The 72,089-nt window shown below is 36.1% G+C and overlaps 2 protein-coding genes across 2 annotated transcripts in view; both read right to left on the reverse strand.

The window, feature by feature from the left end:
* Positions 1-9,637: 9,637 nt before the first annotated feature.
* LOC127681512 (vomeronasal type-2 receptor 116-like) lies at positions 9,638-32,732 on the reverse strand. The gene is made up of 6 exons (XM_052177852.1): positions 32,527-32,732; positions 25,042-25,321; positions 23,839-24,642; positions 22,903-23,130; positions 22,403-22,526; positions 9,638-10,557 (listed from the first exon to the last, which is right to left on the reverse strand). Exons 1-6 carry the CDS (start codon positions 32,730-32,732, stop codon positions 9,638-9,640), a joined length of 2,562 nt encoding a protein of 853 aa, XP_052033812.1.
* Positions 32,733-70,917: 38,185 nt separating this feature from the next.
* The window catches only part of LOC127681522 (vomeronasal type-2 receptor 116-like), a 16,970-nt gene continuing 15,798 nt past the window's right edge, over positions 70,918-72,089 (reverse strand). The window contains exon 6 of the mRNA XM_052177864.1: positions 70,918-71,837. Within this exon, the coding sequence (XP_052033824.1) occupies positions 70,918-71,837 (920 nt within the window). The remainder of the gene's footprint in view (positions 71,838-72,089) is intronic.

Below are 72,089 nucleotides of genomic sequence, written 5' to 3' on the forward strand. Positions count from 1 at the left end.
CATCTTGGTGTTTCAAGAAGACACAGAAAACAGTTATGAGAACAAAGAAGCCAAAACACTTCTCAAAATAAAACAGTATCCAGGAGTAACCACCATCCCTGACATCAGGCTATACTACAGATTAAGGGTGATTAAAAGCTGCATGTTATTAGTATAGAGACAGACAGTTTGATCAATGGAATAAATGGAAAACCCAGAAGTAAACACATATACCTCTAGACACCAGGTCTTTAACAAATATTCCAATATATATATATATATATATATATATATATATATATATATATATATATATATATATATATATATACTGGAAAAAAGAAAGCATCCTCAATAAATGGTGCTGGACTAACTGGTAGTGTGTACATAGGAGAATAAAAATAGGTCCATATTAATCTACTTGCACAAAGCTCAAGTCAAAGTAATTCAGGTACCTTAGCCCAAAAGCAGATACACTGAATCTAATAGAAGAGAAATTTTGTAAAGAGCCTTGAACTCATTTGCCCAGGAGGAAATTTCCTGAGTAGAACACCAGCAGCTAAGGCTCTATGATCTAGAATTGACATATGGGACCTCAGGAATCATGAATGAAAGCTTCTGTAAACAAAATATACCATCAATGTGTATTTTGGCAACCTACTGATTGGAAAGAAAATCTTCACTTACTTTCCATCTGACTGGAGGCTAATATCCAAAATATATAAAGAACTCATGAAACTAACTTACAAAGAACCAAAGAACCCAATTATAAAGTGGATGTAGAGCTAAACAAAGATTTCATAACAGAGTAATTTTTAATGGTGTGGAAGCAACTAAAGAAACATTCAAAGTACTTAGTCATAAGGAAAATGGAAATCAAAATGATCCTGAGATTCCTCCTCAACTAATCAGAATAGCTAAGAACAAAAAATCAAATGACAACACACAGTGGCAAGAATGTGGAGAAAGATGAACACTTATCCATTGCTAATGGAATTGCACAACCAATTTGGAAATCAATCTGGTGGTTCCTCTGAGAATTTGAAATAGTTCTGCATGAAGACAGATAAACTGCTCTTGAGCATATATGCAAAATATGTTGCACCATATCACAGAATTCATCTCAGCCTGGAAACAACCCAGATGACCCTCAAACAACTAATGTATACAGAAAATGTGTTTTATGTACACAATGAAATACTAATTAGCTATTATAAATGAGGACATCATGACCTTTGCAGGCAAATGGATGAAACTAGAAAATGTCATCCTGAGTTAGGTAACAAATGAACACATATGGAATGTACTCACTCTTCAGTGGATATTAGCCAAAATGTATAGCATACATAGGAAACAACCTGCAGATCATAACAAGTGCGTCAAGCAGAAATGACTAAATGGGGATGTTCCAATTCAGCTTAGAAAGAATAAGGAGACAATCACAGAACGCAGAGTTTGGGAGGGACCTGGATGAGAGAAGGAAGGGACACATGAAAAGGTGAACCGAATCAGAGAAGGGAGTCAGGAGAGCAATCCACAGTCAAAATAATATGAAAAATAAGAAGTCTGGGGGGAGAGCAGAAATGGGAGTTACTCTAGAATGTACCAGTGACCTAGGAGGTGAGAAACTATCAGGACTTATTCAGGTTTACCTTAGCAAAAATGGCCAGCACTGGGGAGAGGGAACTCAAAGTTTCCACCTTCAGTAGATAGTGGAGTGACAGGGTTACTAACACCCAATAAAATTTCCTACCCAGAATTTTTCCTGTGTAAAAGAACTGCAGCAAAAAAATAGAGAAGAGACTGATGAAAAGACCAATTTTGGATCCATTTCATGGGAAAGCAGGCACCAAAGCCGCATCCTTTTACTGAGGCTATAATGTGCTTATATACAGGAGTCTGGCATGTCATGACTGTCCTCTGAGAGGACCTATCTGCAGCTTATTGCAAAAGAGGCTTATACACTTATACACATTCATTGTACTGAAATCAAGGACTCCTATATGTGACTTAGAGGAAGGATTGAAGAAGCTGTTTGGGAGAGCAACCCCATAGGACAGCCATCAGGCTAAACTAACCCAAATCTCAGGGAGCTAAAAAGACTTAGCCACAAACTAGCAGCATACTCAGATCAGTCAGAGTCCCCTTGCACATATGGAGCATAGGTCTGCCTTTTCTGGTCTCATGCATATAATCTTCTAGAAACTTTAGGCCCTAGGAATGAAGCAGGTCTGGTAAGGGAGAGAATCCTCTAAGAGGTATGAATGGGATGAATTACTATGGGAAAGGGGACTGGGGATGCAACAAAAACAAAAAGATAATCAAGTATTATAAAATGGCTATATTTTAAAACTTCAAGAATGATATCACTTTCTCTTCCAGAGGCCACACCTGCCAGAAGACCAGGTACGATCTCTGTAAACCATTCCTACTGTGTTTATTTCATCCTACATTGCTCTAAGGGTCTACCTTAATCTTGCAACAAAACAGTAAGTACAGCGTCTGTTGTAAAAAGTATTTAAACCCAAGCCTAAGGTTTCTACACCATCTTATATTATTGAGTTCCTGGGTAAAAACACACACAGACTTCTTAATAAGTAAGTAAGACTTAACAAGTAAGACTTCTTAATAAGTCTTACTCAGCACAAGACTTTGGTAACTGCATAACCTCCATGCTGTTAGGATCTATTTCCCTATCTATAACTCCAAATTATTGTCTAAAACTTACTGTTTCATCTGGGTTGCTCTCAATTCTAATTGGCCAGCCCATTAAGGTCAGGATTTTATGGCTTACCTATCCCATTGCAGATTTCATTCTTCCTCCTGCTTCTGACCCCAAGCCTGACATACCTAAACCCCATCCATGTCTCTTCTACACCAGCTATTTTCTGTGGGAATTTTTATTCATCAATCAGAAAGAAATTGGTGTTGGGTCACAGGGCCTATGTACAGAATCCAGTATTTGAGACTTTACTATTGGCATTAGAGTAGATGGTGAAAGACAAAACCTTAACAAACTTCATTTCAATCCTATCCAAACCTCCTGTGGATTTAATAGATCACCACACTTGGACTCTCATTTACCAGCCACAAACATTATCAAGTCTTGCCCATGAACACAACCCCATAGCTGACAAGGAAACCAAGCAAAACCCAGCAAACCACCTAATCCAAAGAGAATTTAAGCCGAAGAACAAAACTCCAATTCAACCAAGACAAACTCAGAAATAAGTGTGTAGACAAATACATACAATAAACCCAAAGCATATTCCTTCATGTCAGTTTAAGAGGCCAGACAGTAACACCCAGGGCAATATACCACTACCAGAGCCAGCTATTCTAACACATTGAGTCCTGATCTTCCAACATAGTTAAAATACAAGAAAAAGGCTTTAAAACTAAGAATATATATGAACATTATATGTATACATTATAGTGGTCTTTATAAAGGACATGAATAAATCATTTAAACTGTGAAAAATGCAAACATTTAAAGAAAAATAATAAGTTCCTAAATAAAGCCATGAAAACACCAACAATTGGAAGAAATTAATAAATATTTGTAGAAGATTAAAAAGCAAACAGAAAATTGAAGGGAAGCAATAAAGTCTATAAGATCTAATAAGGGGAAGAGAAGTGAAGTGGAAACTCCTAGTTTCTTTGGACATTTAGTTGTATGAAATGATTTATTGTTGGGGGCACACAGATGTAAAAATGTCTTGCTAAAGGTGACATGAAAGAATGATTTGCTGAACCATATTCAGGTGAAAATATGTTTTGCTGGAGCAGACATGAAAATGAATGTTTTCCTGAAGCAGATTCAGGTAAAAGAATGTTTCGATATTGATATTGAATCATCATGAGAGATCCCATGATGATGAAGTTTAAGTATGTCTTCACAGACAGTTGAAGTCTAGCAATGAGCATTGGTTTGGTTTGCTTGTCTCACAATTTGTTGCTACTTCTTGAGCCTTGGAGTTTCTTCAGGACTAAACTATAGCTGTGCTTTGTGCCTGATATCTGCCTGCCTATAGGACTGGTCTATAACTCCTGAGTCATTTTTGGTATTTGCTATGAGACTGAACTGCTGAGAATGAAGGGGAAGCTTGCCTACAAAGAACTATTGATAAACAGGTAAACTTCCCCCATATCCTTATAACTTTTGTCTTCTACTGCCTCTGGTGGTTAGTTGTCTAGAGGAGAGGTTAAATCCTTGTTAAAAGTAAGTTGCAAAAAATATATGCCTATAGAGAATCTATACATGAAACACAAATTAAGGGAATAGGTGAAAATAAAAGTTGAGGAATGCAAACAGGAACTATAAAGACAAGATTCAACAATAAAATACAGAAGATAGAAAAGTGATTCTCATGCACTGATATGAGAAATGATTCTCATTCACATGATATGAGAAACGCATAAATGGGTCAAAGATATTGTTACAAAGCACCTTGTCATTTGTTGAACCCAATAAGCACAATCATAGAGATTTCCTTAGGAAAAAAACAGCCATCAGCTCTCTTATCAAAGATGTTAAATAATCCACACATCAAATGAGATACAAGAAGAAAGCAGGAGTGGTCCCTGGTTCTGGAAAGACTCAGTGAAACAGTATTTGGCAAAACCAGAACGGGGAACTGGGAAGGGGTGGGAGGGAGGACAGGGGAAGAGAAGGGGGCTAACGGGACTTTCGGGGAGTGGGGGGGGGGCTAGAAAAGGGGAAATCATTTGAAATGTAAATAAATTATATCAAATAAAAAAAAAAAGATGTTAAAAAAAAAAAAAAAAAACTTTTGGCCCCTTTAAGCAGCTTGTATAGACAACCAGCAAACCATATGCCTAAATGTCCTGCAATTACATACTTTGACTATTAAGTCATGAAGAATTTAAATGGTGACTAGATTGAAAAAGATTATGCTGGCTTGCTTCGACATGAGTTAGGGGATTAACATGAATGTTGCTGGTGAACTCTCTCCAACATTCTTGCTTTAATAAGCCAATATGCTAAACATCTATAATAATAAGCAGGTTTTTCCTACTTGTGCAATAATTGTCCAGTTAATATGGTTAAGAACAAATCTCTTCCAATAGAATTCCATGCACATTGACCATGAGGGAGTTTCGCGGTAAACAAGAGAAAAGTCCTGTGGCTATGGAAGCTACTTCTGTGGTTATTCTAGCTTTTATCCCCGTGAAACTGCTTTTACATACACTTAAGTGTCAGTGATTTTCAACCTTAATTCATAACCATTGGTGAAGACCCTGAAACCAACTGTTTGTTACTGGGTCATGATAGTCTATTTCTTAACGATTCATGTTTATCTAAAATTACTCCATCCATGTGACAGGGAATATTGAAGAAGAGGAGGAATAAGAAATAGAAGAGACAGAGGAAGGGGTAGAATATTGTATAAGAGTTAAATTTAGCTGGGTGGTGGTGGCACATGCCTGTAATCCCAGCACTCTGGAAGGCAGAGGCAGTAGATTTCTGAGTTCAAGGCTAGCCTGGTCTAGAGAATGAGTTCCAGGATAGCCAGGGCTATACAGAGAAACCCTGTCTCGAAAAACAAACAAAACAAAAACAAAAACAAAAAAAGAGTTTAATTTGACATTAAAACTTATCCCTCAGACATAAACAAAACAAGTGAAAAATTATTAGATGCAAGAAACCTCTCAGTGAAGAAGTAGTGCAATGAAGACTAGGAAACCATGCCACATTCCTAGGAGGAGAAACATACAAAGCTGCCTAGAAAGTCTTTACATCAGAGGGGTTTTGGTTTTTTGGTTTTTTTTAGTGGACACTTTATTTCTAACCTTGTCAAAATTTTGAGATTTGTGCAGTAAGTATACTCCAGATCCCCAACTTTGTGTTGTTTCACCCATTAAAATCGGGGCTTAAGTGAATTACTTCTGCCCCTGTAAATAACATCTCAAGCATATTCTGGTAAGGAACCACAAAATACTGGTTGTTTCACCAAATTGCACTTAGATGATACCTGTACTTATTTTATTTTTTGTGGGTTCCCTATCTCTGAACAACACATATTTTTGCTGAATTTCCCCAAGGAATTTTTTGTAATTCAACAAAACTCAAGAGTATATGGAAACAACTGGAAGGCCAAATAGCTATTCTTTACTTTATTCAACTGTACTGCAAAGTAGGAGTACTAAACATTTAAGTCTTTCTTATAATGTCTAATGTATTTATGCTTTGCCCAACAAGGTTTCTTAAAGAATTATTATCTCTAATGTGATATCACCATGTCTGTAATTTCACAAATAGTTATTTCTGTTACAACTTCCTTTACGAAAACCCATGAGTTTCCCTAAAGGGATTTCTTCCATTACATCTTGAATTAAGAAACGATTTGCTAGCTCTTCATTAATTGTAGATTATTTACTATTGTATCCTTGTAACAATGTATGGCCAACCCATTTCTTGTCCAGGGGAATGTCACAATAAGCTTATAGAATATTGGAAGTCTAGATATTTCTTTTTTTTTTTTTTAGTTTTTTTTTATTCGATATATTTTTTTATTTACATTTCAAGTGATTTCCCCTTTTCTGGCTGCCCACTCCCCAAAAGTCCCATAAGCCCCCTTCCCTCCCCCTGGTCTCCCACCCACCCCTTCCCACTTGCCTGTTCTGGTTTTGTCCTATATTGTTATACTGAGTTTTTCCAGAACAAGGAGCCACTCCTCCGTTCTTCTTGTACCTCATTTGATATGTGGATTATGTTTTGGGTATTCCAGTTTTCTAGGTTAATATGATACTATGGTTTCAGTACACACCATAGTTTTTAACCATCCAATTTCTTTTAAAATATGAGCAAAATTAGTGATGAATTTAAAATGTGATCCACATTCCTTTTCTTCTAACACTATTCTGAACATCTATGAACATTCATGTAACATAACTCTTTCTAATCATAACTGAAAATCTAGAATATGTGACCTTAAGAATTCCTATAATACACTCCATCATTTTAGCACAAAATTTAATAAAACCATAGTACCTTAAATTTAACACTGTAAATAATCACCTTTAAAACATTAATGAAAGAGGAATAGCAGACTAGACAATATTTTAAATGTTTTTCTTTTTTATTATTTCAACTATTATAACACTACAATATAACCTATTCCTAATTTCCACATAAAACTTGCTGCATTTCAACTCACCCTTTTCCAGATTTCTTGGTGTTGCTCTTTGGAAACTCACTATGTTCAGTAAGTGATACCAAACTTTGAATAGGGTTAGGGCAATTTACTAGAAAGGAAGATCTTACCATAAACAAAAAACAAACAAAAAAACAAAAAACAAAAAAAAAACATACTGAAAAATAATGAGTTTTCCTTCCATAAGAATTTTTTACTGCCTATAGCTTATAGTGTGCTTGGAGGTTCCAAAGAAGATCTGGTGAGTATAAACTAGAATTACAACATTTTAGTCTTTTATAGATTTTGTTCAGTAATCAGAACTTCAAGTGCAGTAAAATATTATAATGATTTCATTTGACAGCTTTCCTTAGGCACTGGATATTAATTTTTTCTGCATCCTATTCAAACCTAAGTCTTGATGGTGAGAGGATTTTTTTTAGCTATTCTCTTTAAGGTGAATCACCTAGTCTGTCACACTTAGTACAATAAATCATTTTGCTTTCTCAATTGACTTCTTTGTATCATATTAATGAACTTTTGTGACTAAGTTTGATGGAAACCAAGTCTCAGACTTAAACATAATTACTTTGAAAGGCACATTGTACTACTACCATATAGCAAAAGAGAAAAAAAAAAAAACCAGGAATATTATACTTCCATTTGCATCCTCAGTAACGAGGTTTTATAAAGCATTACAATGTAAGTCATAGAATTTTTTCAAGTAAGGAAGGTTTCATATTTAAACAGAATAGAGTAATAATAGCATGACACTATTATTCTTTTTCTCAAGAAATTTCAAGCAAGTGACTTATTAGACTATTATTACATAAGGAGATCAAAAAATACAGAAAGAAAGAATGTGATATCTCATTTTAAGCCTAGGAACATTCTTTATTGGGTTTTCCTTCTTTGCTTGAATTGAAATTTTTATAATGTCTTCTTGGGAATAAAATTTCAAGTAAATCATTCATTTTTCCACTAATATATTCATTAAATTTGTATCCTGCTCATAGCCTCCCCTCTGACTATGCACCTCACTTGGCTCTTCTCCATTTTGACCCCTTCCCTTCATTTCTGAGAAGGTGAGAATATCCCCTGCCCAATAACCAGGGTACCATCTCATACTGAGACACCAAGTCACTGAAGGACTATGCACAACTTCCCCCAGTGAGGATGGAGAAGGAGCCCAGCCAGGGAAACAGGTTGCACAAGCAAGTAACAGAGTCAGGGACAACCCCTGATCCAGGTGCTTGCAGACCCACATGAATTCCAAGCAACACTTCTGCTACATTTGTGCAGGCATCTTAGAGCCAGCCCATGTATAATCATTAGCTGATAGTTCATCTCTGGAGCTCCCAAGGCTCCATGTTAGTTTTGTTTGTTTGTTTATTTGTTTGTTTTTTGATTTCTGGAGGCCATGAGTCAATTTAGTATCACAATCCTTCTCACAATTCTTGCAGAGGACATCCTGAGTTGTGTCCAATGTTTAGCTATGGTTCTGTTTATTTGTTTCTGTTAGTTGCTGAGTTGAGAATCTCAGAAGATAATTATTCTAGGTTTCTTACTGCAAGCATAATAGAATAGTTTAAGTCATTTCAGGGATCAGTTCGTGCCAATGGAATAACTCTTAAAGGGGCCCCGTTATTGGTTATTTATTTCCTCAATCTCTGCTTGATCATTGTCCCTGAACTTCTATGTGGTCTTTAGGAAAAAATATGAGTAGAAGTTTATTTAGTTGATGTCCACTTGGAGGCCTGATTGTCTACTGTAGGATGTCATTTCAGGCTCTTAATTGCATACTGTCAGGATCTCAGCTAGAATCACTCTACTATCCCCCTTGGAGCCTCCCCGATCCCAGATCTCTGACACATCATTGAGATACCTTCTTGTCTCCTATTGCTGAGTTTTGTTTACTTACCTGACTCTCTCTCTCTAGCTGACTCTACATCTGATCTCTGTAATTCCAATCCCATTCCCTCTCCCAACCAATTTCTTCCTCCATTACATCCAAAAATTGTTTGAATTCTTAGTCTGGGTGAGGTTCAAGCATCCTCCTTTGCTACTTCCTTGTTATTCTTATCATCCCAATTCCAGGAATAACACCACATAGAAAATTATTTAATTATGCTTTATGGATTTTCTTACAGTTCTAGATCAATATATAGGTTTTTCTTATTAAATGTTATCTGTATACACAATCTACAGTTTGATAATTTTTCTTGGAATCTAATAACACAAAATTACCACTGGACAATAGGTATCAAATGAAATAATTTGTATGCAAAAGTAACAATTTTAAGATATAAGAATATTCAATGATAAAAACCTGATTATGCAGTATGATCCAATAGAAATGATCCAAATCATATCTTAGACCTTTATTATCCGGTTTGTTTTCTACATGTTTTAATGGGAGAAACCCACATAGAGATACAATACATAGTAAGCAGTGTGGTGATAATAGAGATACAGTTAGTGTACTAAAGAAAAAATTGCACTCAATTAATATTTATAGTTTTTGCATGTATTTTTCTAAGCCCATTAAAAGTATTTATCTGTGGTCGCAACAAAATAATGTAGCACTTAGGCAAAAATATGCAAAGAAATATCCCTGCACCTGAGGCTAAGATACAGAAGACTTCCACAGCAACCATAGCCTTGCCCTTAGTGCTGTGGTAGACAGGGAGGAAGGTGATCCAAACACTACAGAACACGAGCATGCTGAATGTCAGGAGCTTGGCTTCATTGAATGTGTCAGGCAGATTCCTGGCCAGGAAAGCTACAATAAAACTTGCTACAGCAAGAGAGCCCATATATCCCAGGACACAGAAGTAGGCAATTACTGAACCTTTGTTGCAAAAAATGATGATGTGTCCATGTTCCACGTGTAGATCAGCATCAACAAATGGAGGAGAAGTTCCCAGCCAGATTCCACAGAGAATCATTTGGATCAGGGTGCATATGGGAATGATGTAATTAGGTGCCCCTGAAAGCAGCAGCCACCTCAGTCTTCTTCCTGGAACAGTGATCTTAAATGCTAGTACTACAGTAATTGTCTTGGCTAAGACAGTAGAGGCAGCCACAGTGAAAACAATGGCAAATATGGTCTGCTGCAGGATGCATCTGGCCATACTCTGATGACCAATATAGAGCAAGGAACAGATAAAACAAAATATTAGGGAAATGAGTAGGACATAGCTGAGAGTTTCATTATTGGCCTTGACTATGGGAGTGTCTCGGTGTTTCAAGAATACACAGAGTACAACAACTGTGAGAAGAGAGAAGCACAGAGCCACTCCAGCCAGAGCCATCCCCAAGGGGTCTTCATAATCTAGAAAGGTCACAACTTTCTTGAGGCAGATAGTTTGATCTGTGTTGGCATACTCATCCTCTGGACACTTTACACATTGATCCATGTCTAGTGTAGGAAGGGAAGTATTATCAGATTTAATTTTTCTAGAATAATCACATGATAACCTAAACCTAATTAAGCTTATAACTTGTGTTAGATACAAACTTAAATATGGAAGCATTATAAGATATGATCTTAATTTCCAATTTTATTAGTCCAACAATACTATGCCTAGAATTGATCACTAATAGAACCATAAAATTTTCATTTATAATTGTGTATACTATTCAAAAGAAGAACTTAGAAGGAAATGTTTAAGCAAATGGTGTGGTTGTACATATGGTCTCAAGCACATATTTTGACATATATACTCTACCACTCCATCAGCCAACATTTTACCAAAACATTATAATCCCAAACTCTTTTCTACACATTTGTTCTTACACATACAAATAATTATAGTCTTTACCATACATTGAAAGAGAAATCATTAGAGAAAATCATATTCAATAAAATCTTGGAGTTTTGTCGTTAAGTTCTACAGATACATCATAAACCCATATACCTAAAAATACTTGATATGTGACAAAGAAACCTAAAAATACAGTGGAAAAGAAGAAAGACTCTTCAGTAAGTGCTACTGGTCTAATTGGTGGTTTCTATACAGGAGAATTAAAATACATGTAAATTTATCGTCTGACACATAGCTGAAGTCCAAGTGGATCAAGTATCTCAACCTAATACCAGAAACACTGAAGTTAATAGAATGGAAAGTGGAAAATAACCTTAATTTCATTTGCACAGGGGAAAATTTCATGAACAGTACATAAATAGCTCAGAATCTAACATCAAGAATTGATAAATGGGACATCATGAAATTGAAAAGATTCTGTAAGGCAAAAGAGACCATCAATAGGAAAAACTGAAAACCTACTGATTGGCAAAAAATCATATTAACCCTACTTTTGACAGAGGGTTAATATCTAAAATATATAAAGAACGCAAGAAGCTAAACTCCAAAGAACCAAATAACCAAATTTTAAAAATGGGGTACAGAGCAGAGCAAACATTTCCCAACACAGTAATCTTGAATGGTTTAGACACACTGACAGAAATGTTCAATGTCCTTAGTCATCAGGGAAATGCAAATCAAAATGATCCTGAGACTCTATCTCACATTAATCATAATGGTTAAAAATCAAAAACTCAAATGACAGCAAATGCTGGCAAGAATGAGGAAAAAGAGGAATACTCCTCGATTTCTGGTGGGATTGCAAACTGGTGCAACCGCTCTGGAAATCAATCTGATGGTTCCTCAGAAAATTCGAAATAATTCTATTTGAAGATCAAACTAAACCACTCTTGCACATAGATACAAAATGTGCCACACCTATACTGCATGGACATGTACTCTTCAATGTTCATAGCAACCTTTTTTGTAAGAGCCAGAAGCTGGAAACAACCCAGATGTCACTCAAAGAATGGATATAGAAAATGTGGTTAATTTACACAAAGGAATACTATTCATCTAATAAAAAAAGAGGATATCATGAATTTGCAGACAAATGAATGGAACCAGAAAATATCCTGAGTGAGGTAACTCAGACCCAAAAGAATGTGCCTGTTATGTACTCAATGATAAGTGGATATTACACAAAATTAAAGACTACTTAGGAAACAATCTACAGACTTTAAGAAGTTCAACAAACAGAAAGGACCAAGTAAGGATATTTCAATTCCATTTACAAGGGGAAAGTAAATAATCTAGATTAGATATGGGGGGTGCAGGAGAGAAGCACACATGGCCGATAGAATGAGCAGAAAATTAAAATCTGGGAGGGTGGAAGGTGGAGAACCCTATAGAAAGTACTAGAGACCTGAAATGTTAGCTGCTCCCAGGACTCATAGGTGGTAACTTTAGCAAAGATGCCCAACAGTGGGGAGAGGTAATTCAAAGAGACCACATTGAGTAGATACTCAGGGTTTCAAATAAAGGAACATAATTACTAATCCAAGGTCAAAATTTGTGACATAGAATTGTTCTTGTCTATAAGAACTGAAAGGACAATAATTGAGAAGAGACTGAAGGAAAGACAGTCCAATGACCATCCCAACTTAGGATTCATTTCAGGGTAGAGGGGGGCACCAAGGCCTGACAGTATTACTGATGCTTCAATGTACTTAGAGATTTTAACCTCTCATGGCTGTCCTCTGAGAGGACCCATCAGCAGCTGACAGAACCAAAGGCAGACAAATTCACACAACTGTTGGTCTGAAGTCAGGAACTCTTATATTTGAATTAGGAGAAGGACTGAAGTAGCTGAACAGGAGTGTGACCCTGTAGGAAGACCAACAGGGTAAATTATCCCATATTCCAAGGAACTGCCAGAGACTGAGCCACCAACCAGCAGCATACACAGGCCAGTTTGAGGCCCTGGTGGAGGGGAGCATGATATAGGAGGCATGGGGAAAAGGAATGGATTGAGGATTGGTGGCAGGGGAGCTGAAGGGGAAGCAAAACAATAAAATAATCAAGTGTTAAAAAAATGTTGTATTTTCAACATTGTACAGAATTCCAGGGGGGAAAAACACAAACACACAGCCTTTATACATTTAATAAATATTAACTAGCATAAGACCTGGACAGTGGCCTCCACTTTCTGGTGTTAGAATCAATTTCATAATTAAACCATAAATTACTATCCAACACTAACTTCATTTCATCCATGCTGTTGAGTAGACATTGAAGCATGTCAACAAATCACTGAGTCTTACTTCAAAAGACTATACTACTCAAATTGTATAATCTATATGTAATTGATGATCATTTATGTAGATACATGTTACGAAAGTTAAATGGAGGCTAGCAAAGAATTTAAATATTTATATAATCCCTAAGGTAATAGAAGTGGTCAGTAAATGTTTCCCAACAATGTAAATCTCGGGTCCAGATGGTTTTAGCACAGAAATCTACCAGATATTTAATGTAAAGTAAGTACCAATTCTCTTTGATGTATTCCACAATATTGAAACAAAAGAAATACTGTCACAGGGGAAAATTTCCTATACAGAACACCAATGACTTATATGCTAAGATCAAGAATCAACAAATGGGACCTCATAAAATTTCAAAGCTTCTGTAAAGAAAAAAAAAACACTCTTAATAGAACAAAACACAAACCAACATATTGGGATAAGATCTCTACCAATCCTATATCCAATAGAGGGCTAATAGCCAATATATACAAAGAATTCAAAACTTTCACTTCAGAGAAACAAATAGCTCTATTGAAAAATGGAAAACAGAGCTAAACAGAAAATTCCAAACTGATGAAACTTGAAATGGCTGAGAATCACATAAAGAAATGTTCAATATTTTATGTCATCAGAAACATGCAAATCAAAACAACTCTGAGATTCCACATCACATCAGTCAGAATGACTAAGATCAAAACCTCAGGTGGCATCATATACTAGCCAGAATGGGAATAAAGAGGAACATTCTGTCATTTCTGGGATTGCAAACTGATACTACTATCTGGATATCAGTCTAATGGTTCCTCAGAAAATTGAACATAGTGCTACTTGAAGACCCAACTATAACACTCTTTGGCAAATACCAAGAAGACTCACCAACATGTAATAAGGACACATGCTCCACTATGTTCATAGAAGCATTATGTATAATAGCCAGAAGCAAAAAACAACCCAGATGTCCCTCAACAAAAGAATGGATACAAAAAATGTGGTACATTTATGAAATGTAGTACTAGTCAGCTATTAAAAACAATGACATCATGAAATTCTCAGACAAAGGAGTGGAACATGAAAGTATTTCCCTGAGTGAAGTAACTAATTCATAAAAGAAAAAAATGGTAGTTACTCATTGATAAGTAGATATTAGCCTAAAAGCTCAGAATACCCATGATACAATTCATAGACCATGGGAAGCTCGAGAAGTAGAAAGACCAAAGTATGGATGCTTCAGTATTTTGTAGAAGGGAGAACAAAATATTCACAGGAGGAATTGTGGAGGCAAATTGTAGAGTAAAGACAAGAGGAAAGGCCATCCAAAGACCATATCATGTAGGGATACATCCCATATACAGTCAAAAAACCTGGACGCTATTCAGGATATCAGAAATTGCTTGCTCACAGGAGCTTGATATGGCTGTCTCCTGAGAGGCTCTACCAGAGCCTGGCAAATATAAAGGCAGGAGATACCAGCCAACCATTGGACTGAGTGTTGTTTCCCTGATCGTCAAGTTGGAAAAGGGAATGAAGGAGATGAGGGGCTTACAGCTCTTTAAGGGGAGCAACAGTATTACTTGGCCATAACTCTTGGAGCTTCTTCTGGCTAGACCACCACCAGAGTACTCATGGAGAAAACCATGGCTCTCGCCACATATGTCACAGAGAATGGCCTTGCTGGGCATAAGTGGGAGGAGCAGGCCTTGGGCCTGAGAGGGTTCAACACACTAGTATGGGGGAATTTGAGGGCAGCAAGGCAGGAGTGGTTTGGGGGTTGGGAAGCACCCTCATAGAGGCAAGAAGAGGGGGTATGGGTTAGGTGGTTCCAGAGGACAGATCTGGAAAGGGGATAGCATTTGAAATGTAAATATATATCCAATAAAAGAAAAAAAAAGAAAAGTAAAAATGAAACACTACCACTGCCAAATTATTTTTATTAGGTCATAGTAACCAGGGTAATTAAACTACAGAATTACTTGGCAAATGAAGAGAATTTTAGGCCAAGTTCTGTTATGGTCATTTATGATAAAAGTCGCAGCTCAAAAACTGTTGTGAGTTTTGTTTTTAGAGAATCAAAATAACAAATTAAAAATATCATCTACCATGATAAAGTGTCATTAAAGTCAGAGATGTTGCATATTAAAAAACTCCATCAACATAATCCACAGTATAAAAAGCTGAAAAAAGTTATAGAGATTAATTCATTATATACTGAAAACTTTTCACCAAAATCCAATACACATTCATGATTATATTCTTGGAGTAATGAGGAACAAGGTGTACACACAAAATAAAATCAAAATACACAGAGGCAGAGACATCACCACATTAAGTGGATAGATCTTAAAGAGATCTTAATAAAATCAGAGATAAAACAAGTGGATCAATGGAATAGGATTGAAGAGTGAGAAATGAAGCCACCACACCCATGGTAACTTCATCTTCGACAAAGGAGCTGAAAACATCCAGTGGAAAAAAGATTGCCTTTTCAGCAAATGGTGCTGGTTCAATTGGAGGTCAGCATGCAGAAGAATGTGAACTGATCCATTCTTATCTCCTCATACTAAGTTCAACTCCATGTGGATCAAGGATCTCCACATAAAACCAGACACACTGAAACTAATAGAAAACAAACTGGGGATGATCCTTGAGGACATGGGCACAGGGGGAAAGTTCCTGAACAGAATACCAATAGCTTATGCTCTAAGATCAAGAATTGACAAATGGGACCTCATAAAATTACAATGTTTCTGTAAGGCAAACCACACTGTCAAAAGGACAAAACAGCAACCAGCAAATTGGGAAAGGATCTTCGCCAACCCTACAGCTGACATAGGGCTAATATCCAATATATACAAAGAACTCAAGAAGGTAGATCCCAGAAAACAATCTTCACCAACCCTACATCTGACAGAGGGATAATATCCAATATATACAAAGAATTCAAGAAGTTAGACCACAGAAAACCAAATAACCGTATTAAAAAAAATGGCATACAGAGATAAACAAAGAATTTTCACATGAAGAACTTTGGATGTTCAACATCATTAGTCATTAGGAAAATGTGAATCAAAACAACCCTGAGATGTCACCTAATACCAGTCAGAATGGCTAAGGTTAAAAACTCAGGAGACAGCAGGTGTTGGTGAGTATGTGGAGAAAGAGGAATACTTCTCCAATGCTGGTAGGATTATAAGATGGTACAACCACTCTGGAAATCAGCCTGGCAGTTCCTCAGAAAACTGGGCATGACACTTCCTGAGGACTCTGCTATACCACCCACGGGCATATACCCAGGGGACTCCCCAGCATGCAATAAGAACACATGCTCCACTATGTTCATAGCAGCCCTATTTATAATAGCCAGTAGCTGGAAAGAACCCAGATGTCCCTCAATGGAGGAATGGATACAGAAAATGTGGTATATTTACACAATGGAATACTGCTCAGCAATTAAAAACAATCAATTAATGAAATTTTTAGGCAAATGGTTGGAACTGGAAAATATCATCCTAAGTGAGGTAACCCAATCAATAAGGAATACACATGGAATGCAACCACTGATAAGTGGATATTAATTAGCCTAGAAGCTCTGAATACCTAAGGCACAAATCACATAACAAATGACTCCCATGAAGAAGTATGGAGAGAGTACTGATCCCAGAAAGGGTTGATCTAGTGTTGGAGAGGAATATAAGGACAGAGAAAAAGGAGGGAGGTGATTAGAGAATGGGTGGAGAGAAGAAGGTTAATGGGACATATGGGGAGGGGGGATCTGGGAAAGGGGAAATCATTTGGAATGTAAACAAAGAACATAGAAAATAAAAATATTAAAAAAAAAAAGTTAAGGAATGGCTGATGCTCTTTCCCAGTAGATGGCAGTAGACAGTGAGTCCAAGACTGGAGAGTTTGAGATCACAGAATTCAACACAACCTCAGAGTGGTAAATGTTTATATCAAAACTTGATCTTAAAAAATGCTCAACTTCATTTGTCATTAGGGAAATGCAAATCAAAACAACCCTGAGATTTCACCTTACACCAGTCAGAATGGCTAAGATTAAAAATTTAGAAGACAGGAGGTATTGGTGAGGATGTGGAGAAAGAGAAACATTCCTCCAGTGCTGGTGGGGTTGCAAATTGGTACAACCACTCTGGAAATCAGTCTGGAGGTTCCTCAGAAAACTGGGCACCTCACTTCCAGAGGATCCTGCTATACTACTCAAGGGCATATACCCAGAGGATTCCCCAGCATGTAATAAGGATATATGCTCCACTATGCTCATAGCAGCCCTATTTATAATAGCCAGAAACTGGAAAGAACCCAGGTATCCCTCAACAGAAGAGTGGATGCAAAAAAATGTGGTATATCTACACAATGGAGTACTATTCAGCTTTAGAAACAATGAATTCATGAAATTCCTCCCAGAGCAAACTGGTCTCCCAGGAGTTCTGACACACAGGCTTACAGGAGGAACAAGCCACAGTCATAGACAGCAAGGTCAGCTAATACCAGATATAACCAGATTGTGAAGGGAAAGAGCAAGAACATAAGCAAGAGAAACCAAGGCTACTTGGTTCAGAACCCAATTCTTCCACTACAGTGAACCCTGGATACCTCAACACACCAGAAAAGCAAAACTCTGATTTAAAGTCTCATCTCATTATGATCATAGAGGACTTTAAGACAGATATAAACAAATCAGTTAAAGAAATACAGGAGAACAAAGGTAAACTGCTTGAAGCCCTTAAAGAGGAAATACAATAATCCCTTAAACAATTACAGAAAAAGCACAACCAACAGGTGAAGGAATTAACAGAAACCATCTAGGATCTAAAAGTGAAAAAGAAACAAGAAAGGAAATCACAGAGAGAGACAACCCAGGAGATAGAACACCTAGGGAAAAAACCAAGAGTTATAGACACAAGCACCACCAACAGAATACAAGAGAGGGAAGAGAGAATCTGAGGTGCAGAAGGTAGCATAGAAAACATTAACAAAACAGTCAAAGAAATTTTGAAATGCAAAATGTTCCTAACCTAATACCTGCAGGAAATCCAGGATAAAATGAGAAGATCAAACCTAAAGTTAATAGATAATGAAGAGAGTGAAGAGTCCCAACTTAAAGGGGCAGTAAATATCTTCAACAAAATTACATAAAAAGTTCCCTAACCTAAAGAAAAATATAACTACAAACATATAAGAGGCCTATAGAACTCTAAATAGATGGGACCAGAAAAGAAATTTCTCCTGTCACATAGTAGTCAAAACAACAAATGAACAAAACAATGCAAGAATATTAAAAACAATAAGGGAAATATGTCAACTAACATATAGAGTCAGACCCATCAGAATTGCTCCAGACATCCCATCAGAAACTTTGAAAGCTAGAAGATCCTGAGCACATGTTATATAGACCCTAAGAGAGCAAAAATGCCAGCTCTAGCTACTATACCCAGCAAAATCCTCAAATACAATAGGTGGGAAAAATGAGATATTCCTTGACAAAAACAAATTTACACATTATCCTTCTGCAAATCCAACCCTACAAAGGATAATAGATGGAAAATCTCAAACACAATGAGGAAAACTATAACCTAGAAAGAACAAAAAAGTCTTTCAACAAACCCAAAAGAAGATAGTCAAAAAAAAAAAGTAAAACTAACATCAAAATAATAAGAACCAACAATCACTATTCCTTAATCTCTGTTGACATCAATTAATTCAGTTTCCCAATTAAAAAACAGACTGGATATATAAACAGGATGAGTACAAGAAATGCATCTTGGTGTCAAAGGTAGATGCTATGTCAGAGTAACGGGCAGAAAAACAATTTCCAAGCAAATGGTCCCAGGAAACAAGCTCGAGTAGCCATTCTAATATTGAATAAAAGCAACTTTCAACCAAAAGTTATCAAATTGGATAAGGAAGTACACTTCATAATCATCAAAGAAAAATCTACTAAGAAGAATTCTTGATTCTGAACTTCTATGCTCCAAAGGCAAGGGCACCCACATTCATAAAAGGAACTTTACTAAAGCTCAAACCACACATTGTGATTTAGAAAGTAATAGTGGGAGACTTCAATACCCTACCCCCATCAGTGGACAGATTATGGAAACAAAACTAAATAATCAGTGAAACTAACAGAAGTTAAGGACCAAATGGATTTGTATAGAACACTTCATCCTAAATATATATATATATATCTTTTTCTTAGCACCTCATGGTACCTTCTCCAAAATTCACCATATAATCAGTCACAAAACAGGCCTCAACAGATAGGAGAAAATCGAAATTATTCCATGCATCCTATCAGATCACCATGGATTAAGGCTCATTTTCAATTGCAACTTAAACCAGAGATTGCCTACATATACATGAAAACTGAACAACTCCTGACTCAATAATAACTTTGTCAAGGGTGAAATAAAGAAATTAAAGACTTTTTACAATTTAATAAAAAGGAAGGCACAACATACATTAACTTGTGAGATACAATGAATGCAATGCTTGGTGGAAAAATCAGCTCTTAGTGCCTCCAAAAGAAACTAGAGAGTGCATAAACTATCACCTTAAGGGCATGTCTGAAAGCTCTAGAACAAAAAGAAGCAAATACACCCAAGAGCTAAGTAGATGGCAGAGCATTATCAAACTCAGGGCTGAAATCAACCAAGTAGAAAAAAAAAGAACTATACAAAAAATTAATCAAGCCCTGGAGCTGGTCTTTGAGAAAATCAACAAGATTGATAAACCCTTAGCCAGACTAACCATTGGGCACAGAGACAGTATCTAAAATAACGAAATATGAAATGAAAAGGGAGATATGACAACAGAAACAGGAAAATCAAAAAAAAATCATCAAATTTTTGGTGAACATAGGATACAAATCTGGAAAATCTGAATGAAATGGACAGTTTTCTAGACAGATACCAAATACCAAAGTTAAATCAGCATCAAATAAACCATCTTTTAGTGCAGAACTCTATCAGACCTTCAAAGAAGACCTAATACCAATACTATTCAAACTATTTCACAAAATAGAAACAGTATTCCATTAGTTCTGTGAAGCCTCATTTACATTGAGTATTCTCCCTTGGAGATGGAACACATTCAATCTAATTAGGAACTTGTCACAAATTCCTTTAATAGAGATCATCATAAGATACATTTTTTTTAATTCTTTCATGTTTAAAGTTCCAAATTGATTTTAAAATCTGGTTGAGTACTTATTAATTTTAGCATCAGAAGATATGTACTTTTAAGAGGCATTTAAGTATTAAAATATATTTGAATAATTAAAAATATATTTTAAATATATTTTATTAGTTTAATAAAAATAAAAAAAATAAGTAATGATTCCTAATTGATAATGTTACATTATTTATATAGACATATAAACAATATATTAATACCAATATATAACAATATATATAGCAGCATATCAGTATCTATAACAGTTCAGAAAACAGTTATAAAGCAATATAACTACACACATACACACACACACACACATATGCATACATACATATTTATGTAATTAGATCAGTTCAGTTCTGTTCTCTATCCTGGAACCAGTAGAGAATATTTGTTAAGCAGCAGTTAGGAGCAGGTATATAGACCAATATGCAGGCATTCAGAGAGAGACAAAATTAGAAATCTTCATCATGTCCTCCCCTTCAGAAAATACCTTAGGGAAAAGTAAAAAAATACAGATGGAATTCAGATCAGCAAACACACACACACACACACACACACACACACAGGCACATGCACACACGCTCATGCGGGCAAATATTCTACCATTTCATTACGCAGAACTCTTACATGTGTGTCAGAAAAAACAAAGGATCTAGCAAGAAGCATGAGTAGGTCTGCTTGAGCTACTCTTAGCTTGAGTTCCTGTGGGACTCATAACAATGGGACTAGGTATATCTCTGACTGTTTGGAGGCCCTTGAGATTCATTTCTACTTATTGGGTTGCCATTTCTATCCTTGGTATGATTACTCTTGTCTTGATGTATTGTATCTCCTTTGGTCCTGTTAGATTATCTTGTTTTGGAGGCCCATACTTTTCTAGACATAAAACAGGGAGAATGGTTCTTTGAGAGAGGGATGTGGGAGGAAGCCAAGAAGAGTAGAGAAACTAGAAGTTTAGAGTACCTGGATGCTCTGTATGAGAGATTTACAATAAAAAAGAAAAATATATAGGAGCAAGGCAAATTTAATAAAATTCATTTTGGTGTGCTATATTCGACCAATGCTAAAGTCAATAAAATCAACCGATTATTTGATTTTGAAACATGTGCTACAATATCATTTTAATTAATAAGTTTTATTAATTTATTTTTATTATCATTCTAATTAAGCAGTTTCATTTTTTATGGTAGAGTCTGAGTTGTATCATGAAATTTGGTTAATATTTTAGTGTAATTTTTTTTCAATTTGTACTTCCTCTTCATAATCCTCACATGTATACCATTTACAATCATTTATACACTGGCCTGCTTCTTAAACTTTCAGTTATTTGCTTGGTTAGTTCTAAGCCCTGCAACTGCAAGTAATTTTATATTTCATCTTCTTATTGCACTCCTATTTGGAAAAATTATTTTCAAATCTTTTACTAATCTAAATGTAAATACTGGTAACTAAGTATAATATCTCTGTGGAAACAATATATTAATCTTAAAACAAAAGCTTTTATTCATAGTTCCATTTATTGGTCTCGAAACTCATCTGTGGACAAGAGGAAAATTGAAAAATACAAATTTTAAATATACTGTTGCTCCACCATAGAAAAATTCAAAAACACATACTTCTAAAACATGATACAACATCAAGTAACATCTAGTGACTGTTGTAAAACTCATGGAATTCTGAAAAATAAAAATGCATAGCATCAATGTCTTTAATAAATTTGAAGTACACAGTTATAAAAATGCATTAATATTTACTACTCTGAAGAAATAGTTATCATTCGTTCTAGAATTATGAGAAAAAAAACTGAAGTCCAAAAAAGGCAGTATTTCAAATCACAGTGTTAGTGATGTTAATATTTGAACTTTTATTTATCATTTGCTTTCCATAATGACTTTCAAGAACTCGGTGCATATGGGAGATATAAGCAATATATCACTGCTTTGAGAAAATATACCCTTACCTGTCATGTTGGAAATTTCGTTTTCTGGGCAGGGGTAACAATCAAAACAGCAGACAGCCATTCCTTCCTTAAAGTATTTTCTGAGTCCTGCTCTGCAAGGAATACTGCATACAGAGGGTAGCATCTGAAGAAAATAAGATACATAATAGAAAAAACAGTTTGACGTATGTGGTAAAAGTTGCAGTGATTTGCAAAAGAAAGCCACTGAAAAACCTTTTAGTCACACATATCATAATCTAAAGCAAAATTGGCTTGTTTTGCTTTTTATAGATAAAAATTTTGGGAACATATGGTGAGATGGAGAGAGAGGGAGGGAGAGAGAGAGATAGAGAGAGAGAGAGAGAGAGAGAGAAAGAGAGAGAGAGAGAGAGAATGAATGAATCTAGGATAGTGGAATTCAATAAATGAGGAAACATTAAAATTTTTATGCTACAACAAAAGCAGACATGAGTGTAGATAATTTTTCTTCATGTAAAGCAGAAAAATTAAAACCAAATTACCTCCTTGATATCTGTAGCCCACTCAATCATTTCATTAGACATAAAGAGTTGCTGTCCATTTGGAAAGTGACCAGAAAACCTTCCTATTTTCATTTTTAGTCCATATTGTTTTAAAATATCAATGATGTAGAAAATGTCATACTCTGCATCCAGTTTTCTATTCTGATCCATGTTTACCATGTCACCAGGAGGATTTACAAATTTTATGTTCTTCAGAAAAGAGAACACCTAAAACATATTTGTCATTTTACTTTCAGCTATGCAGACACATTACTACAGAAATTATAAAGCTTGGAAAATCATTCATATCTATTATACATTACATATATACTGGATTACTAGATTTATCCAGTACTGAAAAAATAAAATTCGTTTTTATACATGTAAAGTAGTTTCCTTATGCTTTACAAATACTGTATTCTCACAGTATTTGGTGTGGTAACATATATACCCATGAATTTTCTTATTTGAAAATAGTAATAGATTATCCATTTTTTACTGACAACAGTGTTATTTGCTCATTAAGAATGCTAAATACACAATAGTTCAAAATATGGCAAAAGATGGTAAAATTATTTCAGATTTACTCATTGCATTAATTAAAAATTTTGATCAAATGAAAGACATGTTGTTTTCTTAATTTCATTTACTAATTTCATGAGAAAAGTTTCAAATAATAAAGTCATGAGATACATATATGACTGAAATATTGCATGACATATCATGAGAAAAATAATGAAATGTTGACTTGGGTTCCAATGCTAGTTGTATCATTAATTATGATAGTAACATGATTTGCCTCTTATGCAATGGTAGAGAACAGAAAGACATATATTTAGGATAAATTTTACTTCTTTACATAGATTTTGCACTAAAGATTGCCTTTATGAATGCCATCCCTATGATATATATGCCATTTAATCTAAGAGTCATTACCTTCCAGGAGTTATATTCCAGTACCTTTCCATCATTCTCTGAGTATGTGTCTGCATGTTGAAAAACCATCTCATGGAGTGAGTGAGCCACAGCATACACAGAATTGTATAAGTTGTAACATGTTTCACTCATAGACATTCCAAGGGGTGGCACAAAAAACCATGTAAATAGAATTTTGGTTGGGCATTTTTTCAATTTTTTACAATTAGGAGGTGGCAAAGAACACTTAAAATAAGTCCACCACAGTTTAGCGAAAGACATGTCATTACTGTAGTTAGAAGGGTACACTGTCTGCATAAATTGTTTAAAACCAGACATCTCAGACTGCTGATGTGAAAAAATAAGAGTCCCATGCAAGGAGTTAAGCATGAAATCTCCTATCATTGTGATCATATCCAATTGTGAAACACTGACCCAGAGTCTATGAATGTTTTTAAATTTCCATATTATGAAGTTAATTTGTACAGGAGATTCTTTATCCCCATAGACAATCACAACTTTTGCTGATGACATTATGATTTGGTGATAATATTTATCAATCATGTTAACATATGAAAAGTTCTCGTATGAGATGATAGTGACAAATGCTAAGCAGACACTGCTTCTTTCCATTCCTGTTCTCAATTCAGAAAGGAATTCAATTCCATGGTCATCATCTGTAATGATCACTCCTACCCAGGTCCATCCGAAGTGAACTATTAGGGACACCATGGCTAGTGACAGAGATGTGTCCTTGGAAGTCATCTGGTAGAGATGAGGAAACTGTTCCTGATCACTTAGGAAATGAAAATAACCACAGTAAATCTGAAAGATATTGACCATAAGCATCAGTATGAAGAAGATGAGATGCATAGTGCTCATTCTAAGTTCTATGTGTGCTAGAGCATATGCTAGAAGTGTGATAAGGTATGGATTCTTCATTTAATTATTAAAATCATATCCAACTTCTTGTGAATTGCTATACAAGAACAGATAGACTAAGTCTTCTGCCAAAACATTTCACATTATCATGTCTTTCCCACTAGTTTGCAATAAAGTTTTGTGTTTGTCAAAGAAAATATCTAAATTTTGTGCTTGATTGATCAGAATAGATGTAAATGAATTCCCTGCCTTTTAGTCAGTTTTGGTATTCAGAAAATCAGACTGCTGTAAGATAGTATTTCATTTGTAATGTAATTTCAAATGTAACCCTTAATGACTTACCTCTGGCGTTCTAGAGAAGTAGAGGACTGGTCCAAATTTGTAAGATGTCATCCATAGAGGTCCAGTAAGTACAATTAGATATCTTCTCTGCTTTTTACAGTAGTAATTAGGAACAATTTCCTTTCTTTTCAAAAACAAACCTCCTTTCACATGATCCTGTATTAAGTTACATTCAATCTTAACTTGTAGGGAAATGTTGGGTAAAATATGAATGTTCCTATTTATTTCTTCAATGGCAAAATAAACAGAGGAAATCAAGAGGATGGTCTTAGGTGTCACACTGAAAACAGAGCACACCAATTATGGTGGATATGTGTTCTTTTTCTATTTACTTTTTTATTTAATATATTTTTATTTACATTTCAAATGATTTTCCCTTTCCAGGATCCCCCCTCCCAGAAAGTACCGTAAGCCCTCTTTTCTCCCCGTGTTCCCCAATCAACCACTTCCCACTTCCCTATCCTGGTATTCCCCTACACTGTTGCACTGAGACTTTCTAGGACCAAGGCCTCTCATTCCTTCTTCTTGAACATCATTTGATTTGTGAATTGTTTCCTGGGTATTCCAAGCTTCTGGGCTAATATCCACTTATCAGTGAGTGCAGCACTATTTATAATAGCCAGAAACTGGAAAGAACCCAGATAGCCTTCAACAGAGGAATGGATAAAGAATATATGGTATATTTACATTATGGAATATGACTCAGTTATTAAAAACAATGAATTCATGCAATTCTTAGGAAAATTTGTTGAACTGAAGAATGTCATCCTGAGTGAGGTGAAGCAATCAGAAAAGAAAACACATGGTATGCACTCATTGATAAGCGGATATGGGTTTTAATTATGGTAATCTTAAATAAAGTTTAATGTGTTTTAAGCATAGAATTCTTGGATTTTGTGACCCATTGATTAGGCTGTCCAGTTTTGTGACCCATTGTTTAGGCTATCCAGTTACTTACTATGTATATGTATTAGGATGTGAGACCTGCAAAATAATTTATGTTTTAAAGTTGTTTTATCAAATTAGGTGAATTGAAGTATATTACATCATTTGAACTTTTGTATTTACTATACATAGATGTATTAAGCATGTACAGTTTGCTGTTAACTTCTTTTGACTTCTTTAACTGTGTTTTGAAATTAGACACCATGTTCATTTTTCTTTTGATTTTTAATAAACTTTTTAAATATAAATTCTATATTAATAGGATTGTGACATTTTTTCTACGTTTCTTATTTTTTTGAACATGGTGAAACATTTTTGAACATGTGTCCTACATGAAGAAAAAATATTTCTGAGCCAACTTTGAATCTTCCAACGCTTTCATACATAATTCTAATACCTAACATTTGTGGAGAATAAATGAGAATTATCTAGAATGATATACTTCTTTACAGAATCATGAATAAAATTGTCATGACCCTTCATGAATATATAAAGGATAGGTAGCCATATTTGCTTTTTTCAATAATTGCAAAAGTTTAATGAATTCATAGGTAATGTAATTCTTACACTTTTTTTCATACCACACCGATCATCTCTTTTCATTTTCTATTTGAGGTTGTACAAAATTGAGTGATATAAGATTGGTTATAACTATAATATTTCCCTGTTACAACTGAGATCCTCTAACTTCATGTGTATCCTTAGGTATCACATAACTTGCCGTGGTTTCTATTTAGTTCAGATTTATCCAGATATGTCAAGTAATTTTAAATGTTTCTTTACCAACTGCAATTTGGTATTTTAAAAAGAAGAGCTAAAGAAAACCCTAAGTAATGAAATAACTAATAGCACTGTCACCATTTCTGACCTCACTTTGTACTTAATACCTCTATTAATAAAATTGGCCAAAATGGGGGTGGGTGTTGATCAAGAGAATGCAACTGGAGACCTAGAAATAAACACACCCCTTTGGATGCACAAATATTTTTTATAACAACATCCAAAAAACTACACTAAAATTTAAAAAATAAAAGCTGTCTTCAATAATTGTACTGGACTAAATATATGGCTTCAGGGAGAAGAATAGAAATGCATCCATGTCTATAACAGTGAAGAAACCCCAATTCTATGTCTTCTATCCACACTTGAGATACAAAAACTCACCTGTGATACATTTTCATTTGGATGAAAAACAGAAGATAAACTCAGTGACATATTGGAAATTCTTTGCCTTATCATATTTGTCAAGAAATTTACTTTTTAAGTTTATAGTTTTCTGTGTTTATTTTATAGCTTCCAAGCTTTTCTTTTAATGGACTACTTGATGTAAAGATGTGCGTGTCTATTTTTCTCTTTGAATATAACTATGTTGTTTATGTCTTTATATTTGCAGGGGCTCCTTTTCTGTTTGTTCAAATTTTTTTATATTCTGACAATTCTTTTTATTCTATTTTAATACTATTCTTTATATGATAAATTTTAATGAGTGAATACAAAGATGTGGGCCCATATTGGAGGTAATTTTGAAATGATCTTACTTAAGTTGAGGGAGCAAAAGTCACAAATTGAGTAGATTGTACTAAAAAATACATTTTATTTAAATAATGACGGGAATACAAATTTGATTTATGCTGGCAATTTAGTTAGCCTTGGTAAATAGTATGCTTAGTAAAAAAAATGTATGAAGCATACATTCTCATTTATATTAAAATGCAAATGTACAGGTATAGAACAGAAAGTAGATTTGGGAATAGGGTAGGGATGAGGTTATAAAAAGATAAGAGTTAAAGGAAACAACATTCAAGATTCCTAATAAAATATTCTAGGTATTAGGTGTTGAACTTATACATCTATATAAGTATATAGATGCATTCACACTTAAACAAATAGATCATAAATGATATATCAAGAAAGCCTAAATTGAATAAAGGACCATTTAAATCAAATTAGCTTTAATGAAATTTAATGATTAATTTTTTATCATAGATTTCAATTTATATTAACATGTATATTATACAATCATTTTATTCAGTGGTTTCTATATAAAATATTTAGTGCTTTATATTTTTATAATATTTTTGGTTTTGTTCTCATCTGCTTGGCACGTGTCTACTTATCAGTTGTGAGAATTCTCTTTAAGCTGTAGAAAGCCTGGAGTTTATCTGATGATGATCTCCTGTTTAATTCACCACAATGCCTTCTAAGAATGAAAGTGAAAGGACATTCTGAATTTTCAGACTGAAGGCTCTGTTCCATCATTAGAATTTATTATTTCTTAAATAGCCACTATATACATGCATGAAAAATAATACAGTCCATAGCTACATGTACATAGAATATGATTAAAATATGAACTAATATGGATGTTTGATAGATGTTGAGAGAGAACAAATACTGAATGAGGGAGAATCAGTAATCTTTGAAATTGTATCCCCTTGCTAATTAAACCTCATATAATGGCAGGCAATAAATGTAAAGCATATTTACAATGCAAATTAGACTTGATGGTTTTTTTTTTAAGATTGCACAAATCAGTGTGGAGGAACCTGGAAGAATTATTGGAAGGGATTAAATATGATGACAATACATTCTCTGCTATTCTTAAACAGATAATGTTCTTTTAAAAAATAAATTAACACAATTAATAATACTTGTAGAAGAAAAACAGTAAATTATTTCTCCATTATTCAAAGAATGCCATTTGAATTATTGTCTGAGAAATTGTAAATAACTCTGTAGATGTGAATCAAATAATAATTATCATATGGAGCAGGTCTAACTCTTATTAATCCTATAAAAGTTTTAATTTTATACTCCAGGAGAAAGACAGGGAATCAAGTGCAGGGTTGGGGTTGCTATACCACAGTCAAAAACTCTGAACTAATATTGTTACTGTCTAAAAGAAGTGCTGGGACAGAAATGAAGAAAAAATCTTAGGGAAAAGAGGTCCAGTGACCAGCATTACTTGGGATCCAACTTATGAGTTTCAAGGCCTACTACTATTATAAATACTATGGTGTGGTTACAGATAGGAGCCTAGCATTGCTGCTTTTCAAGTGGCCCAACAAAGAGCTGACTGGGACAAATGCAGATACTTATACCCAACCAATGGACTGAAGTCTGAGCCCACTGTAGATAAATTAAAGAATGGCTGGAAGAAGCTAAGAATGAGGGCAAACCCATAGAAGGATCAGCAGTCTCAACTAACCTAGATAGACACCTGAGATTTCTCAGACACTGAACCAAGAAGGAGGCAGCACACACTATCAGTTCCAAAACCCCTGATATATATTCAGCACAGGATTGCGTGGTCTGACCTAAGTGAGAGAAGCTGCACCTAACCTTGGAAAGACCTGAGGCCCAGAGATTGGGAAAGTCTGTCAGGGTGTGGTGGGATAGGGGTTGGGGACATCCTCTTGGAGAAGAGGGAGGATAAATTGGATGAGGAGTCATCTTAGGGGAGACCATGAGGAGGATAAGGACTGAAGGTTAAAAATTATAAAAAGTATTTTTTAAAAAAGAAGAAAATGATAGATGACATGAGAAAAAGAAAGCATATCTTTGTAATTTAAAAGAAAAAGACATTAAAAGTAATTTTAAAAAAGCATGCATATTTTGATAACTATTGATGCTACCATGTATCATTTTTTTATGGAAAATGAATTGATTTTTACTACTACCAACAGATTTATGGATAAGAAATAAGTTATTCATACACATGAAGGTCATTATTTCCCTGGTAAGAACAATAAAGTAATATGGAGAACCAGATACTAAGGAATGATTAGCACTATAGGGGATGTGTAAACTTTATTCCCTTCCATACATCTGGTATCATTGGAAAAATGTAAATCTTTTAAGAGATCAAAATGAGTGTTGACTATAAGAGATAGTTAACTTCTGGATATTGAAAACAATGTACACACAGAAACTCAAAGCAGTAAAAAAAAGAAAAATATCAACTCCCTAAAAGAATTCAAGGAGAGGACAAACTAAACACAATCACTGAAGTGGAATTCAACAGAAAATCCCACACTTAGGTTCAGGTTTACCTGAGAAGAAAGGGACATAAAGTTTTTTCTTAGTGTCTATGGTGGCCAGAGCCTTGCATAAAATCTCACATCTGAAAATACATGGATAGAATTGATTAGTCCTGAAAGGCTGAAAATAAAATACAAAAATTGCTTGAGTAGGCAAGGGAGATTGCATAAAGAATTGAGTGAGGGAAAAGGTCAAAATAATCAAAAAACAATGTATGACACTCAAATTACTAATAAAAATATGCTCCAATTAGCCAGTTTCTAAGTGGAAAATTTTCAGATATAGATTTAAACTGAAAGAATATTTGGTTTCCATGATTACCAATCAGTTGAAATCATGGCTTGATGAAACAGTTAAACACATATAGGGGAAGTCATGATCCCTATACCAGTAATGCTCTAACCAATAACTTAATCTTCATCTTGAAAGCAACATATCAAACATTGTCAAGCTTAAGATCAATAATATACTGTACAAGGGCATTGGGTATTCTTCATATCTAATCTACAGAAATGCTTAAGAAGTAGAGGGAGTAAATACATATAATGATGTCCTTTTCAGTTTTTTCTACCAATTAACTCTAAGATAGAGACAAAAACAGAAACTACATGGGGAATATACTTGCTTTGCAATAGAGAAATTTAGAATATTTCTATCACAACTGACATCAAAGTATTTGAAATTTAGATTTGAAAATGACATATTTCAATAATATTAGCACTTTCAACACTAAAATGTGTGGGACTTCCAGATAAAACAAGATACACTAAAACTAATAGAAGAGAAAGTGGGAAAGGACCTCAAATACATCTGCACAGGGGAGAACTTCCTGACCAGAACATGAATGGATCATGCTCTAAGATCAAATTGACAAAAGGAACCCCATAAAATTGAAAATAATCTGCAAGGCAAAGGATACTGTCAACAGGACAAAACAGTAGCCTACAGATTGGGAAAAGATGATTACCAACTGAACATCTGATAGAGGGCTTATATCCAATATATAAAAAGACCTTAAATTAGAATCCAGAAAACCAAATACACTATGTAAAAAATGGGGTACAGAGCTCAACAGAAAATTCTCAACTTAGGAATCTGGAATGGCCCAGAAGCATCTAAAGAAATGCTCAACAGCCTTAGTCATCAAAGTCTACCTCACACTAGTCATCATATAGGTGGAAAAATAATCCAGTATTTTACTTCCAAATATTCACTTGCTTTATCAACTTTGATAGTGTGTTAATAATAATGATAGAAATATCAAAACATTGCTGATAAAATAACATTTAATAGCCATGCAGCCATTTTAATTATGTAGATACAATATAGGAAAAGAAAAATACACTCTTGTGGAAACATGTTTGTTATGTAATATACAAGGCTTTATAGAAACTTAGATACAACAATCCAATGTAATGAACATATGCAATGAATAAAATAAAACATAATAATGACAACCTAATAACATTTTGAAGCTCATCATGTGTTCATGAGTCAAGGTCTACATTAATAATTTATTTTCATTGTTAAAATGGAAGTGCTGGGGTCTTGATAGGAAATAAACATCTTGCTATTTTCTTTATTACTCATAAAAGGAGGAATTAAAATACCTCTCTAGAATTTTCTCATTTTATACAACAAAACATGAAAGTATGTATATTGGAAGGAGATTCAGTTTTCAGAATGTCGGACATAAAATGAATAAAAGTGAATTACAAGCACATTCTCTTTGACACCTGAGCCAATTCTTGCCTACAATGAGTCTAGGTTATGGGTGAAATAACACATTTATTTCAGAAGATTTTCTTATTCAAACTGTTCAACTTCTCCTGAATTTTTTTTCATCTACATCACTTTATTGGGACTACTGCATCATATTCTCAAAGCTACATTTTAAAAGTAGTCATTGTTTACTAATAAATCATCACTTTCCTTATCATATCAACCTAGCATTCTACTGAAATTTCTTACTTCTTCTGAGATTTCTGTGATTTCAACTAATTTTGGAATTATGACATATGTATTATTTGACCTAGATCTGTGTATCTTTTCAATAAATGTAACTGAAAGTCAGTCTATATATTGAAGTTTGATGTTCATGCACTGGAAATCCAGGCAGATGGAAGAAACATTAGCAAATCTATAAAAAAGCACATTCTCTTAGGCTTTATGAAATAAACCTAAACCAGTGTTTTATTATTTTTCTCAGGAATATCACATGAAACCCTAAGATGCAAATTGTCATATTAAGGGAATCTCTCTCAGAATAAATTCAATAGTGTGATTCATTCATTCAGCATCTAATTGGATGGTGATACAAAAATGACAAAAAGCAAGCTACACCTTAAAACCACCATAAATAAATGACCATAAAACATAAAATTAATTTTAGTCATGTCCTAGAGCAGGACAGCCAGAAGGCACATAGGATCTTATTTATCATCCAGCATCTGTAGAATGCTTTATGTGCATTTATGTATAAATAAAATATGCACTTACTGCTTGTCTAGATTCTCACTGAAGTAATCATTCTTCACATAACCATCCCTTGTAAAAATGGAAAAGAAACAATCAGCCTCTTTATCTCCTAGATAATTTCCATTGTCCTTTATTCTCCAAAAGCACATCGGGTCACTCAAATGGCAAAAAAGAAAGGAAAGCTTCAAAACCAAGAAGAAAACAATCAAAGAGACCATCTTTTCCATGTCACCAAGATAAGTGCCTGAGGAAAATGCAACATGAAGCATCAGGCAGGCAGAAATCACATATCAAATTTTCATGAACACATCCAGGTGTCACTTTTTATTACTGTAGTTACTATAGAAGAACACAAGTACTTCTCACAGAATATAATTTTCAGTTCACTGTTTGCCTCTGGAGGATTCTGAAGCACATTCTGGCCTGGGGCTCTGCATCTGAGATCCTGTGTCCAGGTGAAAATAGGGTAATAATTTTTGTCATGATTATGCTTCTCTGTATCCCTTGTGATTACATTCATGTAAACAGACATGAGGTTTCAGACTTGATTCCATTTGGAAATATTTTCTCATAAATCTAGTTCATCAATCTAGTTTTCTGAAATCAAGTGTAATAGCTGACTTTGATTACATAGGTTATTCCAATGAGTTTTACAAGGAATTATGTCAATGAATCCAAATGAACCCAATTTGTCTCAGTAATAAAAAGATTAATAAAAATAAACAACAGCTTTATGTGTCTTCAACACTTGCAGATATTAATTTTATATGTTTGCTTTCTGTCTTATTCATGTTTCTTGCATTTATAATTATGATTGAATTATATTAGATCAGGACAATGTAAGAATACATCATTTTAAATTAATTTTACTCATAGCTGTTAACAAAAGCTGATTACATGAGAAATCAAAGGCAAGCAATTATTTTTTATTTTATAGTTCATTAAAGGGCATGTGAAATGACAAGCAGAGAGTGTTCAGAGTGTACTATGCACTGTATTATTTGTCCTCAAGTGTGTTAACCTTAGTTGTGATGTTGAATAAAAATACTGTCTTTTAAATTCAAGAGTGATTTCCATAAAAATGCATTAGTACAATGCACAGATGTCTCAGATTATTTTCAGTTTGACTTACCATTTAAAGTCAGTTTTAAACATTATTTATTACTCATCATCTGTGGTGATTTCCATTATGGGATGTTTTCTGGTGGATATACATAAATATTACACAGCACAAATTATGTCTGCCAAGAAAAATCCTCAACGTTCATCCTATAAAACATAATATAACTTCATTGTAGGTGGCTAGGCATGTAATCAGTGATCATGCTTACTATGAATATAATTTATAAAAATGCATTTTGAAAAATATATGCTTGTTGTCATTCATATGCTTTAGGTGTTTTTTATCGTTATTGAATTATATTGTATGGACAGGTATGTCATATGTTAAAATCTTTTATATTCTGAATTTTAGTACTTTTATAGTCTTTAGTTTTACAAGACATTTTGATCATAGTCAAACCATTTTTTTATTCTTATTCCTACATTCACTATCCATCCAACTATATGTCATTTATATTTTTAAACCTTTCAATATTACTTTTTGCTGCCAAAATCATTTTGTGACAATGGATTTTCCAAAGAAGTATAGTCAACTTCTCATGGTATGAGCTCTCATTTAAAAAAAAAAATATTTTTCATTTTCCAGGAGCTAAAATTTGCATTCACTAATAACAATGTGGGAATTGTGTCTCCATTTCTCATCCTCATATATGTATGTAAACTCTCTTGGTCTTGCAAGATGTTATGTTTGCTACCTTAGGCCCTGGGAGTTGCAGCCTGATCTGCTGTGTTCAGAGCACTATGCTTCCTTCTAGTCATTTACTATTTCTGGCTTTTCAACTTAGTGCAATATATCCTTGTGCCTTGAGGAACTTGTATTAAATATGGTCCATTCAGTCTCACATACATAGTTTGTAGTTTCCAATAATCTCCCCTTTAGCCCATGCATTTCTGTGTTAATAATCATATAAAAATCAAATAATCAAATACAAAAGATTGCCAGATATGTGTTGAAAGCTCATTTGTATGATGCACATATTTTAATAGATTTGCATATATTTAAATGTATACTGACTTAGTTGCATAATAGCTTTTGGATTTTCTTCTACAGCTTATGTCTTTTTTTATTTTTTCTATTTTTTATTTTTTTTTATTCGATATATTTTTGTTGCTGCCAGCAGCCACATGTAAACCGGGTTACCTGTTGAGAGAATCTTGGGGTTATAGGGAAGAGGGGTGAAAAGAAAGCGCGGCTAAGTCAATGTTCACTGATCAAAGCCGTAAACTTTAATGGCGCCAGACCTTTTAACAGTTTGGGCAAACCCTTCCCCCCAGACTCCAGGCTGAGTTCCGGTGGAAGTTGTCTAGCTTCTCTTGGAGGTCCTCGTCTTGACTGCTCCGGCAGCTGGGTGGGTCACCTGTTTAATTCAGGAATTCCTAGACCTGGAGGAACAATGAACTTAACCTTTACTACGAGCGCTCCACCCTAGGTGGAGAAGGATCCTGGCTTTCTGGGAGAAGTTAACCTTGACCAAAGTCAAACCCTGACCAAGTGCAAGACTGCCCCAATATGGCTATGTACATGTCCTCCCTTTTTTTATTAATTTGAACACGAGGAGGTAGAAAACAAGTGGATAAATATCCTTCATAAGAAGGCGGGCCTTAACCAGGAGGGGAAGCATTGACCGTAATTCCTCTTAAATATTGTATAACGTCTTTTGCAGAGGAGGGGTAATAGGCTCCCTTATTATTTTAAGGACAGCCTCTCGACGTTAACCCCTATGCAATTAGGTGTACTTCCTGGGGACTCAGAAGCAGAAATTCACCTCCCCATGCAGTGCTTTGCCTCGCACGTCTTGCTGGTACCCATGTTTGTTCATAAACAAACACACATAGATCTGAGTTCTATGTGGCTCCCTCTTTGGAGATCCACTTGTGTAAGTTTTGAAGCCAGGGGGGTCTGCAAGTGTCTTCTTTAACAGACATGCAATCTCTCCATCCAGGTGAGCCTGGGTGGAGACAGCCAGTCTGCTTAACAGACAAGGTCAAGAGTTAAAGGTGGAATAGGATTAACTTGTCCCAGAAGTATCCAATTCAGTTGTAAATTAACAACTTTAAGGACCCAAAGCTTGGCCTCTGAGGTGGGAGAGGTAGCCTTGTGTATCAAGAAATAAGCTGTTACTTCTCAGGAAAAGTGGAGACTATATGTTAAATTAACACAGCTGGCTGAAGATTGTTAGCCATCTTCAAAATTGGAATCTTCAATATTGGAATTATTTCTAGACCAGTCTATGGTTGAGTCAGCTGAACACAATAAGGAGAAGAATCATTTTAACTCTTCTTTAGATTAATTTTTCCTAAGCTAGCTTAACAGTCTCCATGTTCTGTCCCACAAAGTCTAAAAGCTTGAAGCTAGGCAATTTATCTAACCTGGGACATTTGACAATTGAGGTAAGTCAAGAACATATACCCAATATAGCTCTTATGTAACCATGGTCTGGGCATTCAGCAAGCACACAGTCAGCATATCTTCTGCAGCATTCTGTGGAAAAAACAGAGGACATGCCTTCTCCCCCAATATTAAATCAGGATCATGGCATATGTTAATAAGTGAATTCCTTCATTTCACCTAGACATCAATATGTCTAATTACAAGATGTCATATACATTTAGCAAGGAGTTTCTTGGCATCCAAATTTTAAAATTTTCTTAAAAACATGCAAGCATAATATAAATGATATGTACAGGGACACGATTTCCCCTCTCTTCTTTCTTCCAAGAAGATATTGTTTTATTAATTTAAGTTGGAACACAAAGTATAACCCATAACATGGGCAATAACTATGTAATTATATAAAATATAGTTGCTTTTTCTGTTAGAGCAGTTGCAACTAGACAGCCTAAAAATGAATCATTAGTCACATGTACATATTTTTTAATCTTCTAAATTAGAAATATGAATATCATTTATCTGTAATAACTAAGTCCTCTAGGATTAACACCATTACGTGGTAGAGGTAGAAATTGAGGACATCAAGAACAAATCTTTACAATTTGATGTGCACAAAATATAAAATTATTTCAAATACCTAAAGGACAGTCATTTAGAGAACATATCCTTTGTTCTTAGAAATTTGAATCACATTTGTATAAACTGTAGAAATTAAGAATTAGCAGTATTAAAAATGGACCAATTTTAAGCAATTATAAACCATGAGCTATGTATATCTACTATTATTAAAAGCTTGACCTTTAACATCTTAAAAATAGCTGCTATAGCACCCAATTCAGGTATCTGTGTTGAAGCAGGGAGAAACTTAAAGGAATAAACATGTGATCTGATAGTACAAATTATCTTTTGGATAACAATTATTAATTTTGCCTAAAAATGCTTGCCATGTAATAGACCAACCATTAATAATAAATTTGATTGTTGCTTGAAGCAAGGAACAAACGTTTCCTACCTTGAAAACAGAGGTTTAAGACCTTTTGTGGCAAGCTTAAAATGAGGTAAATAAGATAAAGCCAATTAATATATCCTAACAAGTTTTGAAAGCCATTTACCTAAAAATTCTAAAAGTCTATAGGAGCAAGGGCCTGTAACAAACATTCTATGAACATTATACACTGAAAATATTAAGATCTTAACTTCTAGTATTGAAACAGAGACAAAACACATTTTTTTTTCTGCCCTAGGATCCACCTTTAGTCCTTGGCAAGGACTAGATCTGAGCCTTTTAACTAAGACCAGACCCAAACCTGCTAGGATGTTTTCAGGATTAAACAAAAGAAACCTGTAATTCCATGGTCAAAGGAACCTACTTGATAGCAAATACATTTCCACAGAGATATCCTTTTTAATCTTGGAGGGTTAAATTTTGCTCCTACCATTGTAGCCTATAAACTTGTGGAAAAGTGGCAATGGGCCTCTAAAACCCATAGCTGCATCACTCTCAAAATTATCATAATTACAAAATGTTAAGAATTATGAGCCTGTAAACTGAAAACTGTAGCCAATGACACACTGATTTTTATTGTAACTCAATGTTTTCTTGCAATATTAGAGCACAATTGTAATTTTGGAAGCAAATCTCAATTTTAAACAATCTATTTTCTTTAAAATCAATGGCAAACACATATTTACAGCACAAGGTTTGTCTGCCAGTTCTTATGTTCAAGTGTATAACAGTGTAACTTATTAAAGAGACAATATTTTAAATCTTAATCTTCATTAAGTCCAATCTCCAGGCCAAGATTCACATGAAACACCATGCCAATTTAGGAGCGTCCCAAAGGCCTGTATTTCCTGGATTGCGTCATGCCACGTGTTGTTCAAAATGGCGACTACCCTAAACTACCAGTTTTAACCGTCATGCCACATGTTGTTTAAAAATGGCGACTACCCTAAACTACCAGCTTTAACCTATCTTTTGTTAATAACACTATACCTTTTAAATCATGTCTAGTGACTTAAGCCAATACTCTATAGTCAAGACATGCAAAATATACCTTTAAATCCAATTATAAACAAGAACAAAGCATGAGTGGCGTTAGGCCACGTATAGTTAAGATGGCTCTAACACTGAATCACCAGTTTTAAACTAACCTTTTCTTAATAACACTATACCTATTACATAATACCCAATTAATTTATAACTCTTAAGTCAAGAAATATAAAGCCTTATACCATTAAAACCAATTAGAAACAAGTATAAAGCGACTACATGAATTTCACAAGCCAAACCAAAGTCTTCCCAAATCTTGAGGTTTCTGGGCTTTTAAGAGCGGCTTTTTCCCCAGCCATGCTTGCCTCTTGAGTGAGCTGCGCTGTCGCGGCGTGGCTTTGAATCAATCCCCACACAAACTGTGGCTGGCTCAAGAGGTTACCAGAAGATGAAATCCTTACCAATTTTTCTTTCTAACATGAAACAGTCATTCACACAAAGACACAGAGAGGACATAAACATACACATAGACAGTCGGTGCACCGGGACAAACACGGAAAGATACACAGAAAGTTAAGCGTGCTTGTTAAGCAACTGCATCCATTTTCCTCTTTAAACAGCTCTTAGAAGCTGTGGACATATGCCTATTTTAAAAACCCCTTTCTTTTCGCCGAAATCAGCTCTTACGAGCTTTGGGCAAATGCCTACCAAATTCCTTCCCCATATTTCCCTATCTTATCAACCCAAGCAGTCCCTGTGCCGGGTCCGCACAGTTTGCTTGAAAAACCGTATCCTTCCTACACTCACAACAATAGACACGAATTCACTAGCGCTAGTTTTGACCTCTATGTTGCTTACCGTGCGGATACTACTTCTTACCACCTTTTCTGCGAAGCTTCGCTGGATAGGGCTACCTCAGGAAATTCTCTCGTACCAGGTTGCCCCACGTTCAGGCGCCAATTATGTTGCTGCCAGCAGTCACATGTAAACCGGGTTACCTGTTGAGAGAATCTTGGGGTTATAGGGAAGAGGGGCGAAAAGAAAGCGCGGCTAAGTCAATGTTCACTGATCAAAGCCGTAAACTTTAATGGCGCCAGACCTTTTAACAGTTTGGGCAAACCCTTCCCCCTTCTAGCTCCATCCATTTGCCTAAGAATTTCATGAATTCATTGTTTCTAATGGCTGAATAGTACTCCATTGTGTAGATATACCACATTTTTTGCATCCACTCTTCTGTGGAGGGATACCTGGGTTCTTTCCAGCATCTGGCAATTATAAATAGGGCTGCTATGATCATAGTAGAGCATGTATCCTTATTATATGGTGGGGAATCCTCTGGGTATATGCCCAAGAGTGGTATAGCAGGATCTTCTGGAAGTGAGGTGCCCAGTTTTCTGAGGAACCGCCAGACTGATTTCCAGAGTGGTTGTACCAATTTGCAACCCCACCAGCAGTGGAAGAGTGTTCCTTTTTCTCCACACCCTCTCCAACACCTGTTGTCTCCTGAATTTTTAATCTTAGCCATTCTGACTGGTGTAAGATGAAATCTCAGGGTTGTTTTGATTTGCATTTCCCTAATGACTAATGAAGTTGAGCATTTTTTAAGATGCTTCTCCGCCATCCGAAGTTCTTCAGGTGAGAATTCTTTGTTTAACTCTGTACCCCATTTTTTAATAGGGTTGTTTGGTTTTCTGGAGTCTAACTTCTTGAGTTCTTTATGTATATTGGATATTAGCCCTCTATCTGATGTAGGATTGGTGAAGATCTTTTCCCAATTTGTTGGTTGCCGATTTGTCCTCTTGATGGTGTCCTTTGCCTTACAGAAACTTTGTAATTTTATGAGGTCCCATTTGTCAATTCTTGATCTTAGAGCATATGCTATTGGTGTTCTGTTCAGAAATTTTCTCCCTGTACCGATGTCCTCAAGGGTCTTCCCCAGTTTCTTTTCTGTTAGCTTCAGAGTGTCTGGCTTTATGTGGAGGTCCTTGATCCATTTGTATTTGAGCTTAGTACAAGGAGACAAGGATGGATCAATTCTCATTCTTCTGCATGCTGACCTCCAGTTGAACCAGCACCATTTGTTGAAAAGGCTATCTTTTTTCCATTGGATGTTTTCAGCCCCTTTGTCGAGGATCAAGTGGCCATAGGTGTGTGGGTTCATTTCTGGATCTTCAATCCTGTTCCATTGATCCGCCTGCCTGTCACTCTACAGCTTATGTCTTACCTAGCCTGAACTTTACTTGAATGAAGAATGAAGCTCAAATATTCATTGGGCATATATATGCTCAATAGTGTTCCATCTTACATTTATTGGTCTTCATTTTGTATAAAATAAAGCCACCATAACTGTTTCCATTCTGTGTGTTCGTATATATTAGCATGTGTATACTGAAGTCCATCATTCCTATATAATATTTGCATCAATTATACTCCACTATCTATTCAATGAAACTGCTTTCCACATGTGAAGTTCCCAATTTTGAAAGATAAGCATCTCGGTTACTGAATCATTTTCTGAGGTACTAACATGTTCCATTTTTGTTTAAGAAATGAGATTTGATAGCAGAGGTTATATCCATACAAACAGTCAGAGAAATTTTTGTCAGTAGATATGCTGATGTATTTTATATTTAAAACAAGGCTTCTAAGCATGCTGTGCTCAGAGAATGGATAAGATTATCACTATGATGTGTCTAAAACTTAATAAATTCTTACTTTCACCTCTGTAAACATATTAAATTATTGACTTAATGAGTTCTGAGTAGTTTTATGTAAACTTATACCAACTCCATTATGACTACCCATGTGCCTTATACAGATTTAAAATACCAAGAAAAATCTTCTAGCTTAAAATTATTCTTTGTAACTGAAGAAATATCTCATCATATAAAGTGCGTGCCACACAAGCACAAGAAAACATACTTGCAATTTTAGATACCATATAAATTATTCAGAAGTAGAATTTTCATTTTAGTGATAGTTAAAATTATACATACTCAAAATCGGCCAGTGAGAAAAGAATAAAATACCCAAACTGGCCGCCTAAATCTCATTCAAACTACTGCAAAAGGCTCAGTGATCATCATTAAATAGGTATCAGCTATTCTATAAGAACAATCTTTGTAGATGACTGCACTGAATTTGGATTGTTACAACTATATTATCAAAGTTCTGTGACAGCTACACACAAGACATATTCTAAAAGAAGTCATACAAAATCAGCTTGAAGATTGAGTAAGACACAAAGCCACCCATGGCTATGAATCTTCTTGTAATAACTACTGTATGAAGAGTCAGTTTTCTTAACTATAATTTGCCTCAATTTTACTAGAAAATAATCATATAGAGTAACAGTGATTCAACCTGACTATTTAAAAGAAATGGTGACACAAAGATCTGTGGACATGCAGAAATTGAAGGAACTGAAGTATATTTGGATATGGCAAAAAATAATGTTTGAATTTTCAAAATTTATGATATATGTTATAATAATTCTTAATTTTGAGATTATAAAACAATTTCATCCTTTTTCCATTCTCTTTTCTTCTGACAATGACTTCTCTACCTATTACTATGCTGTCTTTCATATTAATGGCATCATTTAAAAAAAAACATTATATACATATATATATATATATATATATATATATATATATATATATATATATATATATATATATATATATTCCTAAAAATACCAATGTAATTTGCTCAATCCATATAAGGTAGTTACACATATATATTGTTGTAGAGTTGTCTATTTGGTATTGGATAAAAAGTTTAATTACCCTTTGGTAATTAAATAAGTTTATTTATCCCTTGGATAGAACTATTTCTCCTCTCAGCATTCTTAGAAGACTGTGTATGTTCATATAGCATTAAGGCCTTTTGTCTCTGTTTGAGTCCATTTTTAAGCATTCATGTTATTAAGAGTTTATGGGTGCAGTTTCTGACAATCCCAAGAGATATAATCTCAAAACTATCTGCATGATCCTCTGATTATTACAATCTTTCTCATCCCTTTTCTACAAAAATATTGTGTGTACAAGAGTACATGCAAAAACTTTTCTTCTCATAAAGTAGAAACAGTTGCAACTCGGAAACTCAATAATGACTCATCCTAAAACACTGAACAAACTTCAACTTCTGTGAAGACAAAGTATCAGTAGTATACTGAAGAGACATTGAGGAAGTCACTAAACATTAGCCCACTTTCTATACAGTTATGTGTAGATGTGTGAACAGGCACAAATACATGAAATATACATGTGAATACAAGTCTATTTTATTACATATAACAATGATTATTCCAGCTTGCTTCTTCATCCATTTCCTTGAAAACTCTTTTTCTAGCCCTTTACTTTGAACTGTCTGTTTTTACTGCTGTGTGTTTCTTGTATGCAGCAGAAGGTTAGATCCTTTTTTTCATATCCATTTTGTTAGTCTGTGTCCTTTTTATTAGGGAATTAAATCCATTAATGTTGAATTAATGAGCAGTGTTTTACATGTAAGTGTGTGTATTTGTTTGTGGTTCCCTTAATTCTGCTGGTATGAGATTAGTTATCTTGTGTATTTTCTTGCATTTTCTTGGATGTTATTATCCTATGTTTGGAGGTTTTTCCCTGAATATATTCTTCATTTACATTTCAAATGTTATACCCTTTCCTGCTTTCCCTCCTCCCAGAAAACCCCCAACCTATCCTTCCACTCCTTGCCTCCATGAAGATGTCCCTCCATCCAAGCCCTGTACACCCTACATGTCCCCTTCCTCAATTCTCCCACACTGGGGCATCTCTCATGCCTTCCTTGGACCAAGAACCTCTCCTCTCATTGATACCCAACAAGGCATTACTCCACCACACTTTTGGTTGTAACCCTGTGTACTCCTTGGTTGACAGCTTAGTCCCTGGGAGTCCTGTCTGGTTGGACTATATCATCGTTTTTCCCCGGAGCTGCAAACCGTTTCAGCTCCTCAAATCCTCACTCCAACTCCTCCATTGGAGACCCTGCACTCAGTCAAATGGTTGGCTGCTAGGATGTGCCCCTATATCAGTAAGGCTCTGGCAGGATTCCTCCAGAGACAACCATAACAGGCTCCATTTGGCACACACTTCTCATCCTTAATAGTAACTGGTTTTGGTGACTGTTTATAGGATGAATCCCCAGGTAGGACAGTCTCTGGGTGGCCTTTCCTTCATTCTCTGCTCCACATTTTATCCCCATAATTGCTTCTGTGAATATTTTGTTCCATTTCTCAGAAAAACCAAAGCACATCTACATCAGTTTTCCTTCTTCTTGATCTTCCTGTGGTCCATGAATTGTGATTTTTATTTTGAACTTTATGGCTTATATCCACTTATCCATGAGTGCATACTAAGTTTGCTCGTTTTTGAACTCACTCAGGGTGACACTTTCTAGTTCCGTTCATTTGGTTAAGAATTTCATGAATTCATTATTTTTAATAGCTGGATAGTACTCCATTGTGTAGACATACCACAATTTCTGAAACCCTTCCTCTGCTGAAGGACATCTAGATTCTTTATAGCTTCTGGCTATTAGAAATAAGGCTGCTATTAACAGAGTGGATGATGTGTCCTTGTTACATATAGGAGCTTCTTCTGGATCTATGCTGAGGAGTGATATAGTTTGGTAATCAGGTAGTACAATGTCTAATTTTCTGAGAAACTATCAAACTGATTTCCAGAGTTGTTTTACAAGCTTTCAGTCCCACCAAAAATGGAGAAGTGTTCCTCTTTCTCCACATCCTAACCAGCACCTGCTGTCGCCTGAGTTTTTCATATTAGCCATTCTGACTGCTGTGAGGTGGAATCTCAGGGTTGGTTAGTTGATCCACTTGCACTTGAGCTTTGTACAAGGATAAAAGAATTAGTCAATTTGCATTTTTCTACATGCTGAACTACAGTTGTTCCAACATATTTTGTGAAAAACGCTGTTTTTTTACACTGCATGTTTTTAGCTCATTTGTCAAATATCTAGTGACTGTAGGTGTGCAAATTCTTTTATGGGACTTCAATTTTATTCCCTTAATCTTCCTGCCTGTCTCTGTACCAATATCATACAGTTTTTATCACTATTTCTCTGTATTAGAGCTTGAGGTCAGGGATTGTGATTCCCCCAGGAGATCTTTTGTTGTGGAAAATAGTTTTTGTTATCCTGGGTATTTTATTAGTCCAAATACATTTGCAGATTGCTCTTTCTAGCTCTATGAAGAATTAACTAATTTGGAATTTTTATGAGGATTGCATTGAATCTGTAGATTACTTTTGGCAAGATGGCTATTTTTTACTGTATTAATCCTGCCAATCCATGAGCATGGGAGATCTTTCTATCTTCTGACATCTTCTATAATTTCTTTCTTCAGAGACTTGAAGTTCTTGTCATACAGAACTTTCACTTGCCTGGTTAGAGTCATACCAAGGGATATAATATTATTTGGGACTATTATGAAGGGTGTCATTTCCCTAATTTCTTTCTCAGTGTGTTTATCCTTTGAGTATAGGAAGGCTACAGATTTGTTTGAGTTAATTTTATATCCAGCCACTTTGCTGTAGTTGTTTATCAGCTTTAGAAGTTCTCTGGTGGAATATTTGGGGTCACTTAAATATAGGATCATATCTTTTGCAAATAGTTATATTTTGACTTCTTCCTTTCTAATTTGTATATTTTGGACTTCCTTTTCTTGCCTACTTGCTCTGGCTAGGACTTCAAGTACTATACTGAATAGATGGAGAGAAAGAGGGCAGCCTTATCTGTTCCCCGATTTTAATGGGATTGTTTCAATTTTCTCTTGATTTAGTTTGATGTTGGCTACTAGTTTGCTTTATATTGCTTTCACTATGTTTAGTTATGGCCTTTGAAATCCAAATTTCTCCAAGATTTTATCATCAAGGGATACTGAATTTTGCCAAAAACGTTTTCAGCATCTAATGAAATGATCATGTGTTATTTTTTTCTTTTTGAGTTTGTTTATGTAGTTGATTACATTGATGGATTTCCATGTATTGAACTGTCCCTGCATTCCTGGGATGAAGCCTTCTTGAACTTCGTGAAGTTCATTTTAATACATTCTTTGGATTCAGCTGGACAGAATTTTATTGAGTATTTTTGCATCAATGTTCATAAGGGAAATTGGTCTGAAGTTCTCTTTCCTTGTTTGGTCTTTGTTTGATTTAGGTGGCTCTTTAGCTTGTATCAGTAGATGGTGTATTCACTGTGGCATATCCTGTAAGAGTCTGCCCCAGCAGAAGGATGGGTGGCAGAATGGTAGAAGGGTTTTAAAGGGAGAAGTATTTGAGAGGGGTGGGGGTTTTAGTGGTTGCTGGATAATGAGTCCCTCTGGACCCCCCAGCAGTAGTTCTGGATCTCCAGAAGTGGGAGGGTGTGCCTACCAAATACTCGGAGTATAGTGAGAACTCTAGGATGCATGGGGAGACTTCTAGGATGTCTGAACTTTGGCAGACCTGTCAAGAATCTGCCCCAGCAGAGAGGACAGGCAGCAGAAGGGGCAGAAGGAATGGAAGGAGAGTGGTATTCTGGAAGGTGAAGGTTTTGGTGATTGCCGGGTAGCAAGTCCTACTGGACACCTAGCAGCAGCTCTAGATTCCAGAGATGGGAAGGGGATCTTACCAAATTCCCTGAGTGCAGCTTGTTCTCTAGATTATATCAGGAAATGTTTCCTTTACTTTGGAAAACATGGCAAGAGTCTGCCCCAGCAGAAAGGACAGGCAGTGGGTTGGTTAGAGTTTTTATTTTTTATTTTTTGTGTGGCTTGATTTGTGGACCAATATTGTTTGATTTTGGATCTGTCTTGAATTGCCTTGTTTTCTCCATCTGTGTTGATTGAGAGTTTTGATTTAGTAGCCTAGGTTAGTATCTGTGATTTTTATTTTCAAAGTTGCAAGATATCTGAACAAGTCCTTCTTGCTTGTAGAGTCTCTGTTCAAAATTCAGGTGAAATTTTGATAGGACTGCCTTTTTATGTTACCTGGACTTTTTTCAAGGCTAATTATTCTATTTATTATTTTATTCATTTATATTTTATTTTTAAATATTTTATTTATATTTTTATGCACTATATTTTATTCCCCACACCATAAAACTCTGTCTACCCTCCGACCCGACTCTTCCACATCTCATATATCCTCCCTTCCCATGTGGATATTCCTACTCCCACCCCAACTGATTTCTAAACTCCCTGGAGGTTCCAGTCTTCTGATGGTTAGGTGCATCATCTCTGAATGAACACAGACCTAGTAGTCCTCTGTTGTATGTATACTAGGGACCACATATCAGCTGACATATGCTGCCTGTTTGGTGGTCCAGTGTTTGAGAGATCCTGGGGGTCCAGATTAATTGCCACTGCTGATCCTCCTACAGGGTTGCCCTCAGCTTCATTCAGCCTTCACTAATTCAATAGTGGGGGTCAGTTGATATTCTCTTCCTGTTTAACCCTCCACACCTCATCTCCTACATCTACCTTGGCCCTATGAGGGTGCTCTTCCACAAAAACACCCACTCCCAACTCACTGTTGTAGCTTCCCCCTATGCTGAGGCATCAAGCCTCCTCTGGACAAAGGGCATCTCCTCCCATTGATGTCAGATAAGGCCATACTCTGCTCTATATGTACTTGGATTCAAGGCTTACTCTAGGTATACTCCTTGGTTGGTGGATTTGTCCCTGGAAGCTCTGGGTTGTCCAGTTAGGTTATTTTATTATTTCTATGGAGTTATAATTCCCTTCATCTCCTGCAGTCTGTCCTCTAGCTCTTTCATTGGGGTTCCAAGGCTCAGTCTGATGTTTGACTATGAGGGCCTGCATCTGTATAGGTCAGGTACTGGTAGATCCTCTGCAGGAACAGCCATACAAGGCCCCTGTCAACAAGCACTTCTTAGGGTCAGCAGTAGTGTAGGTTATTGATTTCTGAGGTTAGATTGGCACAGTCACTGGATGACCATTCCTTCGGTCTCTATTCTGTTTTTTGTCTCTTGATATGCATTGTTTTTTAATAGTTATTTTATTTATCTACATTTCAAATGTTATTCCCCTTCATAGTTTCCCTTCCACAAATGCCCAGTTCCTACCCATCGCCCCGCTGCCTCGATGAGAACACTCCCCTACCTGCTGACACGTATCTGCCTCACCACACTAGTATTTCCATATGCTGGGGCATGGAGCTTGCACAGGACAAAGGGCCTTCCCTTCCATTGATGCCAGATAAGGTCATCCTCATCAAGGATGTCTTGGATCCCCAATATGTAATCTTTGGTTAGTGTTTTATTCTCTGGGAAGTTTGGGGGGATCTGTTGGTTCATATTGTTGATCTTCCTATGGGGTTGTAAATCTTCAACTCCTTCAGTCCTTGCCCTAACTTCACCATTGGGTTCCCCAGGCTCAGTCTGATGTTTGGCTGTGTACATCCACATCTCTATTGGTCAGGCTCTGGCGGAGCTTTCAGAACACCAAACAGATTGAAGCAGAAAAAAAAAATTACTCCGGTCACATAATAAATAAAATACAAAATGGACATAACAAAGAAATAATATTGAAATCAGTAACAGAATATGGTCAAATAACATATAAAGAAAGCCTCATCAGAATTACACAGACTTCACAAGAGAGATGCTAAAAGCCATAAGATTTTGGGAAGATGACATATAGACCCTAAGAAATCAAAGAAGCCAGGCCCAGCTACTATATCCAGCAAAACTTTCAATTACCATAGAGGTAGAAACCAAAATATTTCATGACAAAACCAAATTTAAACAAGATCATTTTACCAATTCAGCCCTACAGAGGATTATAGAAGGACAACAGTAACAAAAAGAAGGAAACTACAACCAAGAACTTTCAGTTATAAACATCTATACTGCAAAGGCAGGGGCATCCACATTCATAAAAGAAAATTTAATAAAGCTTAAAGCACACATTATACCCCACAAAATAATAGTGGGTGACTTCAACACCTCACTCTCCTCAATGGACAGATCAGTGAAACACAAACTAAACAAAGACACAGGGAAACTAACAGAAGTTTTGGACCAAATGGATATCTATAGATATCTATAGAAAATTTCATCTGAAAATCAAAAGAATATACCTTCTCAGCACCGTATGGTACCTTCTCCAAAACTGACCATGTATTTAGTCACAAAACAGACCTCAATAGATATAAGAAGACTGAACTAATCTCATGCCTCCTATCAGATCACGATGGAGTAAGGCTGGACTTTTAAAACAACAAAAAAGCCCACATACATATGGAAGTTGAACAATGCTCTACTCAATGATACATTGGCCAAGAAAGAAATAAGGAAAGAAATCAAAACCATTTTAGAATTTAATGAAAATGAAGGCACAAAATACCCAAATTTATGGGACACAATGAAAGCAGTGCTAAGAGGAAAACTCAAAGCCCTGAGTGACTCCAATAAGAAGCTGGAGAGAGCACACACTATCAGATTAACAGCACACCTGAAAGATTTGGAAAAGAAAGAAGCTAATATACCCAAGAAGATTGGAGGGCAGGAAATCATCAAACTCAGGGTTGAAATCAGTCAAGTAGAAACAAAAAGAACTATACAAAGAATCAACAAAACCAAAACCAGGATCTTTTTTTTTTTTTTTTTGAGAAAATCAACAAAATAGATAAACTCTTAGCCAGACTAAATAGAGGGCACAGAGACAATATTCAAATTAATAAAATCAGAAGGGAAAAGGGAGAAATAACAACAGAAACTGAGGAAATTGAAAAAATTATCAGATCCTACTACAAAAGCCAATACTCAAAACAACTGGAAAATCTGGATAAAATGGCCAATTTCTAAGACAGACACCATCTAAATGATCCTATAAACCCTAAAGATGCAGAATTCTATCAGATCTTCAAAGAAGACCTCATACTAATACTATTCAAACTATTTCAAAAAATAGAAACAAAAGGGATACTACCCACCTTTTCCTAAGAAACCATAATTACTGTGATACCAAAATCACACAAAGATCCAAGAAAGAGAACTTCAGAACAATTTCCATTACAAATATCGATGCAAAAATATTCAATAAAATTCTTGTCAACCAAATCAAAGAACACATCAAAATGATCATTCACCATGATCAAGTAGGCTTCATCCTAATGATGCAGGAATGGATCAATATACAGAAAACCATCAATGTAATCCTCTACATAAACAAACTCAAAGAAAAAAAAAACCACATGGTCATTTCATTAGATGCTGAGAATGCATTTCAAAAAAATCAGAATCCTTTCATGATTAAAGTCTTGGAAAGAACAGGAATTCAAGGTCCATAACTAAACATAATAAAAGCAATATACAGGAAACCATTAGCCAACATCAAATTAAATGGAGAGAAACCAGAAGCAATACCTCTAAAATCAGGGACTAGATCAGGATGCCATATATATATTTAGTATAGTATTTGAAGTTCTAGCTTGAGCAATTATACAAAAATGTAGGTCAAAGGTATACAAATTAGAAAGGAAGACGTCAAATTATCACTATTTGCAAAGGATATGATAGTATACTTAAGTGACTCAAAAAAGTACACCAGAGAACTCCTACAGATGATAAACAACTTCAGCAAAGTGCCTGGATTTGAAATTAACTCAAGTAATTCAGTAGCCTTCCTATTCTCAAAGGATTAACAGGCAAAGAAAGAAATTAGAGAAATGATACCCTTCACAATAACCACAAATAATATCAAGTATTTTGTTGTGACTCTAACCAAACAAGTGAAAGAGCTGTATGACAAGTACTTCCATGCTTGTAGATTGGCAAGATTAATATAATAAAAATTGCCATCTTGCCAAAAGCAATACACAGATTCAATGCAATTAGAATCAAAATCCCAACTCAATTCTTCATATAGTTAGTCCAGAAACTTGGAATACCCTAGACACAATTCACATATCAAATGATGCCCAAGAAGAATGAAGAACAATGTATGGATAATTTGATCGTCCTTAGAAGGAGGAATGAAATTCCTACAAAAGTAGGTACAAAGACAAAGTGTAGAACAGTCTGAGCGAAGGACCATACAGAAACTATCCCATTTTTAAAATATTTTTATTTTCTATATTCTTTGTTTACATTCCAAATGATTTACCATTTCCCTTAATATCTTAACATCTATGAACTCAATTTCCCCAATAAGAAGACAGAGATTAATGGGCTAGATACAGAAACAGAACCCAGCATTTTGCTGCATACAGGAAATACACCTCAGTGTCAAAGACAGACACTATATCAGAGTAAAGGACTAGAAAACAAATTTCCAAGCAAATGGTCCAAACGAACAAACTGGATTAGCCATTCTAATATGGAATAAAATGAATTTTCAACCAAATATTAACAGGAAGAAGGAATACTGAAGTGAGGGTGCTTCGGTTCCTCTGAGAAAAGGAACAAAATACTCACAGGAGCAATAAAGGTGACAAAGTGTGGAGCAGAGACTGAAGTAAAGGCCACCTAGAGACTGCCTTAACTGGGAATTCATCCTATAAGCAGTCACCAAACCCTGACACTATTATGGAAGATGAGAAGTGCATACCTAAAGGAGCATTCCATGGTTGTCTCAAGAGGGGCCCTGCCAGAGGCTCACACATAAAGAGGCAGATGCTAGCAGCCAACCATTGGTCTGGGCATTGGGTCCTTAATGGAGGAGTTGGAGGGTGGTCAGGAGGAGCTGAAGGGGTCTACAGGCCCATGGGAATAACAATGATGTAGGCCACCCAGATACCTCAGGACACACAGGGACTAAACCATCAACCAAAGGGTACATATGGTTCCAGCCAAAAATGTGGCAGAGGCATGCCTTATCGGGCATCAGTGGGAGGAGGGAGTGGAAATAGTGCACTTTAAGTACTTTCTTTCCAAATTAAGATTCCTTGATCTTCTTTAGTTCTCTCATTGCTCTAGCTAGAACTTCAAGTCCTATATTGAATAGATTAGGAGGGAGGGGACAGCCTTGTCTTGTCCCTGGTTTTATTGGAAATAATTTAAATTTCTCTCCATTCAGTTTGATGTTTGCTATTGGATTTCTGAATATTGTTTTGATTATGTTTATGTATGTGCATTATATTCCTGTTCTCTCTAGTACGTTTTTTTGTTTGTTTTTTGTTTTTTTGTTTTTTTTATTCGATATAATTTATTTACATTTCAAATGATTTCCCCTTTTCTAGCCCCCCCACTCCCTGAAAGTCCCATAAGTCCCCTTCTCTTCCCCTGTCCTCCCACCCACCCCTTCCCACTTCCCCGTTCTGGTTTTGCTGAATACTGTTTCACTGAGTCTTTCCAGAACCAGGGGCCACTCCTCCTTTCTTCTTGTACCTCATTTGATGTGTGGATTATGTTTTGGGTATTCCAGTTTTCTACATTAATATCCACTTATTAGTGAGTGCATACCATGATTCACCTTTTGAGTCTGGGTTAGCTCACTTAGTATGATATTCTCTAGCTCCATCCATTTGCCTATGAATTTCATGAATTCATTGTTTCTAATGGCTGAATAGTACTCCATTGTGTAGATATACCACATTTTTTGCATCCACTCTTCTGTGGAGGGATACCTGGATTCTTTCCAGCATCTGTCAATTATAAATAGGGCTGCTATGAATATAGTAGAGCATGTATCCTTATTACATGGTGGGAAATCCTCTGGGTATATGCCCAGGAGTGGTATAGCAGGATCTTCTGGAAGTGAGGTGCCCAGCTTTCAGAGGAACCGCCAGACTGATTTCCAGAGTGGTTGTCCCAATTTGCAACCCCACCAGCAGTGGAGGAGTGTTCCTCTTTCTCAACACCCTCTCCAACACCTGCCTTTTCCTGAATTTTTAATCTTAGCCATTCTGACTGGTGTAAGATGAAATCTCAGGGTTGTTTTGATTTGCATTTCCCTAATGACTAATGAAGTTGAGCATTTTTTAAGATGCTTCTCCGCCATCCGAAGTTCTTCAGGTGAGAATTCTTTGTTTAACTCTGTACCCCATTTTTTAATAGGATTGTTTGGTTTTTCTGGAGTCTAACTTCTTGAGTTCTTTATATATATTGGATATTAGCCCTCTATCTGATGTAGGATTGGTGAAGATCTTTTCCCAATTTGTTGGTTGCCGATTTGTCCTCTTGATGGTGTCCTTTGCCTTACAGAAACTTTGTAATTTTATGAGGTCTCATTTGTCAATTCTTGCTCTTAGAGCATACGCTATTGGTGTTCTGTTCAGAAACTTTCTCCCTGTACCGATGTCCTCAAGGGTCTTCCCCAGTTTCCTTTCTATTAGCTTCAGCGTGTCTGGCTTTATGTGGAGGTCCTTGATCCATTTGGATTTGAGCTTAGTACAAGGAGACAAGGATGGATCAATTCGCATTCTTCTGCATGCTGACCTCCAGTTGAACCAGCACCATTTTTTGAAAAGGCTATTTTTTTTTCCATTGGATGTTTTCAGCCTCTTTGTCGAGGATCAATTTGCCATAGGTGTGTGGGTTCATTTCTGGATCTTCAATCCTGTTCCATTGATCCTCCTGCCTGTCACTGTACCAATACCATGCAGTTTTTAACACTATTGCTCTGTAGCATTGCTTAAGGTCAGGGATACTGATTCCCCCAGATTTTCTTTTGTTGCTGAGAATAGTTTTAGCTATCCTGGGTTTTTCGTTGTTCCAGATGAATTTGATAATTGCTCTTTCTAACTCTGTGAAGAATTGAGTTGGGATTTTGATGGGTATTGCATTGCATCTGTATAGTGCTTTAGGTAAAATGGCCATTTTAACTATATTGATTCTACAGATCCATGAGCATGGGAGGTTTTCCCATTTTTTGAGGTCTTCTTCCATTTCTTTCTTTAGAGTCATGAAGTTCTTGTCATACAGACCTTTCACATGTTTGGTAAGAGTCACCCCAAGATATTTTATACTGTTTGTGGCTATTGTGAAGGGGGTCATTTCCCTAATTTCTTTCTCAGCCTGCTTATCCTTTGAGTATAGGAAGGCCACTGATTTGCTTGAGTTGATTTTATAACCTGCCACTTTGCTGAAGTTGTTTATCAGCTGTAGGAGATCTCTAGTGGAGTTCTTTGGGTCACTTAGGTAGACGATCATATCATCTGCAAATAATGATAGTTTGACTTCTTCCTTTCCAATTTGTATCCCTTTGACCTCCTTATGTTGTCGAATTGCCCGAGCTAGTACCCCAAGTACAATATTGAAAAGATAAGGAGAAAGGGGGCAGCCTTGTCTGGTCCCTGATTTCAGTGGGATTGCTTCAAGTTTCTCCCCATTTAGTTTGATGCTGGCTACCGGTTTGCTGTATATTGCTTTTACTATGTTTAGGTATGGGCCTTGAATTCCTGTTCTCTCCAAGACTTTAAGCATGAAGGGATGCTGAATTTTGTCAAATGCTTTTTCAGCATCCAATGAAATGACCATGTGGTTTTGTTCTTTGAGTTTGTTTATGTAGTGGATTGTATTGATGGATTTCTGTATATTGAACCAACCCTGCATTCCCGGCATAAAGCCTACTTGATCATGGTGGATGATCATTTTGATGTGTTCTTGGATTCAGTTGGCAAGAATTTTATTGAGTATTTTTGCATCGATGTTCATAAGGGAAATCGGTCTGAAGTTCTCTTTCTTTGTTGGATCTTTTTGTGGCTTTGGTATCAGCGTAATTGTGGCTTCGTAGAAGGAATTGGGTAGTGTTCCTTCTGTTTCTATTTTGTGGAATAGTTTGAAGAGTATTGGTGTTAACTCTTCTTGAAGGTCTGGTAGAATTCTGCACTGAAGCCATCTGGTCCTGTGCTTTTTTTGGTTGGAAGACTTTCTATGACTCCTTTATTTCTTTAGGCATTATGGGACTGTTTAGATGGTCTAGTTGGTCCTGATTTAATTTTGGTATTTGGTATCTGTCAAGGAAATTGTCCATTTCCTCCAGATTCTCCAGTTGTGTTTAGTACAGACTCTTGTAGTAGGCTCTCATGATTTTTTGTATTTCCTCAGTTTCCGTTGTTATATCTCCCTTTTCATTTCTAAGTTTGTTAATTTGGATACTTTCTCTGTGCCCTTTGGTCAGTCTGGCTAAGGGTTTATCTATCTTGTTGATTTTCTCAAAGAACCAGCTCCTGGTTTTGTTGATTTTTTTTTTGTATGGTTCTCTTTGTTTCTACTTGATTCATTTCGGCCCTGAGTTTGATGATTTCCTGCCTTCTACTCCTCCTGGGCGAAATAGCTTCTTTTTGTTCTAGGGCTTACAGGTGTGTCATTAAGCTGGTAATGTATGCTCTCTCCATTTTCTTTTTGGAGGCACTCAGGGCTATGAGTTTTCCTCTTAACACTGCTTTCATTGTGTCCCATAGATTTGGGTATGTTGTGTTTTCATTTTCATTGTGTTCTAAAAAGTCTTTAATTTCTTTCTTTATTTCTTCCTTGACCAAGGTATCATTGAGTAGAGTATTGTTCAGTTTCCACGTGTATGTGGGTTTTCTGTTGTTTCTGTTACTATTGAAGACCACTTTTACTCCATAGTGATCAGATAGGAGGCATGGGATTAGTTCTATCTTCTTATATTTATTGAGGTCTGTCTTGTGACCAATTATATGGTCGATTTTGGAGAAAGTACCATGAGGTGCTGAGAAAAAGGTATATTCTTTTGTTTTAGGATAGAATGTTCTATATATATCTGTTAAATCTAATTGGTCCAAAGCTTCAATTAGTTTCATTGTGTCCCTGTTTAGTTTCTGTTTTCCTGATCGGTCCATTGAGGAAAGTGCAGTGTTGAAGTCACCCACAATTATTGTGTTAGGTGCAATGTGTGCTTTTAGTTTTAATAAAGTTTCTTTTATGAAAGAGGGTGCCCTTGCATTTGGGGCATAGATGTTCAGGATTGACAGTTCTTCTTTTTGTATTTTTCTTTGACTAGCAAGAAGTGTCCCTCAGGGTCTCCTTTGATGACTTTGGGTTGAAAGTCAATTTTATCTGATATTAAAATGGCTACTCCATCTTGTTTCCTGAGACCATTTGCTTGTAAAATTGTCTTCCAGCCTTTTACTCTAAGGTAGTGTTTGTCTTTGACCGTGAGGTGTGTTTCCTGTAAGCATCAAAATGTAGGGTCCTGTTTACATATCCATTCAGTTAGTCTGTGTCTTTTTATTGGGGCATTAGTCCATTGATGTTAAGAGATATTTAGGAATAGTGATTGTTACTTCCTATCATTTTTGACGTTATTTTTTAAATTTGAATATTTAACTTCTTTTGGGTTTGATGAAAGGTTACTATCTTGCTTTTTCCAGGGTGAAGTTTCCCTCCTTGTATTGGTGTTGTCCTCCTATTATCCTTTTTAGGGCCGGGTTTGTGGATAGATATTGGGTAAACTTGGTTTTGTCATGAAATATCTTAGTTTCTCCATCTATGGTGATTGAGAGTTTTGCTGGATATAGTAGTTTTGGTTGGCATTTGTGTTCTCTGAGAGTCTGCATGAGATCTGCCCATGACCTTCTGGCCTTCATAGTCTCAGGTGAAAAGTCTGCTGTGATTCTGATAGGTCTTCCTTTATATGTTACTTGGCCTTTTTCTCTTACTGCCTTTAGTATTCTTTCTTTGTTTAGAACATTTGGTGTTTTGATTATTATGTGACGGGAAGTATTTCTGTTCTGGTCCAGTCTGATTGGAGTTCTGTAGGCTTCTTGTACATTCATGGGCATCTCTCTCTTTAGGTTAGGGAAGTTTTCTTCCATAATTTTATTGAAGATGTTTGCTGGCCCGTTAAGCTGTAAATCTTCACTCTCATCTATGCCTATAATCCTTAGGTTTGTTCTTCTCATTGTGTCCTGGATTTCTTGGATATTTTGGGTTACAAGCTTTTTGCATTTTGCATTTTCTTTAACTGTTGAGTCCATGGTTTCTATGGAATCTTCAGCATCTGAGATTCTTTCTTCTATCTCTTGTATTCTGTTGTTGATATTTGCATCTCTGTCCCCTGATTTCTTCCCAAGGCTTTCTATCTCCAAAGTTGTCTCCCTTTGAGTTTTCTTAGTTGTTTCTACTTCTGATTTTAGATCCTGGATGGTTTTGCTTAGCTCCTTCACTTGCATGTTTGTGTTTTCCTGTAATTCTTTAAGAGATTTTTGTGTTTCCTCTTTCATGACCTCAGCCTGTTGGCCAAAGTTCTCCTGTATTTCTTTAAGAGATTTTTGTGTTTCGTCTTTCATGACCTCAGCCTGTTGACCAAAGTTCTCCTGTATTTCTATAAGTGTTTTTTGCATTTCCTCCTTGTTGGCTTTTGTATTCTCCTGGATTTCTTTCAATGATTTTTGTATTTCCCTTGCAAGGGCTTCTAACTTTTGATCCATTTTCTCCTGAATTTCTTTAAGTATGTCCTTCATGTGTTCCTGTACCAGCATCATGACCAGTGATTTTAAAACTAAATCTTGTTTTACTGGTGTGATGTGGTATCCAGGACATGTTGGTGGAGGAGAATTGGGTTCAGATGTTGCCATATTGCCTTGATTTCTTTTAGTGTTGTTCCTGCGTTTGCCTTTTGCCATCTAGTTCTCACTGGTGTTAGTTTGTCTTGTCAGTGCTGGACTCACCAGTGCAAGCTGCCCCTTCCCAGTTGGCCTCTGGTGCACAGCTTACCTCCTGCACTGCTTGTAGACTGGGTGCTGCTGCCCAGGCTGTTCAGATCCCAAAGCAGGCACCCAAAGGCTCCCGCTGGGGCCCACTGGATTCACTGGAGCACACTGTCTTCTCCCAGCTGGCCGCCCGGAAGCCCAGCTAGCCACTTACAGGACTTGGAGATGTGGTGCTGCCGCCCAGGCTGATCTGGTTCTCAGTCTGTCCGATCCTTGGAGTACGGAACCAAGATGGATGCACCTCTCCTGACTGGTGGGAGGCCGAGTTCTGAAGTGGCTTCCTCCCAGGAAAGGCGCAGCACAACTGCAGCTGCTTGCCGCCCGGCTGGTCAGCGAAGGTCAGTGGTCATGGGCGCAGGGCCTAACTGGTCCCTGTGTAGCCTTGGTTCCAGTGCTGATGGCCCTTCAGCTGGACCAGCCACTGCTGCGCTGCCGCCGCCGCCACCGCCACCGCCGCCGCCGCTGCCGCCGCTGGTCTCTAGTACTTTTAATGTGAAGGATTGTTGTGTTTTATCACAAGATTTCCAGCATGTAATGAGATGGTCGTGTGATTTACTTCTTTCAGCTTCCTTATATAGTGGATTAGGAGGTTGTATATTCATATACTGAACCATTCCTGAATTCGTGAGATAAAACATAATGTATCATGGTGCATAACACATTTGATGTCTTCTCTGGATTTGGTTTGCTAGTATTTTACTGATTATTTTAGCATCAACATTCTTAATAGGAATCATTCTGAATTTCTACTTCTTTGCATTGGTATTGTGGGGTTTGGATATAGGGTGACTGTGGCTTTAGGGAACAAGTTTCACAGTTTTCCTTCTGTTTCTATTTTGTGAAATAGTTTGGGGAGTATCTGTATTAGCTATTCTTAAAAAGATGGGTAACATTCTGAACTGCACCTTGTCCCTGGCTCTTTTGGATTGGGAGAGTTTTGATGATTGATTCTATTTCTTTAAGCAATGTTTAAATAGTATGTATGATCTTTGTATAACTTTTGAAACTAGTATCTGTCTAGAAAATCATCCATTTCAGTAAGATTTTTCAATTTTATGAAATACAAGTTTTGAAGTAAGAAATAATAATTCCTTGAATTTCCTAGGTGTTGCTTGTTATGTCTCCCTGATTTTGTTTATTTGGATAGTGTCACACTACCTTTTAGATAGTTTGGCTAAAGGTTTGTCTATCTTGTTAGTTTTCTCAAAGAATGACCTGTTTGTTATGCTGATTCTTTGTATTGTTTTCTTTGTTTCTGATTGATTTTTTTCCCTGATTTTGGTTATTTTCTTTCTTCTACTCATCTTGGGTATACTTGCCTCATTTTTCCTTAGAGCTTTCAAGGTGTACTTTTAAATTGATGGTAGGAAAGCTTTCTAAATTTTTATGGACACATTTAGTTCTATGAAGTTTCTTCTTAGCATTGCTTTCCTTGTTCCCCATAAATTTGTATATGCTTTGTGTTTACTTTCATCAAATTCTAGAAAGTCTTTTCTTATTCCTTTCCTGACTCACAGATCATTGAGTAGAGAGTTGTTCAATTTCTCTTAGTGTGTAGGCTTTCTGGTGTTTCTTTTGTTGCTCAGCTTTAATCTGTGGTAGACTGATAAGATACAAGGTATGATTTCAATTTTCTTGTGTCATTTGAGGCTTGCCTTGTAACTGACTAACTATATGGTCAATTATGGCAAAGGTACATTGAGGTGCTGAGGATAAGGTATATTCCTTTAGTGTTTGAGTGAAATAGTCTATAAATGTTTGTTAAGTTTATTTGATTCACAATGTCTGTTATTTTCATTATTTCTCTGTTTATTTTTTGACCGCATGACCTGTGAATTGGTGAGAGTGCTGTATTGAAATCTCCTACTAATAATGTCTAGTGCTAAGGTGTGTGATTTAAACATTAAGAATGTTTTGTTTATAACCAGAGGAAATTCCAGTGGAATGACTTGTATATCAACTAAACCAAAAAAAAAAAAAAAAAAAAAACAAAAAAACAAAAAACCTTCAACCTATAATTTCTCCAGTTTCCAAGTTGTGCTGTATTAAAATTGGCAGAGAAATTATGAGAGTTGTCGATCACAGACTGGTCCCATTTGAAATTCAACCAACAAGAGGCAGCCTACGCTTGATTCTGCCTGGATATCCATGAACTTAGGACTAGGTAACCAGAAGAATTACCTTCCCAGAATATAGCTCCAAACACTCCTGGAAAAAGACTCAATGAAATGATTCAGGATGATGTTCTGCTATACTCATTGGAGGAACTTAGATATGAGTCATCAGAGAAACAGTACCCAGCAGCTGATGGAAATAAATGTGGAGACCCACATTCAAATATTAGATGGAGCTTGGGTAATCTTTCTCAAGTTGGAGTGCAAGAATTATAACAGCAGGGGATATTAATAGTACCACAAGGCAATCTGTAGAATAAATTATCCTGGATTCACAGTGGCCCAAAGAGACTGAACTGAAGGCATTTAAGAAGCTTGCATGTGTCTGACATAGCTAAGTCCTCTGGATCAAAAGTATGCTTGTATAACATGGTCTTCTTATGGGACTCCTAGTATTTTGAGGGAGGGGTTGTCTATGTATATATCGCCTGCTCCTTGACCTCTTACCTTCTATGGGGATGTGTCACTCAAACATATTGAGGAGAATACATACTCCTACTGTAGCTTGAAATGCAATATTTGATAATGTGCCTATGAGGCCTGCCCTTTTTAGAAAGGAAACAGAATGAATGGATTTGGGGGAGAGGATGTGTTGGATATGAGTGGTACTATTTGATACTGTTCTTAGGTTATATTTATGAGAAAACAAATAGTTAAAAATAGAAAAATATTATTAGTAAGTACTTAGACTGCATGTCTTTTCATTTTTCAAATAATTTGCCCACAAGATATTTATAAAGTAGTGAATATACATTTAGTATGAATATATTCCCTGTATTAGATTTGTGTTTTATTAGGTGATATTTTAAACATTTCAATATAAAACTAGATCTCATTTAAACGTAACAAAAAATTTGTAGGCAATATTTGACAATATATTATTCCTACAACTTCATTGTCATCCATTATATTATGCTCTTCACCACATTACAAGCATCTACATATTTTTTTCATTTTTGAGGTATTTCTGCTTAGTTCTCTGTCTCATTTTTATTTTTTATTAGTTACTTTAAAATTTACATTTCAAAAGTTATCCACTTTCCTCATTTCCCCTTCAAAAATGCCCTATCCTATCACTCCTCCTTATGCTTACCAACCCACACACTCCTGCTTCTTTCCTAGGTTTACTATTTCCGGTGTTGTTTCCCTTTGTCATTTTTTTATTGTTTCAAATTCCATTCTTAGATCATGGATCGTTTTGTTCAGTTCCTTCAAATGTTTGTGTTTTCCTTTAATTTTTTAGGGCTTCTATCTGTTTACCAGTATTCTTCTGTATTTCTTTAAGGTGATTGTTTATTTATTATTATTTTTATTTTTCTGTGAATTTTTTATTTTAATTTTTTATTTTTTGAAAAGGCAAGTAAAGGGAAGTAAAAACATTTTATGATAAAATTAAAGATTTACATGGAACATATTTCAAATAAACACCTTAAAACTGACATTTTTCATGGAAAATTGAGTATTAAAGTGGTAGATATGCAAAACATTGCTAAATTAATTGAAATATGGGGTAGAAATATTTTATGAAAGAATTGAAGATTCCATGGAAAATATTTCTGATAAAATTGTAGAAAATTTAGAAAAACATGTTAGAATTTAAGATTATCATGAAAAATTTTATATAGATATAATAATGGTAGGCATAAAGTATTCATAAGTTGATTAAAAGTGGAATTATAAACATTTTCTGATAATGTTGAATATTTACATGGAAAATATTTCTGATAAAATTGTACAAATACATAGAAAAACATTAAAATTAATGATCATCATGAAAATTATATAGATAAAATGATAGGCATAAAGATAATTCTAAGTGCAATTATAAACATTTTCAGATAACATTGAAGATTTACATGGAAAATATTTCTGGTAAAATTCAAGAAATAAATAGACAAACAGGTTAAAATTGACTATTTTGTGGAAAATTTTACATAAAGAATGATTGATGTAAAAATGCTAAGTTAATTGAAGGCTGATTTATAAACATTTGTAATAAAATCAAAGATTTACATTGGAAATATTTCTGATAAAATAGAAATATATAGAAAGTCATTGAAGGTTATCTTGAAAAATAATGCAGATAAAATGGTAGACATAAAAGAAATTACTAAATTAATTAAAAGGGGAATTGCAAACTTTTTCTGATAAAATTGAAGATTTACATGAGAAATATTTCATTAGTCTATGTCTTTTTATTGGGGAGATGAGTTCATTGTTGTTAAGAGATATTAGGGAATCATGATTGTTGCTTCCTGTTATATTTGATGTTATTTTTATGTTTGTGTGGGGATCTTCTTTTGGGTTTGTTGGAAGATTACTTTCTTGCTTTTTCTAGGGTGTAGTTTTCCTCCTTGTATTGGTATTTTCCAACAATTATCTTTTGTAGGGCTAAATTTGTGGACAGATAATATGCAAATTTGGTTTAATCATGGAATATCTTGGTTTCTCCATCTATGATGGTTGAGAGTATTGCTGGGTACAGTAACCTGGGCTGACATTTGTGTTCTCTTAGGGTCCATATGATGTCTTGCAAGTATCTTCTAGCTTTTATCATCTCTGGTGAAATCTGGTGTGATTTTGATAGGTCTGCCTTTATAAGGTACTTGCCCTTTTTTCCCTTACTGCTTTTAATACTCTTTCTCTGTTTAAGAATTTGGTGTTTTGATTATTATGTGATGGGAGGATTTTCTGTTCTGGTCCAGTATGTTTGGAGTTCTGAAGCTTCTTGTAAGTTCATGGGCATCTCTTTCTCTAGGTTAAGGAAGTTTTATTCTATAATTTTGTTGAAGATATTTACTGGGCCTTTAAGATGTAAATTAGATGTAAGATTTAAATCCTCACTCTTGTCTCTACCTATAAACCTTAGGTTTGGTGTTCTCATTGTGTCCTGGAGTTCCTGGATGTTTTGGATTGCATGCTTTATGCATTTTGCATTTTCTTTGACTGTTGAGCCAATGTTTTCTATGATATCTTCAGCACCTAAGGTTCTTTCTTCTATCTCTTGTATTCTATTGTTGATGCTTGCATCTATGACTCCTGAATTCTTTCCAAGGTTTTCTATCTCCATAGATGTCTCACTTTGTGATTTCTTTATTGTTTCTACTTCCACTTTTAGATCCTGGATGGTTTTGTTCAGTTCCTTCACTTGACTGTTTGTATTTTCCTGTAATTCTTTAAGCAATTTTTGTGTTTTTTTCAAAAAGGGCTTCTGCATGTTGACCCATGATCTCCTGTATTTCTTTAAGGAATTTTTGACTTTCCTCTTTAAGGGCTTTTACCTGTTGACTGATGTTCTCCTGTAGTTCTTTAAAGAATTTACTTAAGTCTTTCTTGAAGCCATCTATCAGCATCATGAGATATGAATTTAAATCCAACTCTTGCTTTTCTGGTGTGTTGGGGTATCCTGGACTTGCTGTGGTGGGAGAACTGGGTTCTGATGTTGCCATGTGGCCTTGGTTTGTGTTGGTAGTGTTATTGTGCTTGCCTTTCACCATCTGGTGCTAGTTGTTATTCTTGTCTCTGGCTGGAGTTTGTTCCTCCTATGTGCCTGTAAACCTGAGTCCTTCCTCCACTGAGCTCAAATGTGAAAGCACTGCTGGGAGATCTCTCTCTCCTGGAGGGCTATGCACAGAAGACTGTGGAGCTTCCAGACTCCCCTGTACAAATGGTGGCAGGCAGGAAGACTTCTGTCCCAGCAGCTCCACTGATCTTAGTCCCTGTGTACTCCTAGTTGGTTCCCCTCCAGAGAGAAGATGGAGATCTCACCTCTGTGCTCAAAGTGAAATCCTGCTGGGAGATCACTCCCTTTTGGTGGTCTATGAACAGAAGGTTGTGGAGTCTCCTGGATTCCTGGTGCAAATGGCAGCTGTTCTACCAATCTTAGTCCCTCTGTGTTCCTAGCTGGGTCCCCTACAGAGAGCTAAAGTAGTTATGTCCTTCTTGAAGCCCTCTATCTGCATCATGAGATTTGATTTTAAATCCAAATCCTGCTTTTCTGGTGTGTTGGGGTAGCCAGGACTTCCTCTTGTGGGAGAACCATGTTCTGATGATGCCATGTCTTGACTTCTGTTGGTAAGGTTCTCATACTTGCCTTTAGCCATCTAGTTATCTCCGGTACTAGTTGGTCTTGCTGATTCTGGCTGGAGCTTGTCCTTCTTGTGGGCCTGTAAGCCTGAGTCAGCAAACCTGAGAACCAGCTCTCTCCTGACAGGACCTGTGACAGCCCCTGCTTCTGGGTGAAGATGATGACCTAAAGTATCTTGTCCCAGGTTTTCCACTGTTCCTGTGCCCTGTGCATTCCTGGTCCATTCCACCTTTGTCAGTCATATGTCTTCATCTTCTGAGTAACTGTCACACTAGAGCTGCCTACTTTGACTCCTACAGAACCATATTTTTGCATGCCACAATGCTGACTTTGCTCTTCTGGACACTGGATGCATTTTGTTTGTCATACCGGACATTTGTCTCAACAATATATTCTAGTCCACATGCAGATACTCTGTATAGAATGATATATTTGACTACCAAACACTTATTAATTTTGGCAAACACTGACAGTGTACAAACATTTTTCCTGCCTTTTTACTATGTTCTCTTATACAGTTTTATAAATATTTTTTATTTTCTATATTCTTTGTTTACATTCCAAATGATTTCCCCTTTCCCGGATCCCCCCTCCCCATATGTCCCATGAACCTTCTTCTCTCCATCCCTTCTCCAATCACCTCCCTCCTTTTTCTCTGTCCTTATATTCCCTTCCCATGCTAGATCAATCCTTTCCAGGATCAGGACTCTCTCCTACTTCTTCATGGAACTCATTTGTTATGCAATTTGTGCCTTGGGTATTCAGGGCTTCTGGGCTAATATCCACTTATCAGATATTGCATTCCATGTGTATTCTTTTGTGATTGGGTTACCTCACTTAGGATGATATTTTCCAGATCAAACCATTTGCCTATAAATTTTGTGAATTCATTGTTTCTAATTGCTGAGTAGTATTCCATTGTGTAAATATAACACATTTTCTGTATCCATTCCTCCTTTGAGGGGCATCTGGGTTCTTTCCAGCTTCTGGCTATTATAAATAAAGCTGCTATGAACATAATGGAGCATTTGTCTTTATTGCATGCTGGGGAATCCTTTGGGTATATGCCCAGGAGAGGTATAGCAGGGTCCTCTGGAAGACTCATGTCTAGTTTTCTGAGGAACCTCCAGACTGATTTCCACAGTGGTTGTACCATCTTACAGCCCCACCAGCAGTGGAGGAGTGTTCCTCTTTCTCCACATACTTGCCAACACCTGCTGTCTCCTGAGTTTTTGACCTGAGCCATTCTGACTTGCGTAAGGTGCAATCTCAGGGTTGTTTTGATCTGCATTTCCCCAATGACTAATGATGTTGAGCACTTCTTAAGTTGCCTCTCGGTCATCCAAATTTCTTCAGGTGAAAATTCTTTATTAAGATCTGTACCCCATTTTTAATAGGGTTATTTGGTTCCCTGGGGTCTAACTTCTTGAGTTCTTTATATATGCTGACCTCCAAATTTCACCATTTGCTGAAAAGGTTATCTTTTTTCCACTGGATGTTTTTGGCTCCAGAGACTACCCTACCTAGTGATGTATCCTATATACAGTTATAAAACTCAGACACTATTATCGATGCCCACAAGTACTTGCTGACTGGAACAGGATATAGAGGTCACCGATGAGGCTCTGCTAGTGCATGACAAATACAGAGCATGACACTCTCAACCAGCCTTTGAACCGAGCACAGGGTCCCCTATGGGGGAGCTAGAGAAAGGACCCATGGAACTGCAGGGGTTTTCATTGCCATAGGAGGAACAATAATATGAACTACCCATTACTCCTAGAGCTCTCAAGGACAAAAACATCAACCAGATGCTACACATGGTGCTACTCATGGATACAGACACATAGGCAGCAGATGATGGCCTTGTTGGACATCAAAGGGAGAAGTGGCCCCTGGTCCTAGAAAAGCTTGATGCAGCAGTGTAGGGGAAAACCGGGACAGGGAATCCAGAGGATGTGGATTGGAGTACACGGGAGAGGGGAGATGGTTTATGGGAGTTTGGAGAAAGTCCAGGAAGTCAAACGGATACAAATTGGAAAGGAAGAATCAAACTATAATTATTTGCAGATGATATGATAGTCTAGCTAAGTGACCCAAAAAACTCAACTAGAGAACTCCTACAGCTGATAAATGGCTACAGCAAAGTGGCAGGTTATAAAATCAACTCAAGCAAATAAGTTGCTTCCTATACTCAAAGGATAAGCAGGCTGAAAAAGAAATTAGGGAAATGACAACTTTCACAATAGCTACAAACAGTATAAAGTACCTTCGGGTGATTCTTACCAACATGTGAAAGATCTGTATGACAAGAACTCCAAGACTCTGAAGAAGGAAATGGAAGAAGACCTCAAAAAATGGAAAAATCTCCCATGCTCATGGATTGGCAGGATTAATAAAGTTAAAATGGCCATTTTGTGAAAAGCAATATACACATTCAACGCAATACCCATCAAAATCCCAACTCAATTCTTCACAGAGTTAGAAAGAGCAATTCTCAAATTCATCAACAATAACAAAAAACCCAGGACAGCTAAAATTATTCTCAACAACAAAAGAAGTTCAGGGGGAATCAGTATCCCTGTCCTCAAGGAATAATACTGACCAATAGTGCTAAAAACTGCATGGGGAGACAGCAGGTGTTGGTGAGGATGTGGAGAAAGAAGAACACTCCTCCACTGCTGGTGGGGTTGCAAATTGGTACAAACACTCTGGAAATCAGTCTGGTGGTTCCTCAGAAAACTGGGCACCTCACTTCTGGAAGATCCTGCTATACTACTCCTGGGCATATACCCAGATTATTCCCCAGCATGTGCTAAGGATACATGTCCACTATGTTCATAGCAGCCCTATTTATAATTGCCAGAAGCTGGAAAGAACCAAGGTATCCCTTAACAGAAGAATGGATGCAAAAAAAGGGGTATATATACACATTGGCGTTCTATTCAGCCATTAGAAACAATGAATTCATGAAATTCTTAGGCAAATGGATGGAGCTAGAGAACATCATACTAAGTGAGGTAACCCAGACTCAAAAGATGAATCATGGTATGCACTCACTAATAAGTGGATATTAACCTAGAAAACTGGAATATCCAAAACATAATCCACACATCAAATGAGATAGAATAACGGAGGAGTGGCCCCTTGTTCTGGAAAGACTCAGTGAAGAAGTATAGGGCAAAACCAGAACAGGTAAGTGGGAATGGGTGGGTGGGAGAACAGGGGGAGGGAAGGGAGCTTGTGGGACTTTCGGGGAGTGGGGGTCTAGAAAAGGGGAAATCATTTGAAATGTAAATAAAAAATATATTGAATAAAAAAAGAAAAAAAAAAACCCAAAAACTGCATGGTAGTCTTACAATCACAGGCATGTGGATCAATGGAACAGGATAAAAGATACAGAAATGAACCCACACACCTATGGCCAATTGATCCTCAGCAAAGGGACTGAAAACATCCAATGGAAAAAAGATAGCCTTTTCAACAAATGGTGATGGTTTAACTGGAGGTCAGCATGCAGAAGAATGTGAATTGAAACATCCTTATCTCCTTGTACTAAGCTCAACTCCAAATAGATCAAAGACCTCCACGTAAAGCCAGACCCTCTGAAGCTAATAGAAAAGAAACTGGAGAAGACCCTTGAGGACATCAGTACAGGTGGAAAGTTTCTGAACAGATCACTAATACCGTATGCTCTAAGATCAAGAATTGACAAATGGAACCTCATAAAATTACAAAGTTTCTGTAAGGCAAAGGACACCATCAAAAGGACAAATCGGCAACCAACAAATTGGGAAAAGATATTCACCAACCCTACATCAGATAGAGGGCTAATATCCAGTATATAAAAAGAACTCAAGAAGTTAGACTCCAGAAAAAACAAATAATCCTATTAAAAAATGGGGTACAGAGTTAAACAAAGAATTTTCACCTGAAGGCCCTGTATTCTTTATGTTATGAATTTAACAAAGATTTGCAATTTCTTAATAAATGATTGGTTATTAGATACTCTGTCCATTGAAGATTTCAGGATAACTCCTATCTTGTCTATATAATATTATATGAAAATTATACTAAGCTTATATAGTGGTCCACAATAAAAGAAGTATAAATCTTATTTGGATTCCAGGTTATCCCATAGTTCTTTATCTTTTCCCTTTTAACAGATATAACTGGAAACTCCTAGTTTAATATTTCCTAATTTAATCCTTCAATCTTTGGGCTTTATTCAATACCTACTCCAACATACTCATAAAAATAAAGTAGCAAAATCTCTCTCTCAAATTATGTAATATTTAAATCAGAACTTAATGAAGGCCCTATGATCTCATATATTATACTGGGAAATAGTGGATCAAAAGGTTTGATCCAATAGTACTGAGGTCAAATACCATGTGTTGGGGCATTATTATGCAGATAATTTTCTATATTTTTCATGGAAGAAACTTCATATTTGGACAAAATGTCTAATGAGTAAGATCTCCAAAGTCTTGTGAATATGATTGGTGTAGTTTGTTGCATGTAATTTAGAAAAAAAATGTATACTTGCTCTTGCTAGGCTCTGGGAACACTCAGCCTCCTGCTGTCTAGTCAGCCACCAGGAATAGCTAACACTTTCCTTAGATCCTGACTATGCTCTGAGAACAGCTGCCACCAGTATTCCTGAAAGTGCTGCCCGTTTCTCCTTGCTTAGCCATCTCACCAGCTCCCTTTAGCACAGTGGATGGAAAACACTAGACATTTTTATATTTCAAAACTAACCAGATAGCTAAAAACTGGGCTAAGAATATCCTGCCCCATCATCCTTAGCCTCCTCAGCCGCCTGAAGAGGTTACAAATTATTGGTCCCCAGAAAGATTTACAAGTTTCCTGCTTCCTATCTGCTCCACAGCTTGGTCTGACTCCAAATCCTCTTTGACTCCTTAAATTCCTGTCTTGCCCAGAAATCCCACCTGATCATTCACCCAGCCATTGTCTTCTACCATCTTTGTTGACCCTATCAAGAACCAATTGGGGAACCATACCTTAGCTATCAGCTCCCCCTCCTACAACTCTACAATGAAAACTTCAAATATTTAAAGACAGAGAATGACAACACAATGTAGCATTTTTGGGGCAAAGATTCAAAGAACAACAGCCCTGCAGTTTAAACCAAGATACAGGATACCTCCAAGTCCAACCTGAACTTTACCTCTGGAACGTTTGTAGACAAGTAGGAAGGTTGTCTGCAAACACAGCAGAACACCAGCATGAATTTCATGAACTGACTTTCACTGAATATGCTAGGTTCCTGTATAGAAAAGCTAGAATGAATTTTGCTAGGGAAAGAGAGCCCAAGTATTCCTGGGTAAAGTTGAAGAAACTATTGAACTTTTGTTCCAAACAATGATGATCTGGCCATGTTCATTGTGTACATCAGCATTAATAAAAGAAGTTTCCGCACAAATTCCACATAAAATCCATTGAATCACAGTGCTAATGAAAATGGAATAATGAATTCATATTCGCCAGGAACCAACAAGTCTTCATTTTTTTGGTAAGTTACTATGTTCAGTTAATGATGTCAAACTGTGCATAGGTTTAGGGCAATATGCTGGAAAGTAGGTTCCTACCATAAGCAATGTACTCAAAGCAAAACAAAACAAACAAAAAAACAAGTTTTCCTTCCATAGGCATTCTTTACTGCCTATAGCTTATAGCATGCTTGGGGGTGGGGGATCATAAAAAAATCTCTTAAGTGTATGCTAGGATTTTCACTTTTTAATCTTGTGCAGATTTTGCTTATAATCAGAATTTTAATTGCAATATCATATTATTATAAAGATAGCATTTCATAACTCTCCTTTGTCACTTAGTCACTTAATTTCCTTTGCTTCCCATTCCAAGAATTTTTCTAAGCCTTGATGGTGAGTAGATTTTGTTAGCTTTTTTTATGTAAGTTGGAACACCTCGTCTGTTATTCTCAGTAAATAAACAATTTTCATTTCTCAATTGACTTCTGTGTAAAGTCAATTTATATATAAAAACATATGAATAAGTTTTTATGACTAAGTTTTTTGGAAATCTATGTTTTATATATAAACTTAATTATTTAGAAAAGTATATTATACTATAACCACTTAGGAAAATAACAACACACTGCTATATTATAGTCCATTTTTACATTAGCAGCCATAAGGTTTTCTACCACATTAAAGTATAAGTCAGGAAATATCTTCATGTTTGTAATTCTTCATATTAAAAAAAGAAACTGTAATGTTGTAACATTATCATTTTTTCAAGAAATTTGAAGTTAGTTGTATATTAGATTATTATTACATTAGAATATTTTAAAGAACATAAGCACACATTATGATATCTGTTTTTAGGTTCAGAAATATTCTTTATTGATTTTTCTATCTTTACTTGAATTTTAATAGTCACGCTTTCTTCAGGTGTATTATTCATTTTTTCCTTTAATGTATTTATTCAATTTACATCCTGCTCAAAGCCTCCCCTCCTATTACTCACTTAACATGGCTCCTCCCCATTTTCCCCCTTTCTCTTCTTTATGAGATGAGAACTGCCCCCTGGCAAAGCTGCCAACCCACACTGAGAAATCAAATCACTGAACAACTAGGCACATCTTCCACTGAGGCCAGATAAGTCACCCAATCACAGAAACAGGTCCTACAGGAATGTTACAAAGTCAGGGACTGCCCCTGTTCCAGGTGTTCATAGACCTACATAAATTCCAAGCTGCACTTTTGCTACTTTTGTGCAGGCAGCTTAGGTCCAGCCCATGTATGGTCACTGGCTGATAGTTCATCTCTGAGAGCTCCCCAGTGTCCAGGTCAGTTGTCTTTGTTGGACTTCTTCTGGAGGCCATAACCCATTTGGGTCTCTCAATCCTTCCCCCATTCTTTCAGATAAGTTCCTTATCTGTGTCCAATGTTTACTCATGGTTCTGTGCATCTGTTTCTTTCAGCTACTTAGTGGAGCAACTCATATGATAATTATACTAGGCTCCTGACTGAGAGCATTTTAGAGTAGCTTAAGCAGTTTCACAGATTGATCCTTACTAATGGGATGAGTCTTAAGTGGATACAGTTGTTGGTTAGCTACTGCTTCATTCTCTGCACCATCATTGTGCCTGCACTTCAATGTAGTCTGGAGGACAAATTATGGGTTGAATATTGTGAGGCTGGGTCCTTATCCCTCCACTGGGAATCCTGCTTGTCTTCAGGAGTTAGCCATTTCAGGTTCCAAATCCCCTATTGCCAGGAATCTGGGCTGGAATCATCCTCCTAGACACTTTGGAGCCTATCTCACTCCAGGTCTCTGACACATCATTGAGATGTCTCTTTTCACTCCTACTTTCATCTTTTGTTTACTTACCTGATCCTTTCACCCTGGCTCTTCTTAAACCTCATCCCCCTGGCCACCATACCATTCCCTCTCTCACCCAATTCCCTCTCTCCATCCATATATAAAAATTATTCTATTTCTTAGTCTGAGTGAGATTCAAGCATTCTCCTTTGAGCCTTCCTTGTTATTTTTATAATCTCAAGTACTAGAATACCTCATGTACGAATTATTTAATTATGTTTTATAGATTTCTTTGCAGTTCTAGGTCAATATATAACTTTCCATTATTTAATGCAATCTATGCAATCTACATGCCAATGCACTTTTTTTCTGTAATCTAAAATAACACACAATTTGTACTGTAAAATACATATGAAATGAAATAAATTGTACCACCAAATAACAATTTTTCATATATCACATGTTTCAATGATAGAAACATACCAGCATTAAAAGTAGAAAAGTAGCTGATTATATTGTTTTATCCAATAGACTGACTTCAGTTTATAGCTTAGATCTTCATTTTACAGCTTGTTTTCTACATTTTCTAATAGTAAAAACTGACATAATGATGTAATACATAGAAAGCAGTGTGGAGATTATGTAGATATGTTTGCTTCCTAAATAAGCAGTGAAATTCAGGTGATATTTTTAGATTTCACATATATTTTCCTAAACTTATGAAAATAATTTATTTTTGGTCTCAACAAAATAATGTAGCACTTTGGCAAAAATATGCATAGAAGTATCCCTGCACTGGAGGCCAAGATACAGAAGATCTCCACAGCAACTGTAGCCTTGCCCTTAGTGCTGTGGTAAGCAGGAAGGAAGGTGATCCAGACACTGCAAAATACCAGCATGCTGAATGTCAGGAGCTTGGCTTCATTGAATGTGTCAGGCAGATTCCTGGCCAGGAAAGCTACAATAAAACTTGCTAGAGCAAGAGAGCCCATGTATCCTAGGACACTGTAGAAGGCAATCACTGAACCTTTGTTGCAAACAATGATTATGTGGCCATAAACCATGTTTACATCAGCATCAACAAATGGAGGAGAAATTCCCAGCCAAATTCCACAGAGAATCATTTGGATCATGGTACATATGGGGATAATGAATTTAGGTGCCCCTGACACCAGCAGCCATCTCATCTTTCTTCCTGGAACAATATTTTTGAATGCCAGTACTACAGTAATTGTCTTTGCCAAAACAGTAGAGACTGCCACAGTGAACACAACAGAAAATATGGTCTGCTGCAGGATGCAGCTGGCCATACTGGGATGACCAATGTAGAGCAAGGAAGAGATAAAACAAAATATGAGGGAGATGAGTAGGACATAGCTGAGAGTTTCATTATTGGCCTTGACTATGGGAGTGTCTCGGTGTTTCAAGAAGACACAGAGTACAATAGCTGTAAGAGAAGAGAAGAACACAGTCAAGCCAGCCAGAGCCATTCCCAAGGGTTCTTCATAATCCAGAAAGCTTACAACTTTTTTAAGACAGTTAGTTTGTCCGGTATTCATATATTCATCCTCTGGGCATTTCACACATTGATCCATATCTAGCATAGAAAAAAATATTAAATTAATCTTTTTCAGTCATCTGCTGGTATAGCCTCTTAGAAAATATCCATGCTAGGTTCTTGTCTGCAAGTACAACATTGCTTCAATAATATTGTCAGGGATTGGTGCCTGACAGGGAATATATTTCAAGTTGGGCAAGTCACTAAATAACCTTTCCTTCAGTCTCTGTTCAATTTTTAACCTGCATTTCATTTAGACAGGAACAATTATGGGTCAAAATTTTAGACACA

The sequence above is a fragment of the Apodemus sylvaticus genome, chromosome 1, assembly GCF_947179515.1.
Source record: "Apodemus sylvaticus chromosome 1, mApoSyl1.1, whole genome shotgun sequence".
NCBI lineage: Eukaryota > Metazoa > Chordata > Mammalia > Rodentia > Muridae > Apodemus > Apodemus sylvaticus.

What these genes read in the sequence shown, in the direction of transcription:
- LOC127681512 (XM_052177852.1), bottom strand. Translation starts at nt 32,732, where the DNA reads ATGGAAAAGATGGTCTCTTTGATTGTTTTCTTCTTGGTTTTGAAGCTT. An exon ending in GGGCTACAGATATCAAGGAG is followed by an intron (nt 22,527 to 22,902) that starts GTAATTTGGTTT and finishes TATTTTCTTCAG; the next exon opens with ATGCTACCCTCTGTATGCAG. An exon ending in CGAAATTTCCAACATGACAG is followed by an intron (nt 10,558 to 22,402) that starts GTAAGGGTATAT and finishes TTCCTACACTAG; the next exon opens with ACATGGATCAATGTGTAAAG.